This window comes from Solanum pennellii, chromosome 11 (assembly GCF_001406875.1).
Source record: "Solanum pennellii chromosome 11, SPENNV200".
NCBI classification, from domain to species: Eukaryota; Viridiplantae; Streptophyta; class Magnoliopsida; order Solanales; family Solanaceae; genus Solanum; species Solanum pennellii.
In genome coordinates this window covers 61,987,391-62,053,472 of record NC_028647.1, presented here as the reverse complement: position 1 = coordinate 62,053,472, position 66,082 = coordinate 61,987,391, and the positions used below count along the sequence as shown (strand labels likewise).

Below are 66,082 nucleotides of genomic sequence, written 5' to 3'. Positions count from 1 at the left end.
CCCCCCCCGGATACTTTGCTGCCCCCTGAATACTTTTTCCAAATATGTATGCAGTTTTTCTGGATTCATCTTGATGAGTATTTTAAGGATCATCATTCAAGGTCAAGAATCTGAGTCTAAAACTACATAAATCCATGGCACCACAAATTGCAAACTAAAAAAGTAAACCATTTGTTATTATTTTCTAGCCTCGCGTATATCACAAAAGTGACGTGCATCACACATCACAAGAGTTAATTTAAGCCTAAAAGAAGGAAAATAATTTTTTTTTGATAACCATGATATTTGTACCAGCTCGAGTGCTCCTCGACTAATTCCACGGTTTCGAGAACAGAGATCTGCAAATCAGGGAAAGTAAACATGAATGTTTTTTTCTCTTTCAAGAGATTCTTTCTCGGAATCGTGCCTTGAGGGGGGATACTGCCAATCCTACCGAGGACTTCATGAATTTCTTTTCCACGAAGCGAGAGGTACTGGACAAAAACCCCGAATGGGGCCCGGTAGAGAAAGACATAAAAGGAAATTGAGTTCGTTAAGCAAGTAAAACTCAATCTTGCAGCATGCGGGCACAAGTCTAACCTGTCCTCTAGCAACATGTATCTGGTAACTCTATCTGTCAAGGCTAGGACAAATAAAGAAAAAAAAATCACCCAGTGTTTTCGTGTCCGATTTTGAACATGCAACCTCATTAGTTCTAAATCTGCTTCATTGACCACAAGGCCCACGGCCTTGGGTAAAAAGAAAAGAAACTTTATAGGTTAAGCTATTGAAATGGCATCTATGTGCTCACAATTCTCAAGTAAAACATAACCTCTAAAAATTAGAGTATGTAAATTTTGCCTCCCTCAACTCAAATAAAAAAATCAAACAATCAATAAAAACAAAGCTAAAATTGACAAAGCAGTTATCCTAAAAGCATTTTGACCACTGATCAATGTTTTCCAGCTAAATTATATCACAACAGTAACATAAACCTCAGTCATGTTTTCAAAAAACTCAATGCGAAACGGAAAAAACTATCACCTGATTGCCGAGAAAATCTAAAATGTGAACGGCTCCACTGTATGTACCAAGGGCAATCATTCTCTCCGCGACGGCAATACACGTAGCAGCATCGCTTGAAAGAAGCGATTGCACACTGCCTCCCATCCTCTGATACTTGAGCCTTGGTTCATATTCATCTTCTTCTCCGTCCTCTTCTTCTTCATCGGAATATTCTTCTTCTTCGTCCCTCTCGTCGTCGCCGTCGATTCCGTTATCCGATAACTTTCGTGACATCCCGGAACTCCGTTCGCCGGAGGAATTATACAGCGATTGCCGAGTGGAGATCTGTAAAGGGGAGTACCTTTTTTGGAGTTTCGGTGCTTTTCTTTTTTCGTGGGGCGTTTAAAGAGAGAAATAAATAGAACCTTTTGGGGGTTTGCCCGTTAAACAGTTAACATTTTCACTAAAAAAAATAAAAGTTTTATCCTAATATAATTTTCATTTACCTTCTGAATGACTCAATTCGTTTAGAGGGTGTTTACTCACATGAATGACTTAAGATTGATGTAGTTTCGATGTCTTTTCAGTCAAGCATGTAGTATAGAGTTTGCTTAGTGCGATTTATTTTTTATGTGTTATTTATAGGTATATAGTAAGAATTTACTCAATGCTTATCCGAAGGACTAAGATTGTTGCGATTGCGGGGTTGTCTTAGCATTCAAAAAATAATAATATGTATATGCAAAAAAAGCATTAGACGAATATGATTTAAAAGTAAAATTATATGTCTTTTTATTTATTGTTAAAATTTCTATACTACTCCTTCTGTTTGATTTTATTTGTCCAATATTTTAAATGTATATTTATTTATTTCATTTATTACTTTTATAATATCAAAAAACGATATATATTTTATCTTATATAAAACGTCAAGTATTTGAAAATGTGAAAAAAAAAAGTTTATCGAATACTTAAAAAGAAAGAGTTGATAAGATAAGACATTAAACGCGTTCACCAAATGCGATTTATGTGTAAAATTTTGTGTCTTCTTATTTATTATCGAAATGATTATGTTAACCCTTCCGCTTAATTTTATTTCTTCACTTATTTTAAAAATATTATTTATTTTATTTATTACTATTAATTATGAAGAAAAGATAAATATTTTATCTTTTAGAAAAAATGTCATATCGTTGAAAACTTGAAAAAACGTTTTTCAAGTACCTAAATAAAAAGAGATGAATAGATTAGGCATAAAACACATTTACCAAATGTGATTTATGAGCAAAATTTTGTGTCATCTCATTTAATGAAGAAATCACTATATTACTCCTTTCGTTTAATTTTATTTGTCAACTATTTTAAAAACATATGTATTTGTTTTATTTATTACTTTTATAATATTAAGAAAAGATAAATATTTTATCTTTTAAAAAAAAGTCATGTGATAGAAAACTTGAAAAAGTATGCTTCTGAGATACCGAAATAGAAAGAGATAAGAAAATAAGGCATAAAACGCATTCACCATATGAGATTTATGAGTAAAATTTTGCATCTTCTTATTTATTGTCGAGATTACTATAGCACTCCCTCCTTTTGATTTTATTGTTCACTATTTAAAATATATTTATTATTTCGTTTATTACTTTTATAATATATAATTATTTTATCTTTACAAAAAATAACATGTCATTAAAATTGTGAAAAATGCTTCTTTGATAGTGGATGCCTAAATATAAAGAGTTGATAAAATAAGGCATAAAATATGTGCACCAAATGCGACTTATGAGTAAAATATCACGTCATCTTATTTATTGTTGAAGTTACTGAATTACCTCTTGTGTTTAATATTATTTGTCCACAATTTAAAGATATATTTATTTATTTCATTCATTACTTTTATAATATCATGAAAAGATAAATAGTTTATCTTTTAAGAAAATTTCATCTCGGTAAAAACTTGAAAAAAACGCTTCTTATATATCTAAACAGAAAGAGATGAGAAGCTAAGACATAAAACGCACTCATTAAATGTGATTTGTGTGTCAATTTTTCTGTTGTCTCATTTATTATTGAAATTATTATATTACCCCTTCCGTTTAATTTTATGTGTCACCTGTTTTTAAAATGTATTTATTTATTTTATTTATTACTTGTATAATATAAATATATATATATATATATATATACACATTAATATTTTATCGTATATAAAACTTCATGTCGTTGAAAATGTGAAAAAACGCTTCTCAAATATCAAAATAGAAAGAGCTGATAAGATAAGGCATAAAACAACGTTCATCAAATACAGTTTATGTGCAAAATTTTGTGTCTTCTTATTTATTATTGAAATTACTATATTGCCCCTCCCGTTTAATTTTGTTTTCCCACTTATTTTAAAAATATACTTATATATTTCATTTATTACTTTTATATTATGAAGAAAAAAAATATTTTCTCTTTTAAAAAAATGTCATATCGTTAAAAACATGAAAAAACCCTTTTTAAATAACTAAGTAGAAAGAGATGAGTAGATAAGGAACAAATCGCGTTCACCAAATGAGATTTATGAGTACAATTTCATGTCACCCATTTATTGTTGAAATTACTATATTACTCATTCCGTTTAGTTTTATTTATCTATTATTTTAAAATTATATTTATTTATTTAATTTTTTACTTTTATAATATCAAAAAAAGATAAATATTCTATCTATTTAAAAAACATAATGTCACTGAAAACTTGAAAAAAACGCTTCTCCTATACCTAAATAGAAAGAGTTAAGAAAATAAGGCATAAAATGCGTTTATCAATGCGATTTATGAGTAAAATTTTATGTCTTTTTATTTATTGTTGAAATTACTATATCACTCCATCTGTTTAATTTTGTTTTTTCACTATTTTAAATATGTTTATTTATTTTATTTATTATTTTATAATATATAGATATTTTATCCTTTAAAAATGTCTCATTGAAAATGTGAAAAATGCATCTCAAATATCTAAATAGAAAGAGGTGATAAAATAAGGCATAGAACGCATGCACCAAATGCGATTTATGAGTGAAATTTCGTGTCATCTCATTTATTATTGAAATTACTATATTACCCCTTCAGTTTAATTTTATTTGTCCACTATTTTAAAATATATTTATTTATTTCATTTATTACTTATATAATATCAAGAAAAGATAAATATTTTATCTTTCAAAAAATATCATGTTGTTGAATTCTTGAAAAACGTTTCTCCTATACCTTATAGAAAGAATTAAGAAAATAAGACACCAAATGTGATTTATGAGTAAAATTTTGTGTCTTATTATTTATTATTGAAATTACTATATCACTCAATCCATTTAATTTTATTTGTTCATTATTTTAAATTTATTTATTTATTTCATTTATTATTATTATAATATAAAAATATTTTATCTTTTAAAAAAATATCATATCGCTAAAAATGTGAAAAGTGCTTTTCAGATATCTAAATAGAAAAAGCTGATAAGATAAGACACGTACACCAGAAACAATTTATGAGTTAAATTTTGTGGCATCTTATTTATTGTTGAAATTACTATATTATGTTTTCCGTTTAATATTATTTGTCCATAATCTAAAAATATATTTATTTATTTCATTTTTTACCTTTATAATACCAAGAAAAAATAATATTTTATCTTTTAAGAAAATTTCTTCTCGTTGAATTCTTGAAAAACAGCTTCTCAGATATTTAAATAGAAAGAGATGAGAAGATAATACATAAAACGCACTCACCAAATAATGTGTAAACTTTGTGTTATCTCATTTATTGTTGAAATTACCACATTGCTCCTTCCGTTTAATTTTATTTGTCCACTATTTTAAAAATATATTTATTTATTTCATTTATTACTTGTATAATATCAAAAAAAGATAAATATTCTATCTTGTATAAAACGTCATGTCATTGAAAATATGAAGAAAAAAAACACTTTTAGGATACCTGATTAGAAAGAGTTGATAAGATAAGACATAAAATACGTTCAACAAAGGCGATTTATGTGCAAAATTTTATGTCTTCTTATTTATTATTGAAATAACTATATTACACCTTCCGTTTAATTTTATTTTTTCACTTATTTAAAAATATATTTATTTATTTTATTTATTACTTTTATAATACGAAGAAAAGATAAATATTTTCTCTTATAAAAATGTCATATCGTTAAAAACATTAAAAAAATATTTTTCAAATACCTAAATAAAAAGAGATGAGTAGATAATGCATAAACTGTATTCACCAAATGTAATTTTTGAGTAAAATTTTATGTCATCTCATTTATTATTAAAATTACTATATTATTTTAATTTTACTTGTCCATTATTTTAAAAATATATTTATTTATTTAATTTATTACTTTTATAATATAGAGAGATTTTTAAAAAGGCCATGTAATTGGAAACTTGAAAATATGCTTTTCTCATACCTAAATAGAAAGACTTGAGAGAATAAGGCATAGGCATTCACCAAATGCTATTTATGAGTAAATTTTTTTGTCTTTTTATTTATTGTCTAAATTACAATATCGCCCCATCAGTTTAATTTTATTCGTTCACTATTTTAAATATATTTATTTATTTCATTGATTACTTTTATAATATATAGATATTTTATATGTTACTTTTAGAGTGTACCCTTGAGTCGTGACATATTGTATCTGGTACTTTCGTTACATCTTTATTTTAGATTATTTTTGTCTTAAATATATGGTTTATTAGAAACTATCTTTCTACTCCACTATAGAGATAAAAGCAAAATGTGCGTTCACTTTATTCTACTCATACACATTAGATACGATAATATGTTATTGTTGTTGTCGTCGTAAATTAGACTATTCAAATACCTATTTCAACACTTTGTTTGAATAATTATTACGTATTATTTCATAATATATTATATTATATTGTATTACACTGTATCAATTGTGTTGTATTGTATCATAATATATTCTTCTAATAAATACAATATTGAGATAAAATTATATTATTTTCTATCATTATATAATATCACACATTCATATTTGAATGATCAATCTAAAACAAAATAAAGTATAAAATAAATCTATTATAAAAAAATGAAATATATAATAAAATATAATTATTAAATAATAAATAAAAATAAAATAAATATATATTAAAATAACAAGACGATCACACCAAATCGAACATCAAACAAGGTGGTAAATAAACATGTAATTACCAAGTCCCACCAAAACGACCAATTTGAGCTCCGAGCCATCTTCCTTCTTACCTTTTGCTTTCTTCTCACATGTCACCACCAAAATTATCAACCAAAAAAGTCTAACCCCACCACCATTTTTCTACTCAACAACTCAAATTTGCAGACTTTTCTTCACTTACATCAGTAGAATATTAACAATTTCTCAATCGTATTGCGAGTGTTGAAGCCAGCCATTGTAAAAGAATCACAACAGTAAGAGTTTTTTCTTCTTTGATCCGGATCTCAGAAGTATGAGATCGAAAAGGGTTGATTTGGGAATTGTGGATTGAAATGCAGTCAAATTCTTCTCCGCCTTTTCCTTTGATTCCACTTGTTCTCTTCAATGGCGGTCAATTGAGCGAAGGTGGGTTTGAATTATCTAGGTTTTTGTTTTTGGGGTCTTTGCTCTTCTCTCAAGGAGGCGACGACGGTATGGACTTGTCTAAAGTTGGAGAGAAGATTTTGAGTTCCGTTCGTTCTGCTAGATCTCTTGGTCTTCTCCCTTCTTCTTCTGATCGTCCGGAGGTAAATTCTGATTGCCCTCTTTCAGGTGGATTCAGGATTTTAAGTCCTAATTATGTCAGTGAATACATCGAATAATTGCTATTAGCTTTAGGTTGTCTAAATGTTGATCTTTATGTCTTGGTGTATAGTTTTATTGTGGTGTTGGCTAATTTTAGTTATCTGAATGGTCTAGAACATTGAAATGTAAAATTTTGATTAGAATTAGTTCAACTTTATACCAGGAACCACCCATTGCATAAGTTCTGCCTTACTACTTGTTGCAATTTAGTAGTTTCTATTCATAAATTTATGCTTCGTGTCAAAATTACTTGGTTTAGCTGAACCTGATATCTCTATCTTGCATCCGCGACATCTGAACAACTTTTTTTGCTAATTTTGTATTGGAGGCGTATTCAAGATTTTAAGTCATTGGGCACTAGTATGTGTGTTTGGGCAAACATGTGATCGAACAATTGCTATCAGCTTCTGGTTGTCTATGGTGATCTTTATTTCTCAGCGGGTAGTGTTATTTAGGTGCTAGGTAATTTTGAGTTATCTGAATGGTTTGGAACAATGAAATGTACAATTTGATTAGAATTAGTTTAATTTTGTAGGAGGCAGCTGGTGTTCTAAGATGGTTGAGTGTAAAAAATATAGACTAAAACTTGTCCTTGAGGTGGTTGTGTTAGAAATTACGGTAATGATATCAGAATGGAGTTCACTTTTGTGTTGAAAATTGGAGACTACAACTTGATTAAAACTTTAAGCGATTGGGTGAGATAAGATAGTTATGGAAGTGTTTGAGCATCTCCAAGCTCTTGCTTGCGATAAAAATGCTGTTTTTACCCAGAAGGTCTTTTGTGGTTATTGAAAAGCTTATAGAGCTCCCTGAGATTAGCTACTTTTATTTTTTTATTTTATTATATATATATATGTATATATATTAAAGTTGCACTATAACAGTGCCAAAAAACTTTACTTGGTAGTGGTCTCATTCATGATATCCTCCCTTTTTTCATGAACGTAATGCTTATTTGATGCTGGAAGGACCCCCCGCCGTACAAAGAGGTATAAATAAGTAGAGAGCCTAGACAAAATTATGGTTCTCAAAAGAAGATATCAATAATATGCTTATAGGAATAATGTGGGTGCTCCTAAAGTTAAGCTAATATTAAGACTAAGCTCTAAGTTGTACAAAGTAATGTTCCTCTCCTCTGAAACCTCTCCACATTCCTTTCTCTTATGGTATACACACATGAATGCTAGAAGTGCAATGCTCTGCTTCTCACATGTGGTATACTTCCTTTCTTGGATCATGGCAAGGTAATTTTTTTTTAAAAAACTGGTTACCTTACTCTATATATCCACAGGTATGCTACAACCAAAAGTGTAGTTCCCCTTCAAAAGTATTACAATCTATCAAAAGCTCAAAACTATATGTGTTGCCTAACAATCAAGAACATCTAAGATGTCTTCCGTTTGAGCTAATAAACTATGTTTACACCAAAAAAGTAGAATAGAGCTAGACACTTCATTTTGAAACCCTGAAGACTATTTTGTACATTTTTGAAGCTCCTATTGTTTCACTCTTTCCAGATTGATCACCAAATGCATGCTGGGACTCAATCTTCCGTCTCTGCTCCTCCTTTGTAACATTTCCATCCCTGTTTCAGCTACTAAGTACTCCTCTAAAACATCTAGTTTCACCCACCTAATCCTTTTTAGGCTAGCGAACATTCTATAGTTGTTCTGTCCATTTACAATGTAAGAAAAGATGGTTGACTGTTTCAGCTTGTTCCACACACAAATCAAATATTTGAAGCATCAAATTTTATTTTATTGGCAAATCGGTTTTCTTTTAATCATCTGTGCCTGTCAACCACTAATCAAATATTTGAAGCTTTGTTGCACTGGCCAATGGACCCCCCAAAACATTAAAAGATAAGGACCAAAGTTGCCAAGTAAATTTCACTCCAGCCATAAATACTCACAGTTTCTGCAGCACATTCACATAAAAAGCACATGTTGCATTACATAAAGCCTCTTCTTTGTGGATAGCATGTACTATGTGAGGCAACTCATCCAAAGCAAGCAACTTGGGTGGGGCATTAGTTCTCCACAGCATATTCCAAGGTAAATAATCAACGCACTCATCTGATTCTCTCTGCCGCAGGTCATAAAAGGATTTAACAGTAAGCTTTCCTTCTCAATTCATTAACCACCATTGAGAGTCTTTAATACTTAACTTATAAAAAAAGAAAAAGCACCAATATTGAGAGTCTTCTTTGCAATCATTTAGTATCAGGCTGAATTTTGCAGAAATAGACCAGCTTCAGCGATTTCCCAGTCTGAACTGAATATTACGACCAACATTAGACAAGTAATCAGCCAACAATCGGTTATTATTCACAGCAATGCTATTCAGGGTTGGAAAGAGGTCTTTAAGCAGTCCAGCTTTTCTCCAAAAGTCTTTCCATAATCTGACTTTCTTCCCCTTTCCCATTCCCCACCTGTCAGTTTAATTGTATTATTCTCCGTCCCCACGGATTAACAATCTGCTTCTGGGTATCAGCTCCATAAGGAAAATTATCAGGTTTAGGATCTCTAAAACTGTCTTTTACCATACTTACAGCCTGTTTATATGACTTATTTAAGTGCTTTTTAGCCAATATAATTTTTGTAGTGTTTGGATAAGGAAGTGCTTTTAAGTCAAAATAATAAAAACAAGCCAAAAGTCAATCCAAACAGGCTCTTAGCGATAATTACAGATATCTATAGAACAGTTTTCATTCATTAAGCCTCTGCAACATTTTATTTCATGCATCCGTTTTGCGTTGAATATTCCTCACCTCAAGGACACCACCTATTTAGCATCTGGTGACTTTTTTTTGATAACCGAGAAATCCGTCTGTGACCGGCCCTTTGGACCAATCGCAACCTTCTAAACTCCGTGGATAATGAGCCCGCTCCTCTACCCTTCTCCACTTTAAAACCAAGCTTCGCTTTGCGTGCTATGGGGCTTGAACTTGCCACCTAAGCCACAAATACTCCGCCTTTTACCACTCAAGCTAGGCCTTGGGGGCTAGCATCTTTTGACTTTTTGCCGATGCATTTTTCTAGTTTCAGCATTGCCATCCCACAATAAATTATTTCAGCGGATCTACTAAGCTGCTGGATGAGATGAGGGGGGAGTGAAACACATGAAAAATGGTGGAATCTAGTTTCTTCTTGCATATGGTCGTCAATTTGGAGGGAGAAGCAATAGATGTTTTGAGAATATTACTAACCCAATGCAGAAAGTAAAAGAAAACTGCATTAATACTCTATATTTTTGGTGTAAAGAAGAGGGTATACATGAAGTAGATCAATCAGTAGATTTCCTAGGCTCATTGTAATTGTGTGATTACTTGCCTTCTTATTTTTTTTTTTGGTTGCCAGCATACCCTCATTGCTGATGAATATAGCTTTACCATTCTCAAAAATAAATAAATAAATTGTTTCTAAGACTATTTGTTCTCTTCTCCACCTTCAATGGAATTGGGTTAAGCGTCATTAAAAAGGTTGGTATACCTAAGAGTAATGATTGTAGAAATTGGATGGCATGTTATGTACTTTTCTTGAAGGTATCTACTTCTTTTTTATGTGTACACTGTATCTTATGACTAAAGATTTCTTCATCTGTTAACTTTTGGGGTGTAAGCATTAAAGAACAATGAACATGTTGCATGCATTCTCCATCTGTGTTTGGTAGACTGGAAATAGAAGTGCCATAATTCAGTCTTTTCTTTCTAAGGGAGGGATAGAAATCATGATAAGGTTAACATTTTTTTGCACTCTCGTTATTTCTACTGTTATTCTGATGACTATGCCATGAATAATCTTCGCCTTTTTTTTTTCCCTTTTCACAAGATGAAAGTTTTCCTTCAGGTTCCTGAACGAGCTGCAGCTGCTGCTGCACTTGCACGTGTTCTAGCTGGACTACCTCCTCATCAGAGATACACTCTTTCATCAAGCTCGGAAGAACTGAGCTCAATATATGGGAGCAAACCTCCTGGTCAAGTTGTTGAGGAGCTGGAGGAAGAATTCTATGAAGAGGTTCACCTTCTGCATCTTAATAAATATTGTAGTCATATGTATTTCTGTCATGTACATTCTCTAGTGGATCACTGAAAAAAAGCAATCCCAGAAAAAACAGAAGAAAGAAGATCTAGGTTAAAAATTGACATTGCTTTAGCCTTGTAAAGGTGGATGCTGAATTTTAATTTGATGGGTCCAGCATTTAGGTTTTTATTCCTGAACTTATTACAATTTCAAAATTATGGGTTCCAAATGTTTGAAATTTCTACAAACATTTCACACACGCACTCGCGCTCTCATGCACAGTGGGATGGGGGGGACATGCTAGTGGGAGCTATAATGCTGGACAGAGTTGAGGTTGTACAGATGATGATTTCCCCCATTGCCAGCTTGTTGCAGATCTATTTTTTATTCATCTATTACTTCATTTTATCTCCTTTCTTCCCCTTAGTTGTCCCTGTACTTAAGCAGTTGCAATCCATATGACTACAATTTTTGTGATAGTTCCTGGGATATGTATAGGAATTTGATCCTGTCGGACATATTCTGGAGCATATGCCATCTGAAGAGAGTGAATTAGCTTACTTGGAAGATCAGGTATTACTTCAATTCTTTCTCTTGGGTGGAGGAGGGAGAGAATCCTCCATCTGAATACTTGTTATTGACACATTATACAAGTTTGATTGTTGTTTGTTATGTTTAAACTGTATGTCAATTAGCAATACACATCTTTATTTTATGACACAACAACAACATACCCAGTGTACACCCACAAGTGGATTTGGTTAGGGTAGACTGATAGAGTGTACGCAAACATTACTACCTTGGGAGGTAGAGAGATTTGAAAGTGCAAAAGGAAGATTTGACAGCCCCTTTACAATTTGTCAACCTTTCACTAGGAGCTAACAAAGTCCAAAATTGCTCAGTACTAAATACAGTGTTAACTTTTGATCCAACAAAAACGATTAACGTTTACTTTGAGAGTGATTTGGACTTGAGATGCCACCAAACATCTTCAGTTCCTCATGTCTCAAACAACAAAAATCACAGCAGGAACTATCCTCGAGATATTCTTGATGGCCTTATCAGCTCTTCACAGGCTCCAACTTATTCATGCCTCTCTCAAGTGTTGTGGCAAGACCCACTTTAAACCAAAAATACAAAAGAACGTACTCCATAGGTTAGTATCCACTGAACAATGTAGAAAATAGATCATTGACACTCTCTAGACTTTCCTTACACATATTGCATCTGTTGACCAACTGAAAACCCCATTTCTTAAGATTGTCTTGTGTTAATGACATGCTTATAGCCACAGAGATCTCCTGTCGGGACATGTTTAAGACCATTAGTTCGAGAAGTCTTTCCCTTATTTATTATATATATTCTGTACCTAGTATAATATGGAAAGTTCGATCGAGCTCGGTCGAGCTGCACTTGGCTCGGTGCATAGTAAGCTTGGTTGGGCTCGGTTCAATAATAGGGTAAGCTTGGAATTGTGCTAATATTTCGTGCTTTTGTACATTTGGTAAGAGTAAAATAGTTGGAGACTCCACTCTGTTTATCCCACTCTGCTTCACATTTATTCATTGTAAAAAGTAGTTGGGATTGTTTGATGGCTTATGAGTTGGTAATCTGCAATGACATGATGGAGCTGGTTTTCTTGGATTTTTCCTTTATTTGATGGAATTGCGTATATGTTTTTTTTGGTCAGCTGCTTTCCTATTTTGTTAACAATTCTCCTTTCATAAGAAACGCAACTCATAGTACAAAAAAATGTAGAAATCACCTTATATAATTGGCTTTGTCATGGATAAAAGAACGTTGGAACTTTTTACCAGTATGCTTTTATAAGATATGTATCAAAGATATGTATCAACTGTATTAGTGAATTCTTCATTACTAAAAAAATGATTCTGCTATGTATTAAACTATAGGCCACTCTTAGATTATCACAGCTGGACAGAATTTCTGAGCGCTTGTCTCGGCATGTTATGGAGCATCATGAAGTAATGGGTAAGAGTTGTTCTTGGTGTTTTCCCCCTCAATCTAGTAGAACCATGAAAAGTGCTTGTAGGTTACTGTGGTCTCTGTCTCATCCACATTTGTTTGGTTAATGCTTTCTGAGTATTGATTCTTGATGTTATTTCAGTCTATTTTGTGTATTTAATACTTCTAATTTCTTTGTGCAATAGTAGTTCTATTACTTTGTATCTTGTTTAGATGTGTAAAAGATTAGGAAAAAGGGTAAGAAATGGTGTGTCACGACAAAAAAAATGACATGATGATACCCGTCTAATCCCACCAAGACAAGTTATCCTAAAACCCAATGATACGAAGAAATGCGGAAATAAACTAAAAATAACACAAGCGTGGAAAACTTAGTCATTCTCAAATACCCCAAAACTTGGTTGTCAAGTGTACAAGTCACTAGTGTAATAATACATAATTTGAAAGATAAATACATTGAGACATAATACAAGTCTCAATTTATTTATCTTTGTGGGATAAGGCTCAACCCGCCCGACCCATTTCCATCCCTACTAGCTGGAACAAAATCATATTTCACCCACATTCCTCTCCTAATACTTCTTACAATACTGTCAAACAACATTTCCATGCCAGTTTCTTGAAAACATACAAGAACAGCACACCCAATTCCTTTAAATGAACGTTGATGATGGCCCTTTTGTTAGGGTTATTCATTACCCTCACATTCCAACTAATGATTTATAAAAAATAGTTACCCTCCCCCCCCGTCCCCCTTCGTTCCCCTCTTCCATACTTACTTTTGAATTGCTTAACTTGTGAAAATTTATAGAATTACAGAATAACATTATTGATGGAATTGATGTTAAACATTTTACGAGTCCCTAAATAGGAAGTCAGTAGTTCTTTGGTTATTTTCATTTACTTAACATGGGAACTTTTACCTCTAATTTTGAATCTTTTTGTTATATTGGCAGTGAAGGGAATGGATCTTGTGAGACAACTAGAAAGAGACTTGAAGATTGCGAATGTCATTTGCATGGTAAGAAGCTCATGTTGTTGCATTTGAACTTTGTTGTTCTAGTAAGAAGATTCCTAATTGTTGCAAGCTCTTTCAGTGATAGATCACCTTTTACATTTTTCTTTGTATCAAGATAATACGAGTTGCTTCTTTATAGTTTTTGTAACAGTTTGGTTAGAAACAGGATCATCTCAGTTTTCCAAACTTTGTTCTTTTTTGAGTTCTGCAGAATGGTCGCCGGTATTTAACCTCTTCAAGGAATGAGGTTTCAAGGGATCTCATTGTCTCCAACAATTCTAAAAGAAAACAAGCACTCTTGGTACTTTCCCATGCTTATCTCCTTCACAGATCACTGATACTATTGCTCCCCCCCCCCACCACACACATACACACAACACACAACCTCTTTTTTCCTGAAACAAACATATGTATTACCTTTAGTGGTAAGTAATAGAATTATGTCCAAGCAGGCCCATATATTTGTTCCTTACTCAGCAATGATATTCCATGTCATTCCTCGTCAATGGTTAGAATTTCACATTTCTCCTGTTAATGTTTCATATAAGTATTTCATATTTTAAAGTTAGTTTCAAATAAATTGTACGATCTGGTAACTTTTTGCATCCTTGAAAGCAAAATATTGCTATTTTATGTGTTTCCACCTGGAGGACAAACTTTGCTGGAACTCTCAATGAAATTTTCCACAAGTTCCTCTCTACTTTCTTAGGACAAATTTAGAACATTGGTACAGTGGTGATATGCATTGCAATGTAATGTTGAATTTGCTGATTGGCCAATTTGTACGTGCACACATATCGAGGAGAAAAGACACTTTTCTTGCACCAGATGATTGATTGCAGTACCAGTTAAATTAGGTCTTAGACCTAACTCACACCCCAAAAGCTAGCTCAAAAGGAGGAGGATTGCCCAAGCCTTACAAGGAGTCCACCCATCTCATTAACCACCAATGTGGAACTTTTTGTCATTCTTTAACTCCCACCTCACGCCATCTGGTGCGTGAACAATTTAATTTTTGGGGGCCCCAACATTGGGTGAGAACGGGCCTGCTCTGATACCATGTTAAATTAGGTTTTAGGCTTAACTCACACTCCAAAAGCTAACTAGCGCTAAGGGAGGAGGATTGCCCAAGCCTTATAAGGAGTCCAACCATCTCATTAACAATACGCACTCATTCTCTCTCTCCCCTTCTGTGTGTGTATACAATACAAATGTACATATGTAGCAGGAAGTGTTTGAAAGAAGTTTGAATGCAACATTTATTACTCTCATCCCAAAGAAGAAGGGTGCTAAGGAATTGAGAGATTTCAGACCCATCAGCTTAATAGGCAGCATCTATAAGCTTTTTGCTAAAGTTCTAATAGAGAGAATGAAAGGGGGTAATGGCTAAACTTGTGGATTCAAGACAAATGACTTTTATCCAAGAAAGGCAAATCATGGATGCAATGTTGATAGCTAATGAGGTAGTGGATTCCAGACAAAAGCAAAAGAAACCAGGAATACTTGGGAATATCTTTTGACTACAATGGGGAGATTTGGATTTGGGAGGAAGTGGATCCAATGGATCAGACATTGTATAACTACTGTGAGATTCTCAGTACTTTTGAATGGATACGTGTTGGTTTCTTTAGTGCAGAGAGGGGACTAAGGCAAGGAGACCCTTTGTCTTCTTTCCTTTCCTACTTGCTATGGAAGGGCTAAACAATATGATCAAATCAGCTAAGTGAGGGGATGGCTTAGAGATTTTGAAGTCAGCAGACTTGAAGTTGATAATGTGGAAACTGCCCATCTACAATTTGTGGATGACACATTGATATTATGTGATGCTGATGAAGGCCAACTAAAGATGTTGAGGGTGATCCTAGTGTTGTTTGAGGGGTTCTCTGGTCTACACATTAATTGGAGGAAAAGCCACCTCTATCCAATTAATGAAGTACACAACATAAAAATTTTAAATGCGGTTCTAGGAGGGGAAATTGGAGCACTGCCTACATCATATCTTGGGATGCCTTGGGGGCCAAATCTCAGTCATATGAAATCTGGAACAATGTGGTTGAGAAATGTGAAATGAAGTTAGCAAGATGGATATTCCAGGGGTGGCAGGTTGACCTTGATTAATTCTGTTCTTGATTCACTACCAACCTATATGATATCAGTATTCCCAATTCCCAAAAGTGTAATCACTAGGTTGGATAAAATCAGAAGAAAATTTCTTTGGCAAGGAAACAGTGAGAGAATAGGCTACAACTTGGTTAAATGGGATGTTGTGATAGTGGGAAAGAAGCATGGTGGTCTTGGAATAAGGAATTTGTTGAATCAAAGCAAAGCCCTTATAATGAAATGGTTATGGAAGTTCAACACTGGATAGCAGACCTACTGGAAGGAAGTCATTAAAGCAAAATATGAAGAGGAAGATAACTGGATTACCTCATCCAAAGAAGTGACTACATCATATGGGGTTACTGTATGAGATCCATTAGATCTCTATGGTCTGAGTTTAAGGCTAACACAAAGATCAAAGTGAGGAATGAAGAGAAAGCAAAATTCTGGAAAGATGCTTGGCATGAGGCAGGTAGGCTAGAGGCCTTGTATCCTGATATATACTCTCTAGTATCTCACCAACAGAAGACCATAGTAGATCACTGGACTCCTCAAGGGCGGAACTTCATCTTTAGAAAACAATTAAATGATTGGGAGGTTCAAAGGGTAGCAGATTTTTCAACACCATTGGGCAATTTAATGGACTGGAAGGAGGTCAGGACATTTTGTGGTGGAAAGGCAATCGAAAGGACAGTTTTAAGGTGGGTTGTGCATACAACTGGTTGAACCACACCAATCAGCCTCAAAGTCACTGGCCATGGAGAGGAATCTGGAAGTCAGAAATTCCACTCGAAGTGGCATGTTTTGTTTGGTTGTTAGCCAAAGAGGCTGTACTGACTCAGGACAACATAAAGAAAAGGGGGATACCATTATGTTCTAGATGTTTCTTTTGTGGGGAAACTGCCGAGACAGTTAATCATCTCTTTCTACACTGCAAGATCACAAGTCAACTATGGAGGTTATTCCTGAGTCTTTAAGGGTATGTCATGGACCATGCCTGCCAAGATCACAGAAGCAATTCAGAGTTGGGAGGAAGCAGGAAAGTAATCCTAGAATAGAGACAGATGGAGAATTGTCTCAGCTAGCATATGGTGGGTAATATGGAAGGAAAGGAAGTATGCAAAAAGTCAAACTAAATTCTTATGCTACTTTGTTTTTGGTGTAATCAGTTATACTTAAATGATACTATCTCCTTAATTGATGTACTAGACTCAATTTAGTAAAAGATAGTAGAATTTGAAGTATACGTTGTAAATACTGATCGGTGTACTGACTCTTGAGGAATAGACAGTTACCATTTAAAAAAAAAAACAAAAAAAAAACAAATGTACATATCTATACTATTACGAAAGCATGATGCTCCAACATGAAGTTTTGATAATTTTTCCCTTCATACGTGTATTATATGCTGGATAAAATTGTAGTTATAATTAACTTTAACAATCTTCAGCATTTCCGTTTATTCATTGGTTTACCTTTTTAATTACTTAAAAGACCTCTTTATTTCCTTGTATAGTAACACTAGGAATGCGTTAACATTTTAATGATAAGAACAGCATTATTTCGTTGTATGGTAACATAATAAAAGCAGTAAATATCTTTTCACAGTTCCAAGTTTTTATTCCCTTATTGCAATTCCTTAAGTTTGCATTAGAAACGGGAAATATTCAAAGTACACACTTTCTTGTTTTTCTGAATATTTATATTAATATAAGGTGTATACTTGATTATTTTTTCTTGAACATTTAAGTGTGTCTGACTGTCTGTGTGTATATATACGAGTCTTGCTAACCTACTACTACATGAAGGTAGCATTTAAGCATTGTACCCATTTTTTGTTTCTCTTAAATACGCCTTATAATACATAGTCAACACATTAGTGAACCGCGTACTTTTGTCTTCCATCTTAAAAAACTAAATCTAGCTTTCTTTCCTCTCCATCAGGTTGCTTTCTACTTTCTAGTTCTTTCCGCCTCCTTTTTTTCCTTTTGCATTCCCATATTGAAATTCTAGGCAATTCCAATTCACTTAATTTTTTTTTAAAAAAAAAGAATACAAAGAATGATTCAAGGCCTGTTGATGATTATGGGAAGGAGATTGAAACCCATTTGGTCATATTCTTTTTCTCAGCGAAGAACTATAACTAAAAGAATCCCAGGCGTCGAGAGATGAGTTAGTTGGGCCTTCGATTTTCAAGAACAGAGAAAGGCAACAGAAAATAACGGAAGACGAAATAGAAGCGACGGTCCATAGTAGGTTTTATGAATAATCTATGAGAATTGTTGAATGGTTTTCTTTTGGGGTTATATTCAGTTCCAAATAAGTCCTTGTGCTTGAGTTCATGCTACGAAATTTCACTTTCGACTTTTTCGTTTATAATATTTGACAACGTTTAGTTCAATGTAACATATAAATGAAAAACAAGCAGTAAGATGCGTCTGCTTCTTCAGTGTTAAAATTGTACAAATGCACAGATATAATTTCTGTGAAATTTGAGAAGAGCCATTGTTGGAGTCTTGGAGATAAACTTAGTCATACAGTCCTTGTTTTTCGTCAGAACTCAGAATGGCTATTTAGGAGTGGGAATTCTAGAGAAGCAATGGGAGGATTTTGATGAAAGATAAAATGGCCTTAAATTTAATGTGTTGGCACAGTTATAAGGGTATTTTGGTAAATAATAAAATGGAACATTGTTATCCTACTACCTTCATGTAGTAGATGTGTAAAGTTGCTCTCCTTTTTTCTTATTTTCAGATGGGGGTGTTCTTATTCATCTCTCTTTGTGATGTACTAGTTTTCCATATAGAGTCTAGAATTCCCTCCTTTTTTCGGAGTGTAATGATTCTTTTAAGAATTGTTTGTCTTTGTAGGATGTTCTTCCTGTCCTGACTGAGCTACGCCATGCACTAGACATGCAATCAACACTTGAAACTCTTGTCGAGGAAGGAAGATTCTCAAAGGTCCATTCAACTTCTGATATTACTTAGGGTAGCATCTAGCATGACATCTTGTGCATTCTTCCGCCTAGTGATATAGTTCCTTCTTATGGTTTATCATGTTTGCTATATGATTATACCATATGTACACTCAACGAACTTGCAGGCATTCCAAGTACTATCAGAATATTTACAACTTTTGGATACACTGTCAGAGCTTTCTGCCGCACAAGAGATGAGCCGTGGTGTTGAGGTAACTAATTGGATCCCTTATCTAAACAAAGAAAAACTTCTCTTATTTTGAGAAACTCTTTTGCATATCTTCTCCTAGTTTTTACACTTGTTCACCTAATTTTTCCCCTTCCTCTTCTTTGTGGTTGCTTTTTCTCATCTTTGCTTGTGGTGGTTTTGGATCTTTTCATATGTGAACAACTTGATCATGCTCTTTGATATTCACAAAACTTTTGCAGGTTTGGTTAGGGAAAACTCTTCAAAAGCTGGATTCACTTCTATTAGGAGTGTGCCAGGATTTCAAAGAGGAGAACTATGTAACTGTGAGTGAATCAGCCTTCTTCACATTATAGATTGGTAAAATATCATTGTATTTATTTTCTTTCCAGGGTACTGATTGGTAACTGGAAAGAGAATGGGGAGACAGACTACTTGTCTATTCAAAATCTATTTTGTATATGCTTTTCTCTCATTCTTCATTCCTTTCTTTTCTCCTTGGTTCTGCTCTTGTAAATGCACAAATGATTAACTGGTCTTTCAATTTCTTGAATCACTGTTTATGTTGGCAAATGCCTTGATATTTCTGTAGAAGCTCTCTCTCTCTCTCTCTCTATCACACACACACACACACACACACTCACTTTTCTTCTGGGGGGGGGGGGGGGAGATATGCACCACCTAAGGAGTAGCTTGGTGAAGGTATAAGGATAAGAATCCCAAGATAAGATATGGGATTATTTTATCTTATGTTTTGTTAAAAAAAAATTTCCGGTATAAGTAATCTAAGAATAATTCTACCACCATTGTACACATTCTATGTGGGATAACAATCTTGGGATAAAACAACCAAATGACAATTATGCCCTTCTCAAAGCTCTTCTCCAAAGTCCATTAAGAAGGCCCAAGTAATAATTGGAAACAAAATTTATTCCAAGTTTATCTAGTACCAAACCAAACACATTTTTTACATTATAACCTGTATATCCCATTTTTATCCAATGAACCAACAACGACACAATGCCTAGTGAAATCCCACTAGTGGGGTCTGGGAGAGTTGAATGTACGCACTTTATATATCCACAAAATAATCCCATTATTGTTGAATCCTAGTATTATAATCCTGACATTTATAATTTTTTCTCAAACCAAATGACTACTTAAGCTTCTTGCTTCAATTGCTATTGGATTTTAGAACAAATTGACTTTTAATATACCTTTTTGTTTGAAAGGAGTACATTTTCCTCTCTTCTTTTAAATTGTGACTGGTTCTATTTTTCATTGTTGTGTTTGCACTGATCTCAGGTAGTTGATGCTTATGCACTAATTGGAGATGTCGCTGGCCTTGCTGAGAAGATACAAAGTTTCTTTATGCAGGAGGTTCTATCTGAAACCCACTCAGCGCTGAAGACTACTGTACAAGAGGTGTGTTGTATTCAGTTTTGGGGGATATATGGCTAAAGTACTAGGTATACAAGGACTAGAGTTAAGCTTAGTTTGCATACCATTTTTGATGGAGGAGATTTGAAGAAAATTGAATTTTTTATTTTATTTGTTTAAAGACAGCTCCTCTTGTTGCAGGATCTGGATAACAACAATGTGAACAGTTCTAGGTACATATTTTTCATGCCTTTCTACTTCCTCCACTAATTGTGGTTTTCTTCTCAGTTCTCTCTCACTCTTGATTTGTCATTTGTGTCCCATTTTTTCAGGCTCACGTATAGTGATCTGTGCACTCAGATACCTGAATCCAAGTTCAGGCAATGCTTGCTAGCAACATTAGCTGTACTTTTTAGGTTGATGTGTTCATATCATGCAATACAGAGCTTCCAGCCCGAGGATAAGGTGTGTATAGTGATGATTAATGTTTACTCCATGACAGGTTTTTAAGTGCTTCATGTATGCCTTAGGTGTATGCTTAGACAAAGGGGAGCCTTGGAGCAACGGTAAAGTTGTCTCTATGTGAACTGTAGGTCATGGGTTCGAGCTATGTAAGCAACCACTAATGCCTTAGGGTAGGCTGTCTACATTGCACCCCTTGAGGTGTGGCCCTTCCCCAGACCCTGCGTGAACGCAGGATGCTTTGTGCACCCGATTGCCTTGGATGTATGCCTTAGGTCCAAATGTATAAGTTCTATTAGTTCATGGTGACCGTAGGTGTACCTTGTAAATTATTCCATCTCTGCATGGTATTCTTTCCTCTGTACTTGTGGTCTCTTTTGGGAAGAATGGTGTACCATACCAAGTGTCAACCTTTCTTTTTTTTTTTTAAAATTAAAAGTAATCATTTTAGCTGCTAGAAGAGTCAACTTTTCCTCAAAGTTTATGCCTTTCCATAGGTAATGGTATCTTTTCTTATGATGACAATTTTGCGTGGGCAGCACCCTCTTTTCTAAAATCCCATTACTTCACCTTACTTGTTTCAAGATAAGGTTGATATATACCATTTCAAAAAATAAATAAATTTGCTTGCTATGTGATGCTGTTGGTTTTTCCTTCGTGAGCCTGACTTATGAAAGTTGCGTGAATACTGAATAGTTATCCATTTTCTCTCTGTAGAAGGTTTATGGTCCTGTCAGGTTGTACCTGAAAATAGAATATTTATGGTAAGGGTTCAGTAGAGAAGCTAGTCCAGAATGAATTTTGATGAAACAGGCTTGAATTTTAGTTAGTAACTAAGTAGACTATTATGTCTGAACTACATTAGAATAGCTCAAGCCTGCAGAACACTTCCTTAAAACGAGCAGTCTGCCTCCTCCCCCTCCCGGATATATTAAGTAAAGGTTAAGATACAAGACTAGGAATTGTTGACACATTAACCAAATTTGTTGTGATTGACAACAGGAAGATATTTCGTCACCAAGCACAGAGAGAGCGCCAACTTTAGCCTCTGTTGAAGACCCACCAACTACTTCTGTTGCTTCATCCGACACTGCCATGCACGGTTCATCCAACATAAATTATAGGGTTGAAGAGGCAAGGGATGATGGAAGTACAGCATCAAGCAGTGGATCCCCCTGGTTTCAGCTGAGGAAAGATGCTACGACCTTTGTTTCACATACATTACTTAGAGGTCGAAAGAATCTTTGGCAACTTACAACAAGTCGTGCAGCTGTCTTGCTTTCTTCTCCGGCTATTCATTCAGCTAGCATCCATCAATTCTTAATAACTTATGAAGATTTAAACATTTTTGTACTGGCTGGGGAAGCTTTTTGTGGAAGTGAAGCAGTTGAGTTCAGGCAGAAAGTGAAATCTGTTTGTGAAAGTTATTTAGCTGCTTTCCATCGGCAAAATATATATGTAAGTTAGACTTATACATGCGTTTATACCAAGACTTATACATGCAATTATACCAGTATTATGCAGAACTGTTTGTATTACGGCCCCAGGGGTGGGGGATGAGAGTTGTAATGAATGGTCAAATAGTTTCATGTTAGTGATTGTTTTTGAGTTTCAAGGGAAGAGGCAACGCTTTTCGTTGAGATTTTATTAAGTCGCATGTGTATAATAGATAGCCCTGTGAATTGGTCTATGTCTGAGTACTTTTCTTACTTGGAAGAATGACCTGTGGAAATTCATGACAAAAAATATGGACTTTTATAGTGTCTGGAAGATATTTCTTAGATCCTCAATTTTCATGTAATGTTTTTTGTTATTTGCATAAAATATAATTGTTCAAGCCTTTTTTTGCCTGAGTGTCATTTCTGCAAGTTCATCCATGAAAGCTCATCTAAGCTAGCAGTCAGTTACACTTTATTTGTTAGTATTGTAATGACAGTGAAAAATTGTGCTTGGTGATCTTTGTACTCAACCTCAAATTCATGAAAATGTTCATCATCTGTACCGGGGCTTGTGTTTGGAGAAATGGGGATCGGTTATGCAACCTAACTCATTTAAGCTTGTTCTATATGAAGTCATTGTCAGGTTTAAATTTAATAATATGAACATTAAAGACCCTTCATTATCTGGAAAAAAGAGTTATCGTATCTGTATTTTACACCTCTAGGCTCTACTCAATAAGATTTTTTCTTTCCTCATACAGGCTCTCAAGATGGTGCTGGAAAGGGAGCATTGGCTGATATTGCCGCCAGAGACGATCGAAGTAGTAAGCTTCGCTGGGCTTGTCGGTGATGGAGCAGCTTTGATAGTTTCATCTGAGACCTCTCCGAATACTCGACTGCTGCAAGAACGCGAGCCTGTACATCCTATCCAAACTAAATCCTCTAAGAGAAATGGATTTTCAAGTTGGTTTAAGGGTGGAAATCCATTTCTGCCAAAACTAAATGGTAGTTCCAGGGAAAACTTGGAGTCTTGTTTGCCTAATGGATCTGCAATGCAAGAAAGTGGAAACTCCAATGAAGATTCTTTGGATAAGAGTTCTTTGAGAAACAGTGATGTAAATCATGTCAATGGGAATACTACTTTATCAGAAGATGAAAATGAAGATCTTCATGCTGATTTTATTGATGAAGATAGCCAACTACCTAGCCGGATTTCTAAACCTGGTCATTCAAAAAGTCGTTCTTCACATTGGAACAATGAACAAATAAAAGAGCAAACAGGATCATCACTTAGCCTCCTGAGGTAAATACTGCTCATACTTGGATATGCTGATGATGAAGAATTCTGTCAAGCTGAATATTAATGCAACACAGGTCACTGGATAAATATGCAAGGTTGATGCAGAAGTTAGAGATTGTTACTGTTGAGTTTTTTAAGGTACTTTTACTGCCTTTGGATGTCATTTATCTCCAATTAGATATTTCTTTCTGTCTGGTGACTTGCTTTCATGTTCTTTTCATCCTTTTTTTAAACAAGTGGTTTCCTCAACAGGGATTTTGCCAATTGTTTGGGATCTTCTTTCACTTCGTCTTTGAGACCTTTGGTCACCAAAGTATTCATCCAAGTGGAAAGGCTGTGACTGACACGCTGTCGCGTAAGTATTTTTACTCATTCACTTCCTCCAACACTCTCAAAAGGAATTACTTGTGATTCATTCTTCTATTGCAATTTTTTCTTTCTTTTAAATTTTTTACCTCATTCATTTTCTTGTATATTAAAATTTTGGTCTGCCTTTTACCCTTTATAAAATACCTGTTTCCCTCATGGTCCCAGATAGACTGAAGACTGCATTATTACGAATAACACACGATTGTGACCAATGGATGAAACCCCAGTCTCAATCATTTTCTTCCTCTTCTCCCTCAAGCTCAAGTACATCATTTTCTCACATGGATGTCACTCCTACCAGCCCACCAAGTTACTTAACTGGTGCATCCCTGGGACTGAAGGTACTTACTTCTGTACAAAAGTAAGGTTTATGGGATACGTTTTTTTCCAAATATCTGGTCCACTTTTATGATACAACTGTACTTGTACTGGTATTGGTACTTGCTTGGTCACTGATCTTTCTCCTCAATTCTTTGCTTGTGGGTTTGGGATGTTCTCCTGAGTCCTGAGAATACAATTGAACTTTTACTTTCATTTCCATTTTAAACCCCATATTGTTGTCCAATCTCCAATATTTGGTGTGTCTTGATATGTCTACTTTACCTTTCTACTGTGTTTAAACTCCTACAGGCTTCATGTTCCCTTCAATTGTCAAATGAACGGCAATGAGTAATGATGTGTTACAATTTACTTCACTTGTGTAGTCCTTCCTTATAACAGGCTCAAAATCATGAAATGGTATTGGTTTGGAAGCAGAGTTAACTATAAATGGTCATAAAAACTTAATATGTTCTTGGGTGAATACAACTAATGAGCATACACTTCCGTCTTGCTAATTTCATGTCCGTCTTAAAGCTTCATCATCATGTTGTAATATTTGGCATGCCTTGATCTGAATGCTTCACCTTTCTTCACAGTATGTTTATATTACTACAGGCTTCATTTTACCTTGAATAATGATGTGTTATAATCTACTCCATTCATCTGTGTGGTCCTTCCCTAATCAAGAGCTGTAGAGCATGAGAAGTTATTGGTTTTGGTTTTGAATCAGAGTTCAACTAAATTTATTGTTTAAAAACTTTATGGAGTTAAGGGTGCCATCTATAAGGCATGGTGTAGAAGTGTTTTTTGTTAGTTGTTTTTCGGCTGCTAGAAATATTTGAAGACTTTTTCAACCATATTGGTGCAGATTTCTTTGATTGTCTGATGCTGACCTGCTTCAGTACAATAAATGCTGCCTTGCCTAAGGCTAAACTAAGTTTCAAATCACCAACCCTCAACTTGAAAAATATGAATCAACAACAATCAATCAACTGTGTGTTGATAAAATAATGTTGGGTTGGCTCTGTATCCATTTTGACCTTTTCAGGTCCATTTTGTTTCAATAGTAAATAATTTGTCTTTTAATGCTAGCAGGAGGTTCTTCCCCCAACGCTTTGGTTTAGTGGTAAGAGTACGTGATGTGTGGGTTAGGCACATCATAGATTTAAACTCTGCTGTGGACAAAAGCCTGGTATTTAAGCGGAGGAGGGTAGAGGGATGAGACTAGTGTTGTGAAAGGCGCTCGCCTTTCGCCTTTGGCCATAAGGCGAGGCGAGGCACTTTTGCCTATTTGCCTTGAGGCGAGGTGAGTTGAAAATGGCGAGCTTATGGCGCCCTTTGGCGACTTTCTGCGACAAGGTTGGGCCGCCTTTTTATTTTTTTAATTTTTTAAAGGTCTGATTTATAATTTAAAGCCAAAATTAGGGTTTTGGGGAACATTCCACATTTTCGATTGCCTCCTCTTCTCCTCAGTCGCGAACCCTTCGTGTTTGCCTCCTTTTTGCAAACACCGACTTCGCGACCTTCTTCTTCAACTGACTTCGCGACCTTCTTCAACTGACTTCGCGGCTACTGCTTCTTCGCCGCTTCGTGACTGCTGCCATGTACATTTCTTCTTCTTCAGTTCTTCTCTTCTTCTTCTCTTCTAATTCTTCTCTTATTTTCTTCTTATTCTTCACTTCTCTGTTTTTCACGCACTATTGTGCTCTGTTTTCAGTGTGGTAGGAAACAGGGTTGTTCACTCAGTCGGTGTTTTGTTCACTATTAGTTTTAAAAATTTAAATAATTGTTAATATATGTTATTGCTATTAAGATTTTGGATATTTATATGTGCAATTAAAAATTTTAATTTTTGGTATTAATTGGCGCCTTAATTCAAAAAGGTGAGCGCCTCGCCGCTCGCCTCGCCTCCTGGCAAGGCAGGCCCTTGTCGCCTTTTGTCACCTCTCGCCGTCCAAAACACTGGATGAGGCCATTATCTACCGAGCTTCAAACCTCCACCTGTCCGCGGGAATTTCTCGGTTATTAGAAACACACTATCAGGAGGTTCTGTAAAACTAGATGCTCTCTAAATCTCAAACTTATCCCACAGATAAACAGGTCTCTAACTTGAGTATCAAGGCTCACAGACATCGAACCTTTGCAAGTGTAGAGCCTGAATATCAACTGCTTTAACAGCCTATATAAGTGAAGCAACTTATGGCTAAATATGACATTTCCCTTTGCTGATGTTTGAATCCCACAATAATCAAGCATATTAGCTACTGCCTTCTAATATTTTCTTGATCTAGCTTTTGGGATTGAGTTAGACCCTAAATTTATTTTTTTAGCATATTAACCAATCAGACAGTTTCTAGAATCTGTCAAGTATTTCCATGTGCTTGACCGAAGAAAAAAAAAGAAGAGAATCAGATCAGCATATGAGGTGTGTTACAAAATTTAGAGAAATTACAGCCCAATACCTTTGGGCCATCTAGTTTACAAAATATATTCCCAGTGTATATGCATACTTTATACTTATATACATATAATATACATACTTATACATACCTATACATATAATATACATACGTATAGACACCATACACATCCGTATGTTGTGTATACGTCGGCCATTTTTGGTAAACAAGATTTCCTTATCGTATATATTGGTAACTATTCCAAAAATTAAAGTATCCTTTTTCTAACAATGTAAGCTTTGGAGAGTTATGTTAAAAAATAAAAAGTATTCCATCTCTACCAGGTTAAGCCTTGAGACTACGTGGTAATGCAATTCAAAAGGGTGTTAGAAGTGTATGGGCCGTGGTCTCGTTTGCATTAAGCAAGCCCAAGGTCCACTTTCTTAACAACTAATTTGTTTTAATATAGTATTTTGGGTAGGATTATGCATTTTTATTGGGTAAGGGTGAAACAATCACAAAGAAAACCATAAAACTCTCCTCTAGGAATATTTTATGAATGTAGTTTTTGTCTCTCCTTGCTTTAGCAGAATGCACATCATCTGCAGATTGTTGTTCTCGTGTTCAGCTATTTTATTTAACAGTTCAAATCTTTGATTATGTTGAATGTCTATCAATATTGCTGCAGGAAAGATGTGCAGGTGCTGACACTATATATGTTGTTGCTCGGGTATTACATAGATCTAAAGCGCATCTTCAGTCACTGCTTCAGAATAATGCAGCACTGGTTGAGGATTTCTATGTGCATTTGGTATGTCTTTTTCAGACTTCCGACTGTTGTAAGATAATTTCCTTGTAATTGTCCTGATTGTTGATGTATGTAGAATTTTGTAGTGAGCTATTGGTTCACTCTGTATGGAAAAGTGGTGTAGGCTTCTGATAAAACTAACACAACCACGCAAAAATGATAGACATGATATCATTTAATGTACACATGAATAGTATAAGCAAGCGTTTAATTGGTTCTTTAACGTATTTGTATGTGATAAAGCAATGAAATGTTGTTGACTGTGTCAAGTTTGATCAAAGGACATGCTTACATTACGTTATTGTTTGATTTCATACTTACAATTTAGAACAATTAACTGATGAAATGTTTCTTTCTTGTCTTACATAGGTGGATGTTGTACCGGACCTTGTTGATCATATTCATAGAACAACTGCTAGATTACTTCTCCACATAAATGGGTGAGATATATATCCTTGCTCTATTATGTTTTGATAACTGGTGTACCTTGCTATTACGAAGGTGAATGATGTTGATACACTCTTCTTTAGGAGTAGCTGTCAATCGTGATGTATGAAGTTTTGTGCTTTAACTGTCTGTATAGTTTGAATGGTGTGTTTTTTTCTTCATCTTGTCTCTTTGGTTTGCACTGGGATTTTAATAATGAGATGTGAATAACCAAAACTCCATAATGGGAATTATTTAGCCTCTATGGAAATCTTGACTTCTGAGTGTCTGTAAAGCGCTTCTTCAAGTGATGGATCTTTATGTTTTCATGCTGTCGCTGAATCCCTCTTCACCTCCAAAAAAAGTAAAGAAAAAGAAAAGTAACTTTTGGTCCCTAGAAAATGCAGCAAAACTCATGAAAATAGTTGGTATATTTATACCGACTATCAGAAAATGGGAATTTGGAGAATACAGGGGCATACTACGAGGACTTATATTACTTGCCAGCGACTGTATTCCCAGCACATGTTGGAACTTGGTTATCTATATATTTGTTGTAGTTAGACTTGTACATTATTTTTCTTTCCAACTTATATTTAACCTAACATGACAATCGCAAAGCTTAAGTGCTTAGGGAAGCTTAAGTGCTTAGAGTAATGTTGACTGGAACTATTTAAGCAGGTATATTGATCGGATTGCCAATGCTAAATGGGAGGTGAAAGAGCTTGGAGTAGAGCACAATGGGTAAGTACTGAAGTCTTCTTCCTTTCAGAATTCATGAATGGTTACTGAAATCTAGCTTTTATATGTTTTTCATCGTAATTGGACTGCGTGTAGGAAGTGTTAAATAGTGTGGAACATCGAGGATGGTAAATATTCAATAGTTACCGAGAAAATAGCTAAGGCAGTACAGGAACTTAATTGTGTTATCAAGGTTGGATTTAATCGCGCTTAAGATGGAAAATGTGTTCGATGTGCTATACAGAGAATTGAGAAGGCTGAACTTTTAACATGTTTGTGTCAGAAACTTGATAGTTTCCATTTTTTTTCACTTTTCTATATTAAAAACTTGCCATCGAGCATATTAAAGATACTTAAACACTTGCAAGGTTTAGAATATGTGAGAAAATATATGTTTAAATGTTCTATTACTATCAAAGACACATTAAATATTACCGTCTGACATTTTTGTGTATTTTAATCTTTTTAGTAACTGGCTACCTCTTCAATTCACCAACTATATATATTGCTGACTCTATTGTATTTTCACTATTTGAGGAATTTAAAATTGCTCCATTCTCTGCAAATCGTTTGGAAAAAAGAAAGAAAACAAAGGATTGTTAACCTGATGATTGTATTGTTATGGTATTGTTGTGTTACTTCTGTATCTTTTGGAGATAGTAAGTTTTCCCATGGTAGATACGTTAGTTGTAGCTCCCCGATGTAGAAACTAAACATATATATTTGTATGAAGTATCATTTTTTTTCTAATTAGTTGCAAACAATTTTGATTCGTATGCAACTATGGTCCCCATTAAGTAGTGGAACTAATACAAACCTAACAAGCTTTCTTAAATGGGAATGGCGATGTAGCACATTATGATCAACATGATTATGCACTTCTCAACTAGCTTGGGGTTGATACTTGCTTGTTATTTTAAATTTGGTGCTTATTATAACCAAAAAAGTTAGCTACTTTGGAGTTTTCTACTGTTTGATTTCTTGGTGAACTTCACTCTATTTTGTCACAATATACTGATCTTTTTATCGAATTGACCATAAGATTGCCTGCTCTCACTTAGCTCTCTCTCTCTCAGCACCTAACCGAAAAGAAAGTACCATCAATATTCGTCCATGTGTCCCCTGGTCTAATCCACTTTTTGTGCTGCAGATATGTAGATCTTTTGCTTGGAGAATTTAAGCATTATAAAACAAGGCTTGCTCATGGAGGAATTCGGAAGGAGGTAATGACCACCAACTGTTAAGAGTTAAAATTGGTGGTGGAACATCATATGTGTTACTCTCTTCGTCCTAACTTATGTAGGCAGTGTTTGATTGGGTATGTAATTTTAAAAAAGAAGAGAAGACTTTTGAAAATTGTGGTCCAAAACAGACATTTACGTGCTATAAACATCTCATCAAGTGGAAAATTGAAATTTAAAAATTAAATTGTTTCTAAATAAGGAAGTGTGACATTATTTTCTGGGACAAACAAAAATGGGAAGTTTGATAGATAAATTGGGACAACGGGAGTAACATTCAAGCAGCTGCTCAAACATTTTGCATGAATATTACCTTGTTCTTTGGTCAGAATCTGGATAGTCAACTTCCACTTCCTTTGTAGTTAGAACTTAGATTTCTGAGATCATAAGTACGCTAGGGAAATTCGGGGAGTAAACACGTGAGCTGTGGGGTCTGCAACATTTTATATGAAACTGAGGTCATGGAACTGTCGTTCTATGTTGTTTGCAAATAAAGTTTGCTCCTGCACCTAACATTTTCTTCCCAATCCTCTTTCTTGCTTCTGTTGGTTGAAGAGCCACAATACTGAAGTCGATCAATTTCGATCTCCTTGTCTAGTAAAGGATTAGTGATGAGCTGATATTAAAGATTTTTTTGTTCAACAATATCTCTCATTGTCATAACTTAAAGGGGAAAACCTACAAACATGTTGCACTCGATGTTCTTGCTCTACTGTGACGAAAGGTGTATTATTATGCGGAGAACCTACTCTCCTTGATTGTGTGTGTTCTCATCCATGCATCTTGAAATGAATACAGAGTAATGTCTAGAACATTTTTGAATTGCTGAAAGTTTCTTCAGCATATCTAATTCTGGATTTGTGGTGATTAGGTACTCATACAGTTTAGAGGTTTTTTTTTACCAATTCTCTTGAATTGATGGAGTTGTCTTAACATGTTTGAAACACCTGGTTTTGTAGTTCATCTTTGACTAAATGTCCTACTCTAGACCTCCTTAGATGTCCTACTGTGACCACCTAAATTAAGATAATAACGTGTTACTTTCCACTCTAGAGGGTTCATGTATTTATCAATGCATTGCATGAAATTTCCTCCATGCTAGAGTAATAGATGAGAGTCTCTTAAGAAGGAGAAGATTGTAATTTTCTTCTGTTCCCTTTTAATATATCCAGGTCCAAGACCTCCTCTTAGAATACGGAGTAGATAATGTGGCTGAAATTCTCGTTGAAGGCCTATCTCGGGTGAAGAGGTGTACTGATGAAGGACGAGCTCTTATGTCATTAGATCTTCAGGTTTCAACTTACCATTATAGGAGTCTCTTTTGCTTTAGTCTCTACTCTGCCTGCTCTAGATTCCAAGTGAAACAGAGTTTGATCTTGATTTTGTTTCAGGTATTGATAAATGGCTTGAAGCATTTCATTTCTGTAGACGTGAGACCTAAACTACAGATAGTTGAAACATTCATCAAGGTCAGTAATAAGGAGCCTTGTAACAGTGAATTATCTCAAAAAATACACAACAATTTCATTGTTTGCTTCTCGCATTGGCATATTACCTCCCATCACATTTTAACCATTATTACTACCCTCCATGTATACATGTTGTTTCTTGTGCTTTGATTATCGCATTATTTGGTTGTCATTTACTTCGGTATTTTCCTTTTCAAACTACTTTGATACGCGTTACTTGAGCCGATGGTCTTTCAGAAACAACCTCTCTACCTCCACGAGGTAGGGGTAAGGTCTCTATACAATATCATCTTCAGACCCCACTTGTAGGATTATGTTATTGTTGTTATTACTAACCTTCATTTAAATGCATTGAACAGGCCTACTATCTTCCAGAAACCGAATTTGTGCACTGGTCACGTGCTCATCCGGTACAGAAAAGCTCAAGTGCAAAATCTAGTTAGTGTTGTTATCTTGACAGCATACTAAGAAGTTTTGTATCTTTCAAATGTTGCAGGAATACAGTAAAAGTCAGATTGTTGGTCTAATCAACCTCGTCTCTACAATGAAAGGCTGGAAGAGGAAAACCAGGTTGGAAGTACTGGAAAAGATTGAGTGATTTCATACTCGAGACACGAGTAAGGGTATCAAATGGGCGTGTCATATTTTCATGGGCTAACTTTGGCACCCCTAGCTGTGAGTATCACACATGTTCAGTTTTGCGCGATGATTTCTTCTTCTTTTTTGTTGTGCAATTGATGTAAATCGGGCTGTCACATTATGTCCAGATTGTTGTAACGCGATTATTTGAAGGTTGTAAATTTATTCTCATTTATGTAACTAATAACATTGTCCTCTCCAAGGCATATAAAGTGTAACCATGACTTCTGATAGTACGTACCAAATAAAGTATATAAATATATATTAGCAGGATTGGGTTTACAGTAGATGTGTTTTGTTGTTATCAAATGTAGTTGTTTTGTTGTTATCATTGCAAGTGTTCCTTCACCTTACTGAGGTTTGTAATTTGAAAAGTGATCCTTAAATTGAAGAAAGATGGATCTTGAGCTTAATTCAATCGAACTGTATTTCGAATTTTTCAAGATTATATATATATATATATATAAAATCAATTTGTACCTAAGTCAATATGATCGAATTAGATGCAACTGTACAAGAAATAAATACTTTACTTTCTTGATAGAAAAAAACACAATTTCAATTACTTGATTTATTGTTTGGGTTACATTTCTCATTCCTATAGTTATTGTTCACCTTTAATTTTTTTGAGTTCCTATTTACTTATTTTTTTGAAACTGCTGGAGATTGGGTGATGCTAGCAATCATATCTAATGCCACACAAGGTTGATCAACTGGTACCTGTTTTCACATAAAATAAAACAAAATTATTTTGATACATACTTTCTAATATATTCTAGTACAAACATATAAAACAAATAAATGCATGTATTGTGAAGATATATAAACTTAATCAGCAATAGTAATCTAACAAATAAGGTATGAAAATGGTAGGATATACACAAATTGTATCCGAGGTTGTTTCCGTTAGATCCTTAAACGAAAAGTCATTGAAATGAGGTATCACGAAAAATATTATAGTAGAATAGAAAAATACAAAGCAAGTAAAACAATAGATGATAATACACATTTTATCCATGTTTACAAACTTTATGTTATCTTGGAAATTATAAGTGCATGTATTGATGTCTATACTGATGGAAGAAAACATATATCTGATGAAATAATTAAAGTGTGCGTAAACTAACTCAGACACAATGTATTGTCAAAAACTTTACCACCTCTAAGTTAGGTACTATACTTGATTGACACTACAATTCAAAGTAGGAAGGAACTTTCCATTGTGATACAATACAATTCAATTCAATGTTGTGTGGTCACAAAGACATTAAGAGGATGAAAGTGACATTTCAACAAATATGACTCCGTCCGTTTCAATTTATATGATATAGTTTGATTTGACACGAAATTTAAAACTTACTTCACACTATAAATTTCAAAAAATAATAATAATTAAATATCGTATTATAGTACCACGTAAACTGAGACGGGAGAGCATGATAATAAGATTGAGATAGACAAGAAGTAGAAATGTGAACACAAAATTAGACTTACAAAATGGCCAGCTCCAAGAATCCAGTAGAAGTGAAGGTTCTTGTATGATTTGGTGAAAGCTTTAGTACTTTTGTCACCTCCACAATAAATTGGATTTCTTTCCATGTTCAAGAAAGTTTTTAAACCTTCCCACCTATCATTTTGAATATAGTTTTAATGAAATGAGAAAATGACAATTCAAATAGTTTTGGAAGAATAATAATGATTCAAACAAGAGGTCATATAGTAGTAGGTCAAGAGAAAATTAAACACCTTTTTTAAAGTTTTATTGTGATACTTGTTTTACGTCCAGGATATATTGAAATAAATCTTTCTATTTTATATAGGCAGGGTAAGATATGAGTATATCTATTACTAAAAAATCACTTTTTCTCCTATTAACAAATGTTCAGTGGCTATTTCTACGTATATTTTGATTAAATCCGTGAGGGAAAAATACTACTATAATATTTTCATAAGGAAAAATTTGGAAGCTTTTCAATATTCTAATTTCTAATGAGAATTTGTTTCCACCATGCATTTTTTTGATAAGTTGATTAGTGAAAAATGAGTGGAAAAAATTATGTTTTACAACAAAAAATTTCTTACCAATTTACGATGAAAAAACCTTTATTTCTAATAATAATCCTACGCTCTCGAAGCTCAAAATGTGAAATTATATGAATATGTTATTATTTTTAAACTCTACTAATTCTAAATTTGCACCAAGAAGTTTCATTTTGAACTTTATCCTATACTCTCCAGTCACATATAAATGGGTTGTTAATTATTATATTAAAAAATGTGAGACACTTAAAAGTGAAATATAAATGATAGTTTAGACATATATTATAATGATTAAAATTTATTAATATATTTTTTTCTTAAAAAAAAAGGTTCAAAAAGGACTAAGAGACAAAGCATGACATCAATGAAAAGTGAAAATTATCCAAAAAAAAAAAAAAGAGTTAGAAATTTTTACTATAGAAATTTTTACTTACTTTAGCTTTTCCACCCATGCTTCTGTTCCTTTAGTGGCACAAATGAGATCAAGCTGCAAAAATTAATTTCCAAAACAAACAAAAAATAATAAATCATAAAACTATAATAATTCCGATTTAACCGTTAAGATATTATATTATATATTTTGAGTCTAGACTCAGATAAAATTTGTCCCTCTATCTTAACTTTCAACTCAGAATACGCCTCAACATATGATATATTCTGAACTCATTTTATAAACACGTCTTTTAGAAAGCTTAAACTCCGTTATAAACCAAAAAGAAAAAAAATAAATAACTCAAGTTGATATTTTGAAGTATCTATTTTTCTTCCTATATTTAATTTTTAATTATCATGCAAGAACATAAAAATAGGGATGTCAATTTAATAAATTTATGAAGGACCTACTTGTCCATTATACACAGTCACATTCACCCCTTTGGCCAATAATTCATCAACCTACAAATTACACACAAAATAATGTTAAAACAATTTTTCAAAATTGCACAAAAATCAAACAAAATAAATTTTACATTAAAAAATTAATATTCTTTTATCCAATTATTAGTAAAAATAGTGCACACTAGCTAATTATCCGTCCTTATATTTAAAAAATCAATACGATTATAATAATATTTTGAATTTTCACCGATAAAATTTAATTATTCTTCAATTAAATAACTAACCTCATTGATTCTTGGTTTCATAAAATCATCATTTAGAGCATCAAAAACCGAACCAGCCTGTCCTCCCCAACTGCAAAAAAAATAAATTAAAACTTTTTATTATTTTTTTAAAAATAATCAATAAATATGATTTTAAAAAAATTGAAAAAAATAAAGAAAAATTACCTAACATTTTTTGGAATAATTTTCAATTTTTTTCTTATAACACCATTCATTAAATCATCAAGATCACCATCACTATCAGGAGTAATTCTAGATAATTGTAAATATTTTGAATATCTCTTCATTCCAATTGATTGTGATAATTCAGAAGATGTTAAAGCTACAGGATCCATTCCAGAATCCAACATGAAATTGTAGAAATCCTGCAAATAATTTAAATATTAATAAGCGTATTTTAAGTTATATACACTGATAATATATAATAATAAAAAATAAAATTATATAATCAGATCGCTTATAAAATAAAATAATCTACCACTGAGTTACTGCTTTTACTTATGATGGATTCCAGTGTGCCCCATGACTCTGTTGCAGCTCCAAATTGGCCAGCATCAATTTGCTGTTTTATTTTTTTAGCTAAACTGTTTTTATTTATTTATTTATAAAAAAAAATAGAATTGTTAGATAATTAAAAAAGAAATTCAAGGCAAAAATTGAAATATTGATTTTTTTTTCTCCAAATTGTAGTTGTATATTGTTAAAAAAAATGTTTGACCTGTTTGATTTTTGTAGGCCATTCCTATCAATTCTTGATACATCTTTCAAAAGTGGGCCCCATGATAACTGAAAATTCCAAAAATAAAAATAAATAAATAAAGGGACAATTCAAGGTTTAAATTTTACTTCAAAGGGATGTAATAAATTAAAGTTGAAAATTGTAGCAATAAATTAAAAAATCCTTACCACATAATCTTCAGGTGAAATCCAAGTATCACCCAATGCCACTCCTATAATAATAAAATTAAAAAATTAATATGGCTTAATATATATCTATAATATATATCTAGGAAATTCATTTGGTGGTTGTATTCACACACACAAAAAAATATATACATTGACAGTTTATATTATATACCTCGAATTCTTAGATTGTCAAAAATTTATGTTGAACACTTGAATTCATTAAAATACGAAAGTATTTTTGAAAAGCTGATTCAACACGTTTTTTTATAAAGACTTATTTATAATTACTATATACGTGATTTAATTATATAAATGTGTCTATATATTTAAAACTTAAAAACTCAAGATAAATAGTACTTCCCTCCGTATCAATCAATCAAATTTCTAGAGTCAAACTTAAGAATTCAGATATAAAACCTTCTAAATTTTTGAAATAAAGTTTACGTATTCAAAAATCATATCAACTATAAATCACAGCTTTAACAATTTAAAAAGGCATATAAAAAAATAATGATCATAAATTTGAATCATGAACCTACAATTATTAAATTAATGCTTCTATTAGGGTTGCTAGGTTGTCTACATGTGCACTTTAAAAGTAAAAACATAATGTTTATTTTGTGCATTAAACTACTTTTTTTCTTAATAAATTACCGAAATTTAAATAATGTCACGTAAATTGAGACGACGATTAATATATACCTCCAAGTTTGAGCTTTAATTTTCCAGATTGAATAGCTTTCAAGGCTGAAAGTGCAAGAGTAACAGCATATTTTCCTCCATAAGATTCTGCTACTATATATAAAGGACTTTGTTGAAGACTTTGATTTCTATTAAATATATCAATTAATAATGTGGTCAAATCTGTTGCTGCCTCCACATCTGTTTTCACAAATAACTTTTTGTCCTCCACAAAACTATATCCTGTTCCAACTGGATTATCCTATTAAAAAAAAAACAAATTCATAATTTAGAATCGATCGTTTTAATGTAAATTTATATTTGATAATATTAGTTCATTATTGACTTGATATACATTTTAATAAACAGTAAATAATAGGGGGCAATATTACTATACTTAGATATTGAATAGTAGTATTTAATAACAAGCGTAAATTAAGTAGACACAAAAGGGTGAATTCGTCTCTTGATTAGGATAACTGTTTTTAGTATGGTGGACAAATAAAAAAGAACAGATCGAGAGAGTAATAATAACGACTAGTGATGATTTTATATGTGAAGTTTGAAAAAATATATACGTTATCCCTATCTTGTATGAGGTATAGAAGTTGTTTATGATATAACCTCGACTAAGATAATCTTATTACATATCAAATTCGTTTCGAAACTCAAAGGTTCAACACAAGGTTGCAGAGGATGAACATCTTAACATTCAAAAAAAAAAAAATCATATTATATATACAATATAGTTTACTAATATTACATTGAAAAAAATTAATTTTATCTTATATAATATAATGTAATTTTCTAGTGAACCCCATCTCATCACCTAGTTATGCTATTATTATATATTCATAGTTTAAACCAAAACTAATGAATTAAACTGAACATCTACTAGATCCACTTCTAGTATAAAAACTTCAATACACAATGGAACTAGAGGGGTAAAAGTTAGGATTGCGATTCGCGATCGTAAAATTATAACGTGTATATATATATAAAATAAAAATGTAACTCAGTAAAATATTGAATTAATAATAATAACAATATTCAGTGTAGTTTTAACAAAATGATCTGAGGACTAGAAAGATAGAATATATGTAGTTTTTAGTTTTCACACTTATTTTATTAAATACGTAAATATTAAATATATATAAAAAATTCTATCTCCGTCAAAGATTTCCGAAAAGAAAAAAAAAATAGGTTGAGTGTCACTTACTACAAAAAGAAGATCAGCTTTTCTCAACCAAGTTGAATTCCTAGGTTTAAGATTAGTGTCCAATGGCCCAATTTCTTCAAAATTCCCAATTCCAACTCCTGATGCTCCCTATAAACATTAATTATAACTTAATTAAACCAGTGAAATTAATATAAAAAAAATTAAAAAATCAAAAATGTAAGGAATAAATTGCAAATATAAATTAATGAACAAAATTACAATGTTTTTTTTTAAATATAATATTATAAAATAATGTAGCACTTACAGGTCCACCCTGTAACCAAAGAATTATTGGCCATGGCTTATTTGGATCTTCAACTCTGTATGAACTTCTGTAGTACCACCAGAACATGTGGGCTTCTGTAATTTATTTTAATAAATAAATAAAATTATTGATTATTTTCACACACAAAAAAAATTAAAATTAAAACTCAAGATCATAATAAGCAATATTTTTTAAAAAATTGAAGAATTAATCTAGTCGTTCACTCAATTATTTAAACTAAAACATCTAACACGAACAACATATTCAATGTATTTTCATAAATGAGTTATGAGAAATGTGATGTATACGTAGATATTTTCAGTAGACGTTCAATTCAAAGAAAGTAAACGTAGTTAATCATTAGTATACGTTTATAATTATGTATAATCAATGTAAACATCATACTTATAAAGATCTAAACAAAAATTAGTAAATTCGTCTGAACACGTAACTAATACTCTTCGATACTGTATAAAAAAAGTAAACAGTAAATTCGATTAAAAATGATTGTAGATACTTACTTGGTCTAACTTCAACATAACCCCATGATTCAGAAAAATCTTGATTTGTTGCAGCAATGGCTGTTGTTATTCCTCCATGAAAAAATGGAATTAAGAACAAAAAAGAAAATAAAAAAAGGGATTTTTTCAATTCCATTTTCTTGAAAATTGGAATTCAGAGAGAAGAAAAATAAAAATAAAGTTGTGGTGACAGAGAATTGAGAATTTGATGATTGATGAAAGATTATATAGTGGACATTTGACTTTAAATTTGGGGATTAAATATTTTTTTTAAAAAAATAATCTTGAAATTTAATTAGAATTAAATATTTTCAATACTACTCATAAAACTTTAAGAGAAAAAATCAAGTAAAATAAATATATATACATAAATTTTTTTAAAAAATTTAATTAATTTCAGAATTTATAATCAAACAAGTATAATCCACTTTTTTTTTTCTTTAACTGAAAGAACAAAAAAAGTGGCAGCAATAAAGGGAAAAGGAACTGGAAATTTGACTTTACAGAAGAGTTCAGATATGCAATAATTATAAAATTTAATTTATAAGGAATTATTTGATTGGTGTGATAAATATGGATATTTCATGAATTAGTTATTTTATATTTTATATCAAATATTGAATTTTAGCACTTTAATATAAATGATGAGATAAAATAATGTGATTAACTACTCCTAATATTTATAACTAAACTTAGAAAAAAATAACTTTCATATTTTATTTTGGTTTATTATAATCATTTAACCAGTCAAACTGACTATTGTATATAAATAAATAGATTGTAATTATAAATGAAGAAATAATAAATAATATTTAAATCAACGTTGGCTGTTTCACCATTAGGTAGAGATTTTAAATTTGAGCTTTAAATATGCAGAAAATCTTATTAAAAATATCACCTTTTAAATAGAGTCATGTAATACTCGACCTGAATCTAATTCGAAACACCAATATAAATTTGAAACATAGAGTGAAAAATAAAAATAATAATAAAAATGTCAGAGTTTCATTTATTGGTGTTGGAATTTGATGTTCATGGGTCAATTTTATCCTATCTTTGTACGTCAATATTTTTTAATAGAGTGACGTGCAAGTGAGAATACTTGTAATTTTTATTTTCCAAAATATATAATACTAAATTTTTTATCAATATGGCCAAATTTTGTTGGAATATTTTCAAATGTAGCAATTCAATTGGTTAACAAATATATAAAATTACATAAACAAACACCTTCATTAATAATTCAAATTATAATTGACTATATTTTGTAGTTATTTAGCCATTCACACAAAACCAAAAGCTTACCCTACTTCATGAATATAATAAGATTTTTCGAAATACTTCCAATTCATATGAATAATATATAGCTTTATTAAACACATATACTACAAGAAATAATTATCATTATAATATAATTAGTATTCTTTTAAAATTGGAATAGTGTTATAAATCCATTAAATAAGTGGATAGTCCATAAAGTTAGTACATGAACAACCATTCATATTCACTAGGTTACATGAACCTTTTTGGATAAGTATGTATCTATTTATTATGATACTTAATATGGTGACCTTTGGAATGATTTCTCACTCTATAAATAGGGTTGTTCATTCACTATTGTAATATATAGATATGAAACTTATATATACTTGAATAAAAGAAAGTCTTCTCCTACATCTATTTCTCTTGTCTTCTTCTTATAATCTTGATTTTACAACACGTTATCAGCACGAGTCTCTACCAGTTCAAGTAAAGACTTTCAAAGCCTCGGAGGTAAGAATTTCCTTTATTTTTAAATAATGTCTAATCTTTCTAAACTTGAATTTCTTGCTCTAGACATATCGGGAAAAAGCTATCTATCATGGGCACTCGATGCAGAAATTCATCTTAATGCGATGGGTCTAGCAGACACCATCCAAGAAAATAATCAAGCATCGAATCAAAACCGTGCTAAGGCGATGATATTTCTCCGTCATCACCTTGATGAGGGTTTGAAAATGGAATATCTCACTGTTAAGGATCCTCTGGTGTTGTGGAACAATTTAAAAGATAGATATGACCACCTGAAGTTGGTTGTCCTTCCACAGGCACGTTATGATTGGATCCACTTGAGACTTCAAGATTTTAAATCTATCAGTGAGTATAACTCTTCTATGTTTAAAATTATCTCACAATTAAAATTATGTGGAGAAAATATCACTGACCATGATATGCTGGAAAAAACGTTTTCCACTTTCCCTGCCTCGAGTATGCTTCTGCAGCAGCAATACCGAGAAATGGGATTTAAAAAGTATTCCGAATTAATCTCACATCTCCTTGTTGCTGAACAACATAATGATTTACTGATGAAAAACCATGAAAGTCGACCTACTGGTTCTATGCCATTTCCTGAAGTAAATACGGCAAATTTTCACCAATCTAAGCGTGAAAAAGGTCGTGGCCCCAGTCGTGGCCGTGGTCGTGGTCGAGGAAGAAATCTCAATCATGGTGATCGTCTTGCACTAAATAATAACATTCAACACCAGCAGTGTAAAAAGAAGAATGAAAAACATGACGTAGTGCAGAAGAAAAATTCAGACAACAAATGTTATCGATGTGGAGGAAAAGGACATTGGTCACGTACCTGTCGTACGCCAAGGCACCTGGTTGAGTTATATCAAGCTTCCCTGAAGGAGGTGAAAAATAACGCAGAAGCCAACTTTATCACGGAAGATACTGTTGAACCCATGCATCTAGATGTAGCGGATTTCTTTGAGAACCCCGAAGGAAAGATAGATCACCTGATAGGTGATGGGTCTGTGATAATATAAATATATTTCATTTTCGTCGTTTATATGAACTAGTATGAATATGTTTTCCTAGATTTGTAAATAACTAAAAGGTTGTGTATTGTTTTTGTTTAGTAATAATATTATAATGTTTATTTCTTTTATATCTTTTATCTTGAAGAATATATGGATACCTCAATGATCAATCATGAAGATATTTGTATAATTGATAGTGGAACAACGCACGCCATATTCAAAGATGAGAAATACTTCTCCTACTTGCTTAGAAGAAAAGCAAATGTTACTACAATTTCTGGTAATTCAAACTTAATAGAAGGCTCCGGAAGAGCTACTATATTTCTGCCTAAGGGGACAAAACTTGTCATAGAAGATGCTTTGTTCTCTTCTAAATCCCCAAGAAACCTGTTAAGTTTTAAAGATATTCGCCGAAATGGATATCATGTTGAGACAATAAATGAAATGAATGTTGAATACCTTGGTATTACCAAGATTGTCTCAAACCAGAAATATGTATTGGAGAAATTATCAACTTTATCTTCTGGCCTGTATTATGCAAAAATAAGTACGATTGAAGCACACTCTATCGTAAACCAGAAGTTTACTGACTTAAAGACTTTTGTGCTTTGGCATGACCGAATAGGTCATCCTGGATCAATAATGATGAGACGAATCATTGAAAACTCAAATGGTCATCCATTAAAGAACCTGAAGATTCTTACAAATGATGAGTTTTCATGTGCTGCTTGCTGCCAAGGCAAATTGATTACTAGGCCATCACCAATGAAGGTTAACATTGAATCCCCTCAATTTTTGGAACGAATACATGGGGATATTTGTGGACCTATTCACCCATCTAGTGGGTCGTTTAGATATTTTATGGTCCTAATAGACGCATCTTCAAGATGGTCTCATGTGTGCCTCTTATCATCTCGCAACCTGGCGTTTGCAAAATTATTGGCACAAATGATACGATTAAGAGCGCAATTTCCAGATTATCCCATTAAGACAATTCGTCTTGATAATGCTGGCGAATTCACATCCCAAGCTTTTGATGCTTATTGCGTATCGGTAGGGATAAAAGTTGAACATCCTGTAGCTCATGTTCATACTCAAAATGGCCTTGCTGAGTCATTTATTAAGCGCTTACAATTGATAGCAAGACCTCTACTTATGAAAAGTGAGTTGCCTACTACTGTTTGGGGTCATGCTATCTTACATGCAGCATCACTTGTTCGTCTCAGACCGACTCATTATAATAAATACTCCCCATTACAATTGGTATTTGGTCATGAACCAAATATTGCTCATCTTCGAATTTTTGGATGTGCTGTATATGTGCCTGTAGCACCACCTCAGCGCACCAAGATGGGCCCTCAAAGAAGGTTAGGCATATATGTTGGGTTTGATTCACCCTCAATAATTCGCTACCTTGAGCCATTGACGGGAGATTTATTCACTGCAAGATTTGCAGATTGTCGATTTGATGAAACAAATTTTCCGCAATTAGGGGGAGAGAAAAATAAACTTAAAAGTGAAATTGCATGGAAAGTTTCGTCATTATCTCATTTTGATCCACGCTCCCCTGTGTGTGAACAAGAGGTCCAGAAGATCATCCATTTGCAAAACATAGCAAATCAAATGCCAGACGCATTTACTGATTCAAAAAGGATAACAAAGTCACATATTCCTGCAGTAAATGTGCCTATCCGAATCGACGTCCCAAAAGGACCATCTACAAGTGTCATAGCTTCTGAATCACAAATACGCCTGAAGCGTGGTAGACCATTGGGTTCAAAAGATAAGAATCCTAGAAAAAGAAGTACAAAAAATGACACTACAAAAGAATTTCACGAAGAAATTCAAGATCTGATTAATCCTGATATTCCTGAAGAAATCAGTGAACCCGAGACTCAAGTAAATGAAGAACTCTCAATAAGTTCTTCTACAGGTGATGGGATAAGTTTAGATCGATCAAAAATCATAGTGGATAATGTTTTCGCATATGATGTTGCACTTAACATTATGCAAGGAAATGAGGATCTTGAACCTCTATCCGTCGAAGAATGTCGACAAAGACATGATTGGCCAAAATGGAAAGAAGCAATTGAATCAGAATTGAATTCACTTGCTAAGCGTGAGGTTTTTGGACCAGTAGTCCAAACGCCTAGTGATGTTAAACCAATTGGCTATAAATGGGTCTTTGTACGAAAAAGAAATGAGAGAAATGAGATTGTAAGATACAAGGCACGCCTTGTTGCACAAGGATTCTCTCAACGACCTGGTGTCGACTATGAAGAAACATATTCACCTGTTATGGATGCAATAACTTTTCGATATCTCATCGGTTTAGCTGTACATGAAAATCTTGAAATTCGTCTAATGGATGTGGTTACAGCTTACCTTTACGGTTCACTTGATAATGAAATTTATATGAAAGTTCCAGAAGGACTTAAAATGCCTGAAGCATGTAGTTCAAAATCTCGGGAAATATATTCAATCAGATTACAAAAGTCATTATATGGCTTAAAACAATCAGGGCGCATGTGGTATAATCGCCTCAGTGAGTACTTGATAAAACAAGGTTATATAAACGATGTCATTTGTCCTTGTATATTTATTAAGAAAACAACATTGGGGTTTGTTATTCTTGCTGTTTATGTTGATGACATTAATCTCATTGGAACTCCAGAAGAGGTTCAAAAGGCAATTGAATATCTAAAGGAAGAATTTGAGATGAAAGACCTTGGAAAGACAAAAATTTGTCTTGGACTACAAATAGAATATTTAGTAGACGGGGTCTTCATCCATCAATCTGCCTATACTGAGAAAATCTTGAAACGATTTTACATGGACAAAGCACATCCATTAAGTACTCCAATGGTTGTCCGATCACTTGAAGTGAGTAAGGATCCATTCCGACCTCAAGAAGAGAATGAGGAACCTCTTGGTCCAGAAGTACCTTATCTTAGTGCAATTGGGGCACTTATGTATCTTGCTAATGCTACGAGACCTGACATAGCATTTTCTGTTAATTTGTTAGCAAGATATAGTTCTTCCCCTACACGAAGACATTGGAAAGGAGTTAAACATATATTGCGATATCTAAGGGGAACTAGTGATATGGGTCTGTTTTATACTAACAAAGATAGTGCAGATCTTGTTGGTCATGCAGATGCAGGTTATTTATCTGACCCACATAAAGCTCGATCACAAACAGGCTATCTGTTCACATATGGAGGTACTGCTATATCATGGCGATCTACGAAGCAGTCTATTGTCGCTACTTCTTCAAATCATGCTGAGATAATAGCCATTCATGAAGCAAGTAGAGAATGTGTATGGTTAAGATCAGTAATACATTCTATCAAAGAAAGATGTGGTTTGAAGTGTGACGTCAAGATACCCACAATACTCTTTGAAGACAATGCTGCATGCATAGCTCAATTAAAAGGAGGCTTTATAAAAGGAGATAGAACGAAACACATTTCACCAAAATTATTCTTCACACATGATCTCCAGAAGAATGGTGATATTGATGTGCGACAAATTCGTTCGAGTGATAATCCAGCAGATTTATTTACTAAATCTTTACCGGCCTCAACTCTTGAGAAGATGGTTCACAAAATTGGAATGCGGAAACTTAACCATCTGAATCGTGGTTTTTATCAGGGGGAGTAAAATACGCACTGTACTCTTTTTTTCCTTAATCTAGGTTTTGTCCCATTGGGTTTTCCTAGAAAGGTTTTTAATGAGGCAGCAAATAATGCGTATCAAAAGATATGTGTACTCTTTTTCCTTCACTAGAATTTTTTCCCACAGGGTTTTTTTCTAGTAAGGTTTTAACGAGGCACAATATCTATGGACATCCAAGGGGGAGTGTTATAAATCCATTAAATAAGTGGATAGTCCATAAAGTTAGTACATGAACAACCATTCATATTCACTAGGTTACATGAACCTTTTTGGATAAGTATGTATCTATTTATTATGATACTTAATATGGTGACCTTTGGAATGATTTCTCACTCTATAAATAGGGTTGTTCATTCACTATTGTAATATATAGATATGAAACTTATATATACTTGAATAAAAGAAAGTCTTCTCCTACATCTATTTCTCTTGTCTTCTTCTTATAATCTTGATTTTACAACAAATAGTAATATTTAATACGAGTTTCAAATATTGAATGAAAAATTCAAAAAACATATGCCCTTTCTTGAAGCAAGCAATATTCTTTGGATATATTAAAAAAGAAAATGAAAGACAACTTACCATTAACAAATATTGTAAATATTAAAATAGAAAAAGAAAGTCAATGAGCGTTGGGTCCATAAAATAGTGTCACGTAGGTCAAAAAAGGATAAAAATTAATTAATAAAATAAATTCAAAAAAATAATAGAACCTTAATATAGTATAAGTGTGTCTCTCAGATTTCGAATATAAAATAAGATTATACTTATGCATTATCCTATTAAAATTACCATGTGCATTTATAATAATGTGTGGGATTCACATGCTTTATAAACTATTTTAAACAATCAAGTCTGTCAAAATAAGACCACTCATCATTATTTTGAGCTTTGCATTAACTTTTCTAACTTTAAATATACATACTTTACACGTATGCTTGATAATAATATAAATATATAATTTTAAAATATAGCGTACGAAATATATCTGTGATGCACGAGATACATTAATAATATATATAAAAAATAATCTTACTCATTATGAGATATTTTAGTAAAATTTGATTTTAATTCACTAATTTCATCGACTTATTCACATTTAGTGCTTGTGTAAATAAATAACATAATATCTTCTACTTTATTTTTATTATTACATATTGCGACTTTGGTTATATCTATCTTGTCACTTTTTATTATTGTTATTTTTTCCTTTTTTAGCATGTATTTGATATAGTGCTATATTTTTTTAATTTTGTTGTTATAAAATTGCATTAATATATTGTTATCATTTGCTACTTGTTCTTAATTTGATGCGAATGAAGATATTTTATACAATTTCATTTTATTTTTTTTTGATTTTTTAAAAAGTTTTCAATCTAGATATATGCAAAAGAACAAAAATGTATCCATTATTTTCCCCTTGGAGCCAAAAACTAAGAGCAAATTTTCGGAATCTTGTTATTTATTTAATTTAATAGTAACATAAAGGTCATCGAAATCATTGTCTTTTTAATCATATAAAAATTGTATTGTTCGAATTATTTTTTATGCTTTTCTAGAAGGAATTGTGTCATTTGGATTATATTTTGTGTTTTCTTGGAGACATTAAAGCCAGAAAGTAATGAAAAACATCTTTTAAAATATATATTTTTGCTAAAAAAAATAATTACTAAAGAAAAGCATAAATTCAAACAAATTTATAATTAAGTAAATAGGCATAAAATAAAAAATATTATAATTTACTTTTCATATATATATATATATATATGATTGCCAACAAATTTAGCAACCTTTTTTATATGTATGCCAAAAGTGATGGTCCAAATAAGATAGAATTATAATTTTAAAAAAAAAGTAAAGAAAAAAAGAACATCTTGAATTGATCTTTGTGGCCCAAAATGGAAGGCATTGTGATGATTTTGTTGATTTTTTTTAATTAAAAAAAGGAAAAAGAAGTGTTCCATAATCATGATGAATCATCTTTAGAATAAATATTTAGTAGTATTATTATATTTGTGCAAATTAACTAAGTTTCACTTATGATTCCCTAGTAAAGTTTTGTTGGTGAACAAATTTATACCATGAGAATCACTCTAAATGCTACCATCTTTCTCTTAAAAATCAAAGGGATCGATAATTTCAGAGACCTGCCTCCAGGTTTCGCTCTATAACACTCATCTCCCCTATGGTTTACAATATTACGTATACCTCCCCTTATTTTCATTTACTTGTAACCATTTTTTAAAACTATTTAAAACAAATATAAATTAATTTAAAATATATATATATATATAAAATGGATCATGATAACAATTCAAGAATTAGCTATACATAGATAAAAATAAGTGAAATGACAAAATTGTCCTTTTCCTCTAGAAGGACTTCTTAGTATTCTTAAGATTGATTAAAATTGGAAACTACAAATTTATTCCATTTATAACCAAACACAAGGTTTAGATTATACACCATATATTCTACTTTTATATAATGTTCTTAGTTATTCATAAACAATAAACTATCATTATTAATCCTAACATAATTTTGTCTAAAAACTAAGGTTAGGAAGAAATGAATCTCTTGGTTCATATTACACTATTTGGATATTGTAAACAATTTACAATATAGTAATTGTGTCAAATAGACAAAATTGATTATGTTTTAATGAATTTTAAGTAAATCCAAGGTTTAACTCAAACTCATTCAAAATTTGGATATTAACTTTTATGATTAAGAAGGACATCTCTAAGAATGTCGAATATCGAGTAAAGAATCATAACATAACCTGTCCAACTAAAATACGAAAAAACATAGCCATAACCCGAATCTTCACATTGATACATGATGGGCTTGGTCCATTGGATCAGTTGAACGTTTTGAGTTTTGTTACTTTCCAATTTAAAAGTCCATAATTAAATGGGCCTTAAGGTAATCTCTTGTTCGAAAGGGTTATGTGCATAACATTGTGAAATATACGTAAAATATTTGATTTTTAAAACCATTTAACGTTTTAGTCTATTTGAAAAATATCACATCATTTCCCTATTGTGAATTCACACTATTGGGAGTGAAATTCAGTTTTGACAACGCGTAACTTCATTCAAACTTAAAACACTAAGGTCTGAAGTTAGATTTTGATAAAGTCGAGCTTTATACCCGTAAAACTAGTGTTGATTTTAATGAGATTAAATTTTGACTATTGTTAAATACGGGTCCTAAAAATGGTTATTTATACACTTCGGCCAAGTAGAGTATATACAATATCGATATCGATGTTTGAATCTTGGGCCAATATTTATTGGACTTTTGAGACATGTGTTTTACTTGGCCCATAATGGGTTCCCAAAGCCCAATAAGTGTTCCCCTACTTCTCAAGCACATTTGATTTAATACTTAGTTCTAACACTACAAATAATTACTCTTATAATTTAGTCAATTTCATTATTATTTAGAAGAAGAAAAAAAGTAATTATGGATTGGAACCATACAACCTTAGGATTGTGGATAATAATGATGTATATAATTTGGAAGCTAGGTTACCTCTTCTATTTATCTTTATAACCTAGTTACCTCTATTAAATTTAGTTGGTAAACTTGACTTATTATTGTGTTTGGAGCTTAAATCATCATTAGAGGACCAAATTTGTAAAATTTGAGTGGCGAAAATCATATTATAAATATAATCAAAGTTCTTTGATGGAGATTTAGACTAGTTTTGAACAAGATTGTGACTGAAAATTACAGAATAAGTTTGTATATGATGTATATTTTTATACATTGTGATTACTTTCGTTCGTGGTACGGTGGTAGATCCCTTTTTATGTACTATTTCAAATTTATATTAATTTCTTTTCACATTTCTTGTTGTAACTTTTTTAAATTTGAATTCTAATATCTATCATATCAGTGTTTAGATTAAATTTAATTTCTTGTCGATAAATTTCACATCAAAGATTAAAATTACTTCTTAACAAAAATAATTTCATATCTAAAAGATATTAATATAAAAAAGTATAATTTACATAAATCTCATAGTGTAAAGAGTAAATTACATTTTATCCCTACATTTTTAATTAAAATAAGGGAAAATTGTATATAATAGCAAACTAATAACCTAAATTAAATGGAATAGCTAGGGTTTGACTTAATTGTGCTCCATAGCAAACATTAGCTAAAATTTGCCAGCGTCTCTCTCCCAAAAATCTCGCTCGCCACTCTCCATTCTCGCTCGCCTCTCTCGCTTTATACACAGAAGTGTATAATTCTGTTTCTGTTTTGTATAAAGCGAGAGAAAATTGTATATACACATGCAAAAATGTATATCTTCGTGTTATACACTTAATTATACAATTTACAAACATTTTACTTCAAATATTGCAGAGAAAAAGGCCAACGAATTATACAATTGCGAATTATACAATTGCAGTGAAATACAATTTTCTCTAGCTTTATACAACAGAAGTGTACATATTGTGTTTCTGTTTTTGTATAAAGCGAGAAAAACATATATCTTCTTGCTAACACTTATAATTATGCAATATACATACATTTTAATTCGATTCAACTGTATGCAAAGCAAATTATACAATTGCAGCGAAATAGGCCAGCGAATTATACAATTTAGGCCAGCGAATTATACAATTGTATATGTATAGCGAATTATACAGTTTTATGTTTGCTATGGAGCGCAATTATGCAAACTTTGCTATAGCATATAAATATGAATTTTTTGTTTGCTATATGTGAAAGTTGCCCAATAATCCCTTAAAATTTGTACCTTCAATATACATTAAAGAGTATCTCAACATAAACTGAATACATAATATGTAGCTCTGATACATTAAGAACTAGCTCGAATACATTATAAAATAAACGAATATATAATATATAGCTCGAATACATTAAATATTGATTTGGATATATTAATATATTAAAAAGAAATAAGAAATTTTAGAGATTTTTAAAAAAATAAAAAAAGATATTAAAATAAGAAAAATATGTAATTCAGTAATTTTTTTCTCATAAAATACTTAATTAAGAATAAAGGAGTACGTACTGATCCGATTTAGACCATTTTTATTGGTGTTATAGGAATTATTTTGTCATCATTCCAGCAGCTTCCAAAGTCCAATAATGCAACAAGAAAAGATAAAGTCCCCATACCTTGCTGATGACATCTATATTGGTTCTTATTAATTAGGTTTGTATTTGTATATTAGTAAAACCCAAATATATTATATTTTCTCTAAATATTCCCTTCCTAGCCACACCAAAAATAAATGTGTGATGTGAATAAACCTAAATATATTAATAAAATAATTAATATTTTTTATTTAAATTAAAATTTTCTAATTTAAATCCTGCATATAAAATGACACCATTGATAGGGCCTGTTTTAGATCGATATTTATTGCACTTAGAGTGAAGAATTTTTGAAAATAATTTTTTGATTTTATGATTAATAATGAAATTTATATATATTTTATCATTTTTATACTTTATTAGTGACATTTTACGAGATATATTATTGTTATGATTGATAAAGATTATTTTATTTCTTAAAATGAAACTCGTAACCTTTAGATATTAAGTTTAAATATATTAAAACACAAAATAAATATCAAATATCGAATAAAATTATGTAAAACTTTTTACAAAATGGTGAGTCAGACATTTTCTATATATAGGAAATGTTAGAAGACACCACGTAATATTTATGAATTATATATTTTATATAACTTTGTTTTATTTTTAAATACAATAAAAGATCTTAAATCTCTTCTTATAAGAAAAGCCAAAAGATGGACCCAACTATTTGTTTTGTTGCTAAATTCTAACACAACAATTATGATGTTGCTAGCCCACAATATTATTCATCTACTCTACACATCACAATCATCAACTAGACTAGGGGCTATGGATTGTAATTTTGTTTTTTCTCTTGATAGTTCCTTAGTTGATTTTTATTATCATAAATTTAACAATATAATAATTATATTTCAAAAAGATTTAGAATAAAATATAAAATATATATTTTTATCATAATATGTTGAAATTAAGGAAAATTATGTGGTGAAGTAAATTTATATTAACTAATTACTCATCATAATTATAGTTTGATATAATTTTCACTTTCGACTAAGATTATATATTAATTATGTGTATTGATTTCGAATTTATATAACTAGTCATATTTGTAGATGTATAATTCGCCAGAATATACAAATACATATGTATAATATATAATTATCTATAATATACGTATACAATTCACCTCTCTGTCCTCTCTCGCTCGCCTCTCTCCTCCATCTCTCAATCTCGCTTGTCATATATATAAATGCATATGTATAATATATAATTATCTAACCGATATACATATACAATTCATCTCTCTCTCACTCTATGCCTTTATGGCTCGCTTCTCTCCCAATCTCGCTCATCCTTTTCTCAATCTCGCCCGCCTCTCTCTATCCTCCTTATCTCTCTTGCTATATATACAAATATATATATGTATAATATACAATTATCTAAGCTCTATAGATATACAATTTTTTTCTCTCTCTTTACCTTCTCTCTCCTCCCTCTCCTGTCTCGCTCGTCTATCTCCTCCCTATAACATATAGCTACAAATTGTGATTATCAAAATTATAACTATGAAAAATAATTATGCTATTTTTAAATGACTATATATGAAATTTCCTCGTAACTAAAAATAAAACTATATATTCGAGAATTCAAATTTAATCGAATTTCGATAAACTGGTGTCAAACACGTGAACTAACATGAAACTTGTAGACCCCATATATATAATCACCGCCCTCCATTCTTATCCTCTTCACTACTCCTTCACTCTTTCTCCCAAAAAAAACTCCATTTCTACAATCTTCTACTACTAATACATTATACACCAAAAAATAAAAATCACTATTTATTTGATCTAATTTTTTTTTTTAGTGTTAGTTGTTGAGATGAAAAGAATATTGTTACAATACTCAAACCCAGAAATTTTACATTATTCAATGAGTTCATCAGATCCAACAATTACTTATCAACCTATGAACGATTCCGTAGCTACAGCAATTGGAAGACCGTTTAAGCTAACTGCACCTTTCGATTCATCAATGGCGTTAACGATACTCGTTCTTCTCACTGCTCTGTTTTTCATGGGTTTTTTCTCTATTTATATACGTCACTTCGCCGGAGATATAACAACTTCCGCCGGTTCCGATGATGATCGACGCCGGAGAAATCTATCCCTATCGTCGTCTTCCTCCTCCGCGCACAGGTTGTTAGTTTTTCAGTTACTGTAATTGCTCTGAATTTTTTTAATTTTATCTTATTATATCTTAATTGTTAATCATTACTTCCTCCATTCCAATCCATAACACATTTCGAATTTCGAAATTCAAATAAATTTATTTTTTATATATTTTTTAAATATTTTTTCAATTATTGTGACTTGCATTAGTTTTTTACCTAGTTTACCTGAAAATTGTATGCCCAAACTTTTTATTTAACTTGAAATATTCAATCGCACAACAAATAAAATGTATCACGTAAATTGAGATTAAAAAACTATAATTTATATTGCTATTTTTCATATTTTTAACATACATGTACTTCAAAAATCTAGAAGTTTCATTGCTTGATTTTAACTTTTGAAATTTAATAGTTTTGAATCTCGAAATTTCAATTATATCATACAATTAGACAAACCTTTTCGAGAAAACAAAAATAATTTGCAGTTTTCATCTCATTGAAAAAACTCATTTTGCTATCCAGAATGTATAAGTTTATTTTAGGCATAATACATATATTTGATTTTAAACTTGATTTCAAATTTTAATTTTGATCTCTAATTTTTATAATGCACAAACATACACTTTAATTATTCAATTTTTAAACAAAATAAACACGTGAATTCTACATGACAAGATACACGTAGGATATTACATATGACAAAAAAGACGTGTGTTTATTTATTCAGTTTTATACATGTTTAAGTGTTTACTTCTGCACACCTAAAATTAAAGGACAGAAATGTGATTCGAAATCAAGTTAAAGAGCATATTTATGTAGTAAATATATGTATTTATTTTTATCATGATTCGTAATTATTAATTTCTGACGGATCGTGACACAGGTCTTGCCGGAAAGGGATGGATCCATCAACGGTGCAATCTCTACCGTTAATTTCATACGGTGGAGCCGCGAAGCACTTGATCGAAGACTGCCCAATTTGTTTATCAGAGTTCGAGGTGAGTGAACTCGTTCGTCTTATTCCGTACTGTCGTCACGTGTTTCATCAACAGTGTCTCGACACGTGGCTATCATCGCACGTGACTTGTCCACTGTGTCGATCAACACAATTTTTCAAGGATGAGGTTTGTTTGGATATAGTTGATGTAAGAGATGAAAATGTTGTGAGTGAGAGATCAACGGTTCAAGAGTGTGACACGTGTAGGTGTATTAGAAGATCATGTAGTTCTTCCAATTTGGGGAGTAGAGTTACATTGCATAGAAGTGCAAGTTTCTAAAAATAAAAAATTGTAAAATGATTTTGTAAGTATTAACTACTTTTGTAGAGCAATCAAATTGTAAAGATTAATTATTGTGATGTGAAGTATAATATTGTATGTTCATTCATAATTTTTGAGTTATTGTTATGAAGTTTTTAATTTCAAGGTATTATTGGATTTAACCTTATGAAATGGGAATAGTTGTATCGATGGTAATAAGATCGACTTTCATGTTAGTTATTAATGAAGTGTTTGAAGAATTGATTGAGTTTTGTGATAAATAAGGGAAGTGAGACTGAGATTGTTTTGACATACGAAGAGAAATTGCACAAATATGTTAATGAGGAGAGGTGAGAATCGGTTTTAACGGGAGTAAGAAGAGGTAAAGGCACTCCGAATGAAAATTTACAAAGAGAAATTGCACAAATACGTCAATGAGGAGAGGTGAGAGATCGGTTTTAACAGGAGTATGAAGAGGTAGAGGCATTCCGAATGAAAATTTGGAAGGCGATGATTTGACATGAAACTGCTTTAACTTAGCTTATCGTGGATAAAAACTTCAATACAAAAAAGTGTGTAGATTCAATATCAGAGTAAAAGATTAGTAGGTAATCAAAGAGTTGTCACCTTTTAGCCGGAGAGGCGCCGGGTTAGCTCCATTTTTGACTTTTTTTTAATCGATAATTTGTCCAAAACAATCTCTATTTAACTCATAAAAAGAAGACTTACCTACATTTTATCCTTTGTAAACCACACTTATTTCATTGGTATGGTATCTAGCATCTATTCATTAATGAATCACTTGGACCAAATTAGGAATATTTTGTTCATAAGTTTTTTTAATGGTGAAGAACTTTACTTTTTCTTTTTTTCTCATCATTTTGCATGTGTGGCATCAAAATTGAAAACTCAAAGTAAGGTTTACTTATATACTTTTTGTTTGCTTAATTATGTTAAAATGCTTATTATTAACTTAATTAGCACTAGCAAAAAAGATGATTCCTTGAAGCAATTGAAAGTAATTCCAATTTGATAATTGTCACTTTTTGCTAAGCAGACTTGCTTAGAGATGCAGAGTATTAGTCCTGATGAATATTATTTTCTTATTAGTTATTTTGGAAAAAAAAAAGAATGGACTTATGTATTTTTTATTTTCCTAATGATTAGTTCATACATAATGAAAAGCTTCTATAGCTATATACAAATTTAAATTAACTTGTATATCTTGACAATTTGTTAAATTTTTCAATAAATTTTATGTAAGTTGAATTATCACAAACATTAGTTTTAATAAGCCAAAAAATCTCAAGTTGATTTCGATTAAGATTGATTTATATAATTAAAGTAGATGACATATTTTATGTGATTTTATTTATCTACCTGATAGATATTTGAGAAATGCACACAAAAAATTTCAAATTAAGTTTACATTAATATGCAAATATTATGACAAATTTAAAATCACAAAGTTTACTATTAGATTTCATGCAAGGTCAAATTATGTGCAACAAATAGTTTATGAAATGCAAAAAATAGAAAAAAGATTATCATTCATTTCAATGAGTTAATGTATATATATAAATAATATATATTAAGCTTTACATCATTAGTTTCCCATCTTAGAAAAGGTGTGAACAAAAAAATGTAATCATATCTCACTTGGTCATAAATTAAGGAACAAAATGGAAGGCAATTCAAGATCCATGACCCAACTTGAAATTTAAAAAAAGATAGCTCGGTGTGTGAAGCATCTCACGTTCATACAGGGTCCTAAAGAGGACCGCACCCCGAGAAGGTGTGACACCTTCCCAACTCAGAGATAGTCCAAGCTTTTTGAAGGCAACAACACACTAGTTGATCACTCTCTACAGGCTTGAAGGATATTGAAATAACTTCATCAATACATAACAAAAGCCATCATGAAAAAACTATGACTTTCCTGTTAGCTATGTCAAGCAGCAACCAATGTGTCTACGCATCGATTGATGGAGATTTTCGGACAAATGATAAGTTTCACCTGTTATTCTGTATTCGACAATAAATCAGACGTGCAAATCTGTAAATACGAGTGTACAGTTAGTGAAAATATGAATGGCAAATGAAGAATCGCGGGTTACACAGAGCAAATGAACAGAGGAGAAAAGAATTACCTAGACTAAAGGAGGACTGCAGGTGCCAAATAAACCTTTATTGCATTATCTATCTTCTCTCTTTGATATTTATCGTCTACTATTTTCTTCTAATTTTATACCAATTACTGTGAAGAGAAAGCTCGGATGACCTCAACTACTGGTGCAAGGCACATCGGGCATTTTGCTTTTTCGTGCATCAATTTTTCTGCACATTTTGAACATGTGCACATGTGACCACACCTGAAACCCGAGAAGGAAAAGGAAAGACGTTTCTTTTCAGACTGGATCAAAAAGGAAAGATTGTGTCCACGAGGCGACTGTAAACAACATAAAAGAGAGCTGTCCCTACGACAGCTCAGAAAAGCATCATGTGCACTTAATAATTAAAGGAAGGACAAGGATGATTCACATTTTTACCTGTACAGTAACGAATCGATATTGTTCTTACAACATAAGCAACATATTCCTTTCCTCACTTTATCCCATTTGGATTCATCGTTCAGCAAACCATCCCCACAAATATTCACATCTGATATATGGAAAAAGAAATGAACTAGATGACAACTAGATGAACAAAGTATTATAGGATTTTCTCCGATTGAGGAAGTGAAAAACTCGTAATGGACAAAGGTATATAATCAAACCTGTTGAACCAGCAGATCGGTTTAGGGCTGCAGAAACTTCTTGACGGACCGACCTTTGCAGCTCTACTTGCATTTCCATGCATGTTTGAAGCATCCTTTGCATATCGTTCATCCGCTGATGAAGCACAGCCATGTCAATCTTCAGTTCGTTGATGATATCCCACTCCTGCAACAGATTAAAGAGGTATGCATTTCATTGTAAGAACTATGATCATGTGTAAAACAAGAAAAGGATGTGAATAGCTTGAGTTTTTTAAGAAAAAACAGGCTCATAGTGAGAAGTTACTATGTTTACTAAGCTCCCGTTTGACCATAGAAAAAGATTCTGAAATTGTTTTGGAATTTGTTGTGTTTGGACATGCATTTTACTTGGAAATTATTTGAAAGTTTTATCACCGGAAGTCCCAAAAACTGGAACTTGAAAATATTTGAAGATGAATTTTCAAAATTTGATCTAAAATCTATGGTCAAGCGCTGCTAAAAACTCAATAGTAGAACAAAGAAAGGAGCATCATACTCCAACTTGCAGATTCAGCGTGCACATTTGAATACCAGATGTGCCTTAATTATAATGATTCTCATACTTTTTGCATATGTTGGACACACTAACAACAAGCAGAACGCAACTACACTAATCAATTCCGAGTAGAACTTCATGTAGTTCAGGAAAATGGGTGAGACTTACTGATTCTCCCATGTGCTGATGTGGATTTTGGCGACGTAAATTCTGATGCTCAGAAACCCGATTCCAATGTGGCTGAGGAGGTGCCTCTGGAGGTGGAGTCATAGAAAATGGATTTCCCTCCATATTCATCTGAGGCCCTTCTCGATTAGCATTCTCCTGCTGCTGCTCCTGCTCCGCATCAGAGGGGTATGAGGATGTTCCATCCATATCCCAGTCAAAAGAAGCATTACCTTGTCTTTCGACATAAGATTGTATCAGCTGGTTTAGACTTTCACGGAAACTGCTACGAAGAAGATTAGAGACTCGCCTCCTAAACCATGAAAGCAAATAGTTAATTACATGAAATTTCAATGTTATACAGAAGATGCAGAGGCCTAACGGTCCAAATCCGTACCTGCTTAGCAGTTCTCGAAGTTCGATGCTATAAACATTGTCATCGTCTGGTACATAAAATGAATCAACCCTTCCAATGGACCCATCAACCTGACCGGAAGGTGTGTCGGACCAGTCATCAATTGCCTCTTCATGCCACTCATCATCATGTGGTTCTTGCGTATGGTTTTGTTCTTCAATGCCACCATCCAAACTTTCTGGATAAGATTGGTTAGGAGTCCCTTCCTGCGAATCTCCGCCCATGTTTTCTGTCGCGTCATCTATCCATTCATTCTGATCAGCATACAAATGCTGTGACTCACTTTCCTCATGTTCTGTTACAAATTCCTCCAGCTCTTCCGCTTGCTCCAAATCACTTCCTTCAGGTTCCGGAATATATTCCTGTAGCTCCTCTGCCTGAGCTGATGAACCTTCCCAGTCATAATCTTCAAAGATATTTCTATCCAAATCACGAAAATGACCATTTAGGACATCATTAAAATCACTTGCTTCACTCTGTGTAGCATCATTGTCATGGAAGGTTGCATGTTCTTCCTGCAACCATTGATTACCATCATTTTCCACCAAGTCTATATTCTCGTTATTGTGTCTTTCAGGTAAACTACCAAATAACTCCAAATTTGACGTAGCTTGGTCATGATCCTCATCTTCTCCAACTTGCTCTGATGTTTCAGCTATTTGGTCAATGTTATATTGATGATTCACAAGCTCGCAAATAGTGTTTTCGGAGTTTGTTACCGCATGAGATCCATTGATCTCTCTCTCTTCATTAATAAGTTCAGCCTGATCATAGCATTCGTCTATTACCTCTTGTGCACTGTTTGATTGAGATGGGTGAGGTTCATCCTTTGGAGAGGATGGCTGCGTATTAGTAGTTGAACCACGCACATTATCGTCCAATCTGGACAAAATTTCTTCCCTGTTTGAAACCATTTCATGTGTCAGGTAACACTGTTGGTCAGAAGAAGTTATGTTTGCCAGATACTAATTATGTGAACAACTGTACCTTCTGGCTGACAGAAGAGGACAATTACTAAGATAATATTACCGCAAGTAGGTGAAAACTGAAAGCAACTTATATTAAAAGAGACTTCTCATCAAGGTCCATTTTTACCTTAAATCAGACACAGTATGTCTTCGCCTTAGTAAGCCCAGTTCACTCGCTGCATTTGAAGCAGTTCTTTCATCATTGGTCAAGCTATCATTTCGCAAAAACCTTCCCCGGAGTAATGACTGCACCACACAGAGTTTTCCAGTATTACAAGCAAGGGGTGGCAAATAATCTAGGGATGAAAATAATAGAAGCTGGATGAAGCAAGCACATGAGCCTAAGGATATCCAATTTCACAGAAGACCAAGGATAAATATAGTGTATGCACATAAATCTAAGAAGTTCAAATGACTAGAATGAGTTCAACTTAAACTTGCACTTTGATAAACCAAAGATCTTGTTACACTACACATGCTTATAAACTACAGTAAAATAATCAAATCATAATTTATGACTCCCTCCATTTCAATTTGTTTTTTTGGTTTTGACTTGGCATGCGATTAAAGAAAGTACAGAAGATTTTTTGATCTTGTAGCCTTAAATTAATATAGAATACACTAAAATATCCTTAAATCTTGTGAACTTAAACATGTCATGTCGAAAGTTAGAACTAAAGAGTTGCCAAAAAAGGAAAGAGGCATCCTTTTCGAAACGGACAAAAAAAGAAAGTAAAACAAACAAATTGAATCCGAGGGAGGAATACCAAACAAGTAACTAATTAATCAACTAAGCTTTAATTCCGAACAAAGTCAGCTACACAAATGCTATGTTAATAATTCTGCTTAATTGGGCCCAATCTATTAAAAGTAGTAAAGAATTTCATGAGGCCAAGTTTGATTCAAGTGGAAATTAAAGGGGATCCAGGTGCGCAAAACTTCCCATATAGGGTCAAAAGAAGGGTGGTACTATAAGGGTGCCAGGTGTGTAATGTAGGCACACTACTTTGACACAACTATCAGCGGTTGATTCCAAGACTCGAATACATGAAGTAACACGAAAACAACCGTACCCTTGCTCCAAGGCCCTTCCTTCTCAACTACAACTCCAGAAATAACATCCCAGTGTAGTCCCACTTGTGGGGCTTGGCAGTGGCGGATACAAGATTTTTATTAAGGCTCTTCCTTCTCAACTACAACTACAGCAATAACATAGTAGGGCTTGAACACACGACGTCATATAGTTTTTGAAAGCCCCTAACCAATAGACTAAACCTTCAACTTATTTCAAGAGGTGTCAATTTATGTATTTCTATTTATAAAACTAAAATTTAACCATTATTATAAAACGTAATTTTCCGACGAAGGGGTGTCGCTCGACACCCCTTAGACCAAGGTAGGTCCGCCACTGGGGCTTGGGAGGAAAGGTGTACGTAGACCTTACCATAGAGAGGCTGTTAAATTAATAATTTAAATTTTTAAATCAATTCTATAATACTAATTATAAGTCGGGAAAATATTCATTATTTATCTAGTGATTTAGATATACCTTGATCACAATGCAGCATAGCAACTTACGACTGTTTTAGCAGAATCTTTAGTTAATACATCTAATAATTACTCCCTCTATACCATACCAATTTATATGACTTACTTTTCTTTATAGTCAGTTTCGAAAAAAAAGGACACGTTTGTATATTACTATATTTAGTGACAATGTAACTTTAAAATGCCCATTTTACTCTTAATGAAATGATTTCTAGCCCCAGAAATATCTATGACTTATTTTAGACAAGTTTCAAAAGTTTTCCTTTTTTTCTTAAACTTCGAAACTTCGTGTCAAGTCAAACTAACTCATATAAATTGGAACGAAGGAAATAATACTTTAAACACCCCCAAGAATATTAACCATTATAAAGTGAACTAGTGAAGTATTTCATCTTATCGTGATCAACTTTAGCCAAGTGAACTTGCAGAGATATTTCCAAATTTGGTCAATCTCCGTTTTTTGTTTACCTTTTTATGCTTCACACTTGTTTTGCTAGCATTAATTTTTTTTCCATTGGTTCTCAAGGACATGAGAACATTTAGCAGCATGTGAAGCCCTTTAAAAATATGTCCTAGAACATCTTAAATTTGATGCCAAAAATAAGGAAACTTCCATTCCTAACTTTCCATGTATGATATATACTAAGGGACAGAATAACATTTGAGATGACATGCAATATCGTGATATTCTACCGGGAAAAGAAAGCATTTCTATTTAAGCCTAACCTGAATCCTATTGCGATAGGCAAAGTCTGATACAGGCTTACACTCCAACAATCCCTGAAGTTCCTTTTCCCTTTCCCTTTGAGATCTCATCAGTAAATCAACAAGAGCTTGTCTACCACAGAGTTTGCGTAAGGCCTTCCTCTCTCCATGTCGTGAATGATCGACCGACAACCCATCACGCCCTTGTTCAAATTGGGAACCAATTTCAACAGCAACTTCATCTCTAGGAGAACTTGTTCCACTCTGATGAATACTCGTTCGTTCACACTGTGCCTTTGAACAGTTGTTCACATGTGAGACATTCAATGATTGCGAATGACTCTTCACACCGGTGTGCATCCATTCCTGAATAATTTGCCTCACTCTTTCGCGTTCAACCTCCCCAAGATCACTAGATAGATCTGAGCTAACACTGTGGCCATCATCAAAGTAATTATCTAACTCGATATGGCTTTGATTTTGGTCCTCATTGACACCATCATTCCCCTGTGGTCTCTGCCTGTCGCCGGTAGGGGCATAAGAATTACTCACCACATGCTCACTCTCAAGCTCCCTCCACATTTGCCGAATAGATGATGCTCGGGTTTTTGGCCTATCATGTTCACCCCGCTGCCTCGACACTGAGGACTGAGACTCTATAAATAAAGAAGAACCAAATGTAGATATATTGTGCAAACCAGCAACAGCCATACTCTTACCACAGTTCAACACTTCCAATTCTCAAACATTGTAATAAATCATCCGGATCCAGAACTCAACCGATCTGTTCATGATACATTAAAGATTATGTTAACCACGGCAATAAACTGATTACCCGTATCGCCAAATAGTGATTCCCAGTTCAACTTAATACGCATTTATAAAGCTGAAATACACCCAACTCTGCAAATATCATAAACAAACCAACAACAACAAAAACAAAGAAACACAACCCATGATTCTGTTGCATAATTTGATATGCATCAAGATCTAATCTAAGTATATGGATTAACTCATAAAAAAAACACCCAAAATTTTAACTTATCCCCTAACCTCCCAACAAGTAATCCAAAGAAAACCTTTTCCTTTTTTTTCAGCAGAATGGGCCTAAAAAGAGGAAAAGTGATTAGCAGATCTCTCTTTTTTCTCTGACAAAAGGATAAAAAGTAACATTCAAATTTCAAATCTGAGTAGTACTCCTTCAAGACAGAGAAACATTACACCCCCACCAACTCACAACCCACCCAACCCCAAAAAACAAGTGGGGAGAGATAAGAAATTACATAAAAATCAAATCTTTAAGAACAAATCAAGACTGTATCCAACCAAAAAGCCCCAAATGAACTATCTTGAATTCCTGGAAAAGACAAAGCAAAATTAAGCTTCTACAGATAAAAATAACACAAACATGAACAGTATAAAGAATGTTGAGCACAATACAATACTACAAAAACAGACAGAATAGGATTCTTGATTATTGAAAATCCAACAACAAAGAAAGAATCTTTATTGAAAAAAACTTGCCTTTTAGACTTTAACAGCTCTTTGGAACTCAGTTGTTGACTTAAAACTCAAAGAATCAAGAAACCCACCAACCCAAAAACAACAAGATTGCAATATGTGGTGTAATTTTCAGAGAAAAAAGAGGAAAAAGAACAGTTTTTTGTTTTTTTGGTCCAATTGAGAGAGAGAAATATAAGAAGCTAAAAATGGAAGGGGGAAATTTATTAGGAAAGTAATAGTTGAAGGAAGGGGACACGTCACTATTTTTTTTTCTTTTCTTTAACGTTTATTTTCCTTTTTTTTATTTTATAATTATACTTTTAATTTTTGGCGATAAAATTTTATTTTAATCTTTATGATATGTGACGTGCGCATTTAACTTTTAATTAGTTTTTTTATTTTCGGAATAATTCGCGGTCGTTATAATTTTTATTATAGACTCTTCAATGAGTAGTGGTGAACATTGAAATTATATTGTGTAATAGTCTGCAAATTATACGGATATATAAATTGCGATAGGTAAATTTTATGTGTCAAGTTCGACTCAGAAGACATTGAGTGATGATTGATCTTCGGGTGGATGACCACCCTCTAAACCAAAAGTTAAAGAGTAGGATTTTTATCCTTTTATATAGGAAATATAATTTTAAAGTATATTACACGTAAATATGAAGTAACAATACAAGTTTTATTTAATACGTGTGAAATTTGATCCAGAATATTAAATTGATGTGTTTGTAGTAATATCAATTAGTATAACAAAAATTATTTGTATGACTATAAGGGAAATCAAACATGAAAACACTAAAATTGAGTTTCTTCTTCATCACTAAATCAATAATTTCCTTTAACTATAGTTTCTCAACAATTAATTTCTTATATTAGATGGAATTTCAAAGAAAATAAGATTTTGTGTAAAAATTAATGGGTTTCGCAATCCAACATTACTTTGATCTATTCAGTTGTAAACACGTTAAATAATTTAATAATGATAGAGGCAATATTTTAAGAAATTTGTGATTTTTCACAAACAAAGAGAACTAAAAAAGTTCATTTCAAGTAATTAAAGATTTAAAAGAGTGTTTCACTAAGCTTATAAATTGATCAAATTGATTGACAAATATTTTTAACGTATCTATGTTTTGATTAGAACTAAAATACCTATAAGTTAAATCAATCAAAAAAATATTAATTGAAATAACTTGTGGTTCTTTCGATTATAAACATTTTTAATTTGATAAGTTATTGTACTTTTCACCCCTTAACATTTTTCTAATTCTCAAAATATCTCTTTCTAAAATAGACCTCTTTTCACTTTGTATAAAGTTTGGTCATATTTCATTGAAATATTTGAATAATTTTTTTTTTTTAAAAAAAATGAAATTCGGAGTCTGTGTTTAACTAAGAATACAAATTTAAAGTTATTGTTTTTAAAATTTCTAACTATTAAATTTAAATTTCAATAGAGAATACAAACGTGTTTTCTAAAGTTTAACTCAAATAAAAAAGTGATTTCATTTTATTAAACAAATATAGCTTGCATCAGTCGTTTCTTTTTTTTTTTTGCACATATATTTTTAAATTTATAATTTTTTATTTAAAAATAAGAAAATTTTAATAATTCTATCCCAAAAAAATTGCTTATCAGCAAGGCAACAACTTCTAAATATGCTTGATTAAATATTATAAGAAACTAAATAAAAATTTATCGATAATTAAGGGACCAAATTGCTATTAACTCTTTCTTTTGTTCTCTTTTTGTTCATAATGAGAGGAAAATGAGTGTTGCCACGTGGGTGACTGTTATTTTCCTTTATGAACCAAACGACGTCGTACTATTTCCTAACGTTTTGGTTTTGAAAGTAATTAATTTGTTAGGGGTGAGCATGATATGATATCTTACGATATTATAATTTTGATAATTGAGTTTCAAAAAAAAAAATATAACGAAATATTAGTTTAATATTCTAAAGTTAGATATCGATATTTTACAGTATAATAAATATGTAATGATAATTTGTTTAACTTTATAGTATATGTATCATATAATAACGAATTATGACTATAATTTTATTGTGAAATATTTTATTTATATTATTTTAAATATTAATACCTTATACTTGTAGATATATTTAAAATAAAGTATAACTACTTTTTCTTTAATTAATTACATACATAAATGATATTTCAATTCAAATAGTGCAATTTGTCTAAATAATTAGTTTTATATGAATACTATTTTATACATTTATTGGTATTATAAATGATATATTTGAATTATATATATAACTATATACTTCAAATACAATATTTTCATAATTTTGAAGACCAAATAACATACCGATATCATAAACATCAAGATTGCAATATCAATAATTTTGATTTTCTATGTGATGATTCGATATCTATCGTATCATATTTACCCTACTTACAATCGGTGTTAACTTGTATAAGTGGACTGACTGTTTCTTTCATGAGAACTACTCCTTTCATGTCATATTACTTCCCATTAAAAATATTTATTACAAATTATTTATTAATTTATAAAATGAAGATAATATTACTTAAAAAAAAACACTTTTTTCTTAAAATTAATTCCTTTGGAAATATAAATATTGCAAAGTTTATAATTTTTTATCATTATTAATATTGGTATTGATGAATAAAGCACATAGATACAATATAGGTAAATTAATAAAAATATCATCTTTAATCATAATTTTTTAAGCGATGCGTAAAGCAAAAATAGACAAATTATATTCAAAGAATGTGTGTTTTACGTTGAATATATTTTATACGCATCTGATAAAAAGAAAATTAATTATAAATCAACTCTAACAACAAATTAAAGGAAGAAAATTCCACAATAGATATAGTGGGTGTTGGGCCATAAAAACTAAACAAAAATTCTTATTTGTAAATTTTCAATTTAGAATTACGTTTGATTATATCTTTTTTTGCAATAAATGATTAGAATTTAAATGTATTTTTTTTTAAATAAAATATGAAATGTGATTTAAATATAAAATCTAATTTAAATGGGGTTATTTTTTAAAAATAAATTTTTTTGGATATATTTGAAAATTAAAATTTTATAAAAGTGAACGATGATTTTGGGTATTATTCAAATTCTTCTTTTCCTCATTATATTTTTAAAATACTTTTCCTTACAATAATGCTGAAATGTAGGCTTTAATTTGTGTACTCTTTCTATATTTGGTTTATAGTAATAGTACCTATATAATTGAACTTTGTGACTATTAATTAAATTATTTCATGTGTTTAATTGCTTACACAATTAGGTTTGACTTTGACTTCATTTTAAAATACTCTTTCGATCTCAATTTACGCAATATTTTTTAAATTTCTAGAATTAAACGAGTTTATTTTGTCATGATTTATTCCTATATCTTTTAAATATTTTGAATTGTTGATGATTACATTTTCGTAAGGACATTAAATTTTAAGAGATTCTAAAAAAAATACGCATTATATTTTAGACGAATTTTACATCGAATAGTAAATTTTATACCTAGTTATGTTAATTTTCTTGCAACAAATAAGTTAGATTCAATATAGTGTTCCAACTACTTTAATGAAACAAGAAATTTTTCATAAATTT

At 32.2% G+C, this 66,082-nt stretch overlaps 6 protein-coding genes across 9 annotated transcripts in view; 3 read left to right on the top strand and 3 right to left on the bottom strand.

The window, feature by feature from the left end:
- The window catches only part of LOC107004792 (vacuolar protein sorting-associated protein 41 homolog), a 13,243-nt gene extending 11,806 nt beyond the window's left edge, over positions 1–1,437 (bottom strand). Inside the window, exon 1 of the mRNA XM_015203143.2 lies at positions 1,024–1,437. Coding sequence (XP_015058629.1) covers positions 1,024–1,278 — 255 coding nt within the window. The 5' untranslated portion in view covers positions 1,279–1,437. The remainder of the gene's footprint in view (positions 1–1,023) is intronic.
- Positions 1,438–6,224: 4,787 nt separating this feature from the next.
- LOC107004793 (syndetin) lies at positions 6,225–32,398 on the top strand. 2 transcript variants are annotated; one of them, XM_015203144.2, is made up of 25 exons: positions 6,225–6,769; positions 10,658–10,843; positions 11,348–11,422; positions 12,763–12,841; positions 13,792–13,856; positions 14,065–14,154; positions 18,824–18,913; positions 19,056–19,142; positions 19,360–19,443; positions 20,423–20,542; positions 20,699–20,730; positions 20,830–20,962; positions 21,962–22,417; positions 23,160–23,701; positions 23,773–23,836; positions 23,951–24,053; positions 24,233–24,408; positions 27,476–27,598; positions 27,965–28,035; positions 28,703–28,765; positions 29,913–29,985; positions 31,176–31,295; positions 31,395–31,472; positions 31,832–31,882; positions 31,969–32,398. In XM_015203144.2, the coding sequence occupies exons 1-25, from the start codon at positions 6,536–6,538 to the stop codon at positions 32,068–32,070; spliced, it is 3,297 nt and encodes a 1,098-aa protein (XP_015058630.1). In that variant the 5' UTR covers positions 6,225–6,535; the 3' UTR covers positions 32,071–32,398. The 2 variants fall into 2 exon arrangements, with proteins under 2 accessions (XP_015058630.1, XP_015058631.1); XM_015203145.2 differs by having other exon boundaries at positions 10,676–10,843; positions 31,969–32,070.
- Positions 32,399–32,623: 225 nt separating this feature from the next.
- On the bottom strand, positions 32,624–39,079 carry LOC107002964 (serine carboxypeptidase-like 51). Its single transcript, XM_015201187.2, has 13 exons — positions 38,865–39,079; positions 38,344–38,438; positions 38,079–38,186; positions 36,881–37,121; positions 36,179–36,222; positions 35,991–36,058; positions 35,751–35,856; positions 35,438–35,637; positions 35,273–35,342; positions 34,995–35,045; positions 34,586–34,638; positions 33,606–33,738; positions 32,624–32,831 (listed from the first exon to the last, which is right to left on the bottom strand). The coding sequence occupies exons 1-13, from the start codon at positions 38,998–39,000 to the stop codon at positions 32,754–32,756; spliced, it is 1,383 nt and encodes a 460-aa protein (XP_015056673.1). The 5' UTR covers positions 39,001–39,079; the 3' UTR covers positions 32,624–32,753.
- Positions 39,080–40,759: 1,680 nt separating this feature from the next.
- LOC107004031 lies at positions 40,760–41,674 on the top strand. The gene has a single exon (XM_015202251.1). It carries the CDS (start codon positions 40,760–40,762, stop codon positions 41,672–41,674), a length of 915 nt encoding a protein of 304 aa, XP_015057737.1.
- Positions 41,675–52,173: 10,499 nt separating this feature from the next.
- LOC107003390 (RING-H2 finger protein ATL57) lies at positions 52,174–54,005 on the top strand. Its single transcript, XM_015201713.2, has 2 exons — positions 52,174–52,629; positions 53,488–54,005. The coding sequence occupies exons 1-2, from the start codon at positions 52,313–52,315 to the stop codon at positions 53,879–53,881; spliced, it is 711 nt and encodes a 236-aa protein (XP_015057199.1). The 5' UTR covers positions 52,174–52,312; the 3' UTR covers positions 53,882–54,005.
- Positions 54,006–55,417: 1,412 nt separating this feature from the next.
- Positions 55,418–62,661, bottom strand: LOC107004788. 3 transcript variants are annotated; one of them, XM_015203137.2, is made up of 9 exons: positions 62,482–62,661; positions 60,979–61,741; positions 58,832–58,950; positions 57,719–58,636; positions 57,325–57,634; positions 56,640–56,805; positions 56,413–56,524; positions 56,014–56,235; positions 55,430–55,919 (listed from the first exon to the last, which is right to left on the bottom strand). In XM_015203137.2, exons 2-8 carry the CDS (start codon positions 61,666–61,668, stop codon positions 56,118–56,120), a joined length of 2,433 nt encoding a protein of 810 aa, XP_015058623.1. In that variant the 5' UTR covers positions 61,669–61,741; positions 62,482–62,661; the 3' UTR covers positions 55,430–55,919; positions 56,014–56,117. The 3 variants fall into 3 exon arrangements, with proteins under 3 accessions (XP_015058624.1, XP_015058623.1, XP_027768772.1); XM_027912971.1 differs by lacking the exon at positions 62,482–62,661 and adding an exon at positions 62,241–62,297; XM_015203138.2 differs by lacking the exon at positions 62,482–62,661 and having other exon boundaries at positions 55,418–55,888; positions 60,979–61,668.
- Positions 62,662–66,082: the final 3,421 nt, after the last annotated feature.

Excerpts from the sequence above, each read along its gene's own strand:
- LOC107004788 (XM_015203137.2), bottom strand. The coding sequence starts at position 61,668 with ATGGCTGTTGCTGGTTTGCACAATATATCTACATTTGGTTCTTCTTTA. Across the intron at positions 56,806-57,324 it reads ATCAGCACATGGGAGAATCA|GAGTGGGATATCATCAACGA; the intron begins GTAAGTCTCACC and ends AATCTGTTGCAG. Across the intron at positions 56,236-56,412 it reads ATCGATTCGTTACTGTACAG|GTGTGGTCACATGTGCACAT; the intron begins GTAAAAATGTGA and ends CTCGGGTTTCAG.
- LOC107004793 (XM_015203144.2), top strand. The coding sequence starts at position 6,536 with ATGCAGTCAAATTCTTCTCCGCCTTTTCCTTTGATTCCACTTGTTCTC. Across the intron at positions 20,543-20,698 it reads TGAAGACTACTGTACAAGAG|GATCTGGATAACAACAATGT; the intron begins GTGTGTTGTATT and ends CTCTTGTTGCAG. Across the intron at positions 23,702-23,772 it reads TCATCACTTAGCCTCCTGAG|GTCACTGGATAAATATGCAA; the intron begins GTAAATACTGCT and ends AATGCAACACAG.
- LOC107003390 (XM_015201713.2), top strand. The coding sequence starts at position 52,313 with ATGAAAAGAATATTGTTACAATACTCAAACCCAGAAATTTTACATTAT. Across the intron at positions 52,630-53,487 it reads TCTTCCTCCTCCGCGCACAG|GTCTTGCCGGAAAGGGATGG; the intron begins GTTGTTAGTTTT and ends ATCGTGACACAG.
- LOC107002964 (XM_015201187.2), bottom strand. The coding sequence starts at position 39,000 with ATGGAATTGAAAAAATCCCTTTTTTTATTTTCTTTTTTGTTCTTAATT. Across the intron at positions 38,187-38,343 it reads TTTGGTTACAGGGTGGACCT|GGAGCATCAGGAGTTGGAAT; the intron begins GTAAGTGCTACA and ends TAATGTTTATAG. Across the intron at positions 37,122-38,078 it reads AAGCTGATCTTCTTTTTGTA|GATAATCCAGTTGGAACAGG; the intron begins GTAAGTGACACT and ends TTTTTTTAATAG.
- LOC107004031 (XM_015202251.1), top strand. The coding sequence starts at position 40,760 with ATGGGTCTAGCAGACACCATCCAAGAAAATAATCAAGCATCGAATCAA.